The sequence below is a fragment of the Heptranchias perlo genome, chromosome 4 (genome assembly GCF_035084215.1).
Source record: "Heptranchias perlo isolate sHepPer1 chromosome 4, sHepPer1.hap1, whole genome shotgun sequence".
Classification (NCBI taxonomy): Eukaryota; Metazoa; Chordata; class Chondrichthyes; order Hexanchiformes; family Hexanchidae; genus Heptranchias; species Heptranchias perlo.
In genome coordinates, this window is record NC_090328.1 from 16,860,249 (window position 1) to 16,932,337 (window position 72,089).

General features: G+C 43.8%; 1 long non-coding RNA gene across 1 annotated transcript; it reads left to right on the forward strand.

Moving 5' to 3' along the window:
- The first annotated feature begins 35,871 nt into the window (after window positions 1-35,871).
- Window positions 35,872-45,226, forward strand: LOC137320430 (uncharacterized). Its single transcript, XR_010962517.1, has 3 exons — window positions 35,872-35,940; window positions 36,592-36,700; window positions 41,390-45,226. It is a non-coding gene; the product is annotated as an uncharacterized lncRNA (long non-coding RNA).
- The last annotated feature ends 26,863 nt before the right edge of the window (window positions 45,227-72,089 follow it).

Below are 72,089 nucleotides of genomic sequence, written 5' to 3' on the forward strand. Positions count from 1 at the left end.
CATGGTGGACAACACAGGATGGGGTGGCCTTACACAGTGGCCTTTCCCCATAGAGCCTTTGCGTAGGTCGCACCTCGCCTCAGTGCGTCCCGCAGCACGTACTCCTGGACCCTGGAGTGAGCCAGTCAGCAACACGCGGTAGTGGACAGCTCCTTCAGCTGCAAGACCAGCATGTTTCGGGTGGACCAAAGAGCCTCCTTCATTGAGTTGATGGTCTTCCAGCCACAGGTGATATCTGTCTCGGTGTGTGTCCTGGGGAACAGCCCGTAGAGCACAGCGTCCTGTGTTACCGAGCTGTTTGGGATGAACCGGGACAGAGACCAACACATCTCTCTCCGCACCCTCTGCGCAAAGGGGCAGCCCATCGCATCAGGAGGTGGAAGATGGTCACCTCCCCACCACAGCCTCAAGGGCAGCTTGCGTTGGCGCTGAGGTTCTGTGTGTGTTGGAAGGATTGCACTGGAAGGGCCTTTCTCACCATCATCCAGGCTATATCCAGGTGCCAGTTGGTCAGTTCCGGCGATGAGACGTTCTTCCAAATGGCATCGACCGTCTGAATTATAGAATCACAGAAAATTTACGGCACAGAAGGAGGCCATTCGGCCCATCGTGTCCGCGCCGGTTGAGAAACGAGCCACCCAGCCTAATCCCATTTCCCCGCATTTGGTCCGTAGCCCTGCAGGTCACGGCTCATCAGGTGCACATCCAGGTATTTTTTAAATGAGTTGAGGGTTTCTGCCTCTACCACCCTCTCAGGCAGTGAGTTCCAGACCCCCACCACCCTCTGGGTGAAGAAATGCTTCCTCATTTCTGCTCTAATCCTTCTACCAATCACTTTAAATCTATGCCCCCTGGTTATAGACCCCTCCACTAAGGGAAATAGGTCCTTCCTATCCACCCTATGTAGGCCCCTCATCATTTTGTACACTTCAATCAAATCACCCCTCAGCCTCCTCTGCTCCAAGGAAAACAACCCAAGCCTATCCAATCTGTCATCATAGCTAAAATTCTCCAGTCCTGGCAACATCCTCGTAAATCTCCTCTGCACATCTCTCGTGCAATTACATCCTTCCTGTAATGTGGTGACCAGAACTGTGTGCAGTACTCAAGCTGTGGCCTAACTGGTGTTTTATACAGTTCCAGCATAACATCCCTGTTTTTATATTCTATGCCTTGGCTAATAAAGGAAAGCATTCCATATGCCTTCTTAACCACCTTATCTACCTGTCCTGCTATCTTCAGGGATCTGTGGGCATGCACTCCAACGTCTCTCACTTCCTCTACACCTCTCAGTATCCTCCCATTTATTGTGTATTCCCTTGCCTTGTTTGCTGTCTCCAAATGCATTACCTCACACTTCCTCCGGATTGAACTCCATTTGCCACTTTTCTGCCCACCTGACCAGTTCATTGATATCTTCCTGCAGTCTACAGCTTTCCTCCTCACTATCAACCACACGGCCTATCTTTGTGTCATCCGCAAATTTCTTAATCATGCCCCCTCCGTTTAAGTCCAAATCATTAATGTATACCACAAAAAGCAAAGGACCTAAGTACCGAGCCCTGCGGCACCCCACTGGAAACAGCCTTCCAGTCGCAAAAACACCCGTCGACCATTACCCTTTGTTTCCTGCCACTGAGCCAATTTTGGATCCAATTTGTCACATTCCCTTGGATCCCATGGATCTGGTTGAGGAAGAAACCGATCAAGTCCACCCTCTCCATTCCTTGCAGGACTCTTAGAATGTTTCATGTTGATCACCGTCTGACGGCCCTGTGGTCAAAGGGGTTCCTCCTCAGGAACTTCTCCTCCTGGGACAGGTTGGGGGGGACGGTCCAGCTGGACAGGACGTTCTGCGCCTGCTCGGCCAGCGTGGCCAGACCCAGCCTTCTCAGTGTGTTGGATAGGCAGAAACTCAACAGGTAGCGACACTTGGTGTTTGCGTACTGGGGCTCTACACATATCCTGAGGCAGCCACACACAAAGGTGGCCATCAGGATCAGAGCGACATTGGGGACGCTCTTCCCCCCTTTGTCTGGGGTCTTGTACATAGTGGCCTTGCAGATGCATTCTACCTTGGACCTCCAGACAAAGTGGAAGATAGCTCGGGTGACTGTGACGGCGGAGTTGTGGGGAATGGGCTAGACCCTGGCCATGTAGAGCATCACCACAAGCACCTCACACCTTATCACCAGGTTCCTGCCGGTTATGGAGAGGGATTGTCCCATCCAAATATCAAGCTTTTGTTTGGCCTTGGCTATCTGCTCCTCCCAGTTCTTTGCGTAGGCCAGAGGCCCCCCCGAACCAGATCTCCAGCACCTTCAGGTAGTCAGACCTGACGATGAAGGGGACAAAGGATCGGGTCTCCGACCTGCCAAAGAACATGGCCTCGCTTTTATTTTGGTTCACCCTGGCCCCCGAGGCTAGTTCGAAACAGTCGCAGATGCCCAACAGTGTGTGGACCGACTGCTGATCGGAGCAGAAGACAGCGGCGTCGTCCATATACAGGGAGACTTTAACTTGAGAGCCTCCGCTGCCTGGGATTGTCACCCCACTGATACCTGCGCCCTTCCTGATGGACGCGGCAAACGGCTCGATACAACATACGAGCAAGACCGCGGAGAGGGGACAGCCCTGCCTGACTCCAGACCTGATCAGAACGTTCTCTGACTCACACCCGTTGATTAGGACTGTGCTACAGATGTTCGCGTAGAGCAGTCGGATCCAATCGCGGATTCCCTCCCCAAAACCCATTTTAGAGAGCAAGTCCATCATGTACGTGTGGGATATTCTTTTGAAGGCCTTCTCCTAGCTGATGAGGCAGGTGTTCACCCCCCTGACCTGCACGTACGCGATCGTATCCCTGAGCAGCACAAGGCTATCAGAGATCTTCTTGCCGGGTGCAGTATAGGTCTGATCCGGGTGGATCACCAGATCCAGAGCAGACTTGAGCCTGTTGGTGATGGCCTTATTCAGAACCTTGTAGTCGACATTTAGCAAGGAGCGGGGTTGCCAATTTTTGATTTCTTCCTTCTCCCCTTTCCGCTTGTAGATGAGGGTGATAAAGCCTTTCCTCATGGATTTTGACAAGCTGCCTGCCGGAAGCAAACCCCCATGCACTTCCAGTAGGTCTGGGCCTATCCAGTCCCACAGAGCCGAGTACAACTCGACCGGTAAGCCGTCGCTTCCGGGAGTTCCAATATTCTCAAAGGGCTGGATAGCCTTTGTCAGCTCGTCCAAGGTCAGTGGGCTAATCCACGCTCTCCTACTCGCTATCCTCTAAGACTTCCGTGATAGAGGACAGGAAGGACTGAGAGGCCGTGCTGTCTGTGGACTTCGCATCGTACAGCCCGCCATAAAAGGATTTACTGATCCTCAGTATGTTGTCCTGCGAGGACGTCACTGAGCCGTCTTCCTCTTTCACGCTGCTGACCACAGAGGTCTCTCAGTGCAGCTTCTGGAAGAAGAAGCGCGAGCACTTCTCGCCCTGCTTCACGGAGCGGACTCTGGACCAGAAGATGATCTTTGAGGTCTCGGAGTTCCTCCCTGACATTGACCCCCATCGACTATAGCTGGAGCAGATCCTGCATGCTTTTCTGGAGATGTGACACTTCCCTCTGTCTCTCTCTCGCCTTCTGAACACCTTTGAGGATGAAGAACCTCTTGATGTTGGCCTTGATTGCTTCCCACCAGTGCACCGTGGAGTCGAAGAGGGGTTCCACGGTTGTCCAACCTGTGTAATCCCTCTTTAGTTCCTCAATGTTCTCCGGGGTCAACAGTCTCATTTCAGCTTCAAACCGCCCTGCTTCTCCTGCGATTGACAGTCGGCCAGTAGGAGGCAGTCATCAGAGAAGAATACCGGCTGGACGTCAGTGGATCAGACCTTGAACGTTGGGGACACAAAAAGGAAGTTTATCCTAGAACGGACGGACCCGTCTGGTCTGGACCAGGCGTATCTCTGTGGCGCTCCGTCTGCAGGTTGCTGAAGACGTCACGAAGCTTTGCGTCTTTCAAAGCCTCCATCAGGAGTTTGGGCATGGTGTCCAGTATACTGCTGCCCCTGCTGGATCGTCCATTGATGATGCAGTTGAAGTCTCCGGCAAGAACGGTCAGTCTGGAGGTCACCAGCAGTACTGGGAGATGCTGGAAGTACTCTATCAGCTCGCTCCTGAGGGTCGGAGCGCACACATGGATCAGTCAGAGCGGGGCATTCTTGTATAGAACGTCTGCTACGAGCAGGCGGCCCCCCACCACCTTCTTAACCTCGGTGATGAAGAATTGACCTCCTTGCAGCAGAATCTCCAGGCCTGAGGAACAACTATCATTGCCTCGCGACCAGATCGACTGCCCGTGGGTCCACATGCGTGACCGCTGCTGGTAGTTGCTGAGGTGCAGGATTCCGCACTCCTGCAAGAACAGCAGGTCCCTCTTGACCCTGGACAGGTAGTCCAGGGTCGCGGCACACCCGGTAGTCGATTTGATGCTACGGACGTTTATGGATCCAATTTTTAAATCCATTTTAAAATACAAAGGAAACAAAACATTCAGGTCTTACTATTGCATCAGTCCGGGGTCTATGTTACCGTCCATTTGGGATCCTGGGTCCAGTTTCAGCATTTGTGTGGTGTGCAGGAACTTCTGGACAGTCCTTGGGCTGAAGAAGGAGGCCTGTCCTCCTTTGGGGGAGGGTCCTCGCTCAGGGGTTGACGGCGGGGTCTCGTGAGGTGATGCGGCCGTGGGATCCACAACCAGATCCGGCTCCTTGTCCGTCGCTGGGGCTGCGCTCTCCGCGTCCGGTTGCCTGGAGTTTGGGGACCTCGCTCTCCCCGTTGCTGCTCCCGGCGTCCCGGAGTTGGGGTGAGCTGGGCACGTTGCTGCTCCCGGTACCCTGGAGCTGGGTGTTGCTGCTCCCAGGTTCCTGGAGTTGGAGCGCCTTGTCGGTGTCACTGGTCACCGTCGCATTTTGCCTCTTCCTTCAATGAAGCTGGGGATCCCCCCCTTTCCTTGGTCATCGTCCAAAGAGTGGTCGCTGTTGTCTGTTGGGAACTCTAAGCTCCAATTGCTGCTGGCCACACCTTTGGTGATCGTACCTCTGGTCCTGCAGGACTTCCTCTTTTTCTTTACTTGTATCATTCATCCTTCATCCGTCCCTGGTTCGCTTTCCATTGGCTCTGTGTTCTTAGGGGTGGTCTCAGGGCTGGGTGTTGGGGTTTGGTTGCTTTCCTCGACACTCCCTTCCTGCTCTTTGTCCTCCTCATGGTCATTGGCCCTTTCACGTGGGACCACAGCAGGGGGGGGGGGAGTGGTCTGGCCTTCTTTGGGGCAGTTACGACTGCTGCTTTCTTCTCCTGCATCACCTCGCCTCTCGCTGCCTGTCCATAGCTAAGTCTGCGGTTTGGACAAGTCTTGTACTGGTGACCAGCCTCTCCACACAGGTTGCAGCACTTTGCCTCCTGATGGTCCAGTATCTGGTGGCCCTCCTTCCTGCAGATCACCGCCTTGCAGGAGGCCGCTTTGTGCCTGGGTTTGTCGCAGGATCGGCACACTCTGGGCTGCCCTGGGTACACCACGTACTCTCGACTCATCCCAATCGCAAAGCTCGGTGGTAGGTGGGTGATATTTCCATCGACGACTGCCCTCAGCTTCGTCTGGATGTTCCTCTTGCTGGTCCAGATCCTGTGCATGTCCATGACGTCAATGCTCCGCTCTGCTCCGTCCATGTATTGCTTGAGGAACATCAGCACATCCACGACAGGCACATGCGGGTTGAATATGTGGAAAGTTAGCGTCCGTTCCTTCTCCTGCGGGAGCACGAACAGCGGTTTTGCGTTGAGGAGCGACAACGGCGCTTCCTTCCCCTTCTCCTAGAAAGCCTGGAACATCTTCAGGCATCCTTCCACATTCTTGAAGGTCACGTCGAAATAGCCGCTCCTCGGGAATTCCAGCAGGCAGAAGATGTCTGCTGGCACAAATCCACAGGCTCCTAACAGGACCTTCCTCACAAAGACGTCCCGTTGCCATGGTGTAGGTCCTTCGCCCGTTTTTGTGGTCAGCCTGACGATGTTGCGCACCCCGTACCCCCGTGCTCTGGAACCTCTGGTCGCCATGTCCGCTGCGAAAAAGAAACCATCTTCACCTTACTGGAAAAAGGCCGATCCCTGGCCAACATTGAGATCCACCTCTACGTACAGCTACAAACAGGTTATAGCTGGTTTTCCTCATCCTGCTTGTCTTGGGAGATCCGCCTTCGGGATCACAGATTCTGCCCTGCCAGGTAAGCCCACATCCAGTGAAGAGAAGCACCAGAGCAGACTGGATTGAAGAAAGAATCAATGCCAGATCAGGCAGCATCTGTGGAAAAAGAAACAGAGTTAACGTTTCAGGTTGATGACTTTTCATCAGAACTGGAAGGTGTTGGAGATGAACAGCTTTTAAGCAAGTACAGAGCCAGGGAAAAGGTGGCAAGAAAAGAACAAAGTCTGTGATAGGGTGGAGGGCAGGAGTGATTAAATGATAAAAGTAATGATGGTGCAAGGCAAAAGGAGGTGATAACGTGACAAGTTTAGAAACAAGAGATGGGTCCAGAGGAGTTGTAAATGGTTACAGTAGAATAGCAGAGGGGGAAGAGAAGTATGGAAAATCTGGCAAAGAGGAGAAAGCTCCTGTGGCCATGGTTTAATATCTCATCTAAAATACAGCACTTAGAACAATATAGCACTCCCTACGTGACGCACTTAAGTGTCAGGCTAGATTATGCGATCAAGTCTATGGAGGGGGAATTGAACCCGTTACTTTCTGACTCAGATATGGGAGTGCTACCAACAGAGCCAAGGCTGGCACCAGTACAGTCAATGAAAAAAAAAGTGATGTGAGAAGAAATTAATCCAAGTGCCATTACCATGGAAAAATGACAGTTAGAAGTTAATAACAGAGGATACAGTCCAGAGAGAATGGTTTATGTTAAATAAACCACTGAGTGATGCTGGCCACATGACCATGACTAGTGCAGACATGGATGAGTTATGGTTCCTGCAACGTGATGACAAATGTAATCATTGCCTTCCTGACACTTTTAAAACAAAATAAAGTTCAACTGGAGATTGTATAATTCAAACACATGGCATATAAAAATAGATATTGGAGCAGCAATAAGGGGGAAATCACATAACTGCTACTAATACATACGAGCAACAATGTCCCAGCGTTGACAGCTAATTTAATGGTCATCTCTGTTAAAATTGGATAGCTATTTGGTGAAGGATAGAGTACTAGAGCCTGGTCTTTAGCTGCTTCCAAGCCTTTATTCATAGAGAGTCCTCTTACACACACACCACACCATAGATGAGCTCGCCTTTAAAAAGGATGCAAGAGGGTCCCCAATTGATAACCAATTAACACTCATTGATTTAAATCATACAATTAACAATCTCTGTTTCTCGGAATTCTAGCTGGACACAGCGCAACTAAGTGCGAAGAGAGTTAAAAGAGACAGATAATGCAGTGAGAGATCAGTCTCTTTGTCATAACTGACTTTTAATGAAGCAGAACACCACCAAACACATGCTTTCTTGGTATAAATCTAGCATGAAGCGAGCTGTGCTATTTATATACCCAATGTGCCCGGTAACAGCCTCGGGAATTCCAACAAATTCAACGATACAAAACATTGGGTTTATAGAGATAGCTGATTATTTTATCGGCCTATGTAACCATGCTTACAAATAATTTATATCCAATTTAATGAATAGCGCATCGACTTAAGTTAGTTCAGTGTTTCCATACATTTTTTTGGAGAGCAGTTGATCCTTGTTAAGCGAGTCTCGGTTTTAAGATAAATTATTGCTATGGTTTAGAATATTCTCTTCATTAGCAGCCTCATTATAACCTGGTTTCAGCACATGCTTGTAATGAGATAGCCATGAGTTTTAGCCTCTGCAGATTCCAATCACTTGAGTCTGCTGACGACAGATGTGGTATTTCATCATTTCTCAGCTTCTGCTAAGAGAAGCCAAGCTTCGTGGGGTGGGAAACAGGTCGTCCTCCTTTCAGATCCAAGTCTCCATTAGTGTGAAGACCACTCATTGTGTCCATATTGTGGGATCAATGGTGTATAGTGATTGGAGGCACAAAAATGCTCCCCACAGGATAGATGTGTTAATCACAGACAGATTTAGCGTGCGTAGGCTGCCATTATATTGCAGCATCAGAGACATCATCCTCCCCATCAAAGCCAATTCTAAAATTAATAATCAGTTGCTTTACATCTTAAAATAGAAGCGTAATAGTCATACTATGCTGGTCTGAGTGTCACCAGTACAATGCCCAATTGATAAAAAAGGCCCATGACTAGTGCAGACATGGATGAGTTATGGTCCCTGCAACGTGATGACAAATGTAATCATTGCCTTCCTGACACTTTTAAAACAAAATAAAGTTCAACTGGTTGAATTGTATAATTCAAACATGTGGCATAACAAAGATAGATATTGGAGCAGCAATAAGGTCTGCCACACTATAAAATGGATGCAGTATTTTGCTAGTCAACGACCTTTCCCTTACTGGACTCTGCAGCAATCCTGTTCATTTTCTGTTTATTTAATGCTGCAAGATTTTTTGCGCAAGATCTTGTGGTGCTCATAATAGTTTGTGGTGTCTTTATAGGAACAGATTGTGATGTATTTTACCGACTGCATTCCATACACGTCAACTTTTAAAACTTGGAAAAGTTGAGAGGCAGATTCTGAAATGCCACCGCAGCCTGAAAAAAAGATGACAACTCAAAAAACAATGTACAATTAGAAAACAGCCTTAATCTCATCCTTGTGTTCAAATCCCTCCATGGCCTCGCCAATCCCTATCTGTGTAACCTCCTCCAGCCCTACAACCCTCTTGTGCATTCCCAATTTCCTTCGTCCCGCCATTGGTGGCCATATCTTCAGCTGTCTTGGCCCTAAGCTCTGAAATTCCATCCCAAAACCTTTCCGCATCTCTACCTCTCTCTCTTTTAAGATGCTCCTTAAATCTTACCTCTTTTGACCACTTGTCCCAATATCTCCATACATGGCTCGGTGTCAATTTTTTTCTGAAAAAGCTCCTGGGAAGCGCCTTGGGACAGTTTACTACGTTAAAGGCGCTATATCAATGCACGTTGTTGTTGTTAAGTAAAGGCCCATGACCAAGGCCACTACTTCAAGGTGACTGAATAAGTTATTTTTTTTCAAATTATATTGCATTTCAGGATTGTTAATGTTTTAGGACCATATTCTGCAATTCAGGTTCGTTTTCTGTGTAATGTCGCTTTTTATTCATTCCATAGAAACGTAGAAACATAGAAAATAGGAGCAAGAGTAGGCCATTCGGCCCTTCCGGCCTGCTCCGCCATTCAAAATGATCATGGCTGATTGTCGAACGCAGTACCCTGTTCCCGCTTTTTCCCCATATCCCTTGATCCCTTTAGCATTCCCACCTTAAACTATCTCCTACTCTCTCCATCATTACTCAGTATCAGATAAATCCTCCACATAGATTTGAATGCACAATAATTTAAATCTGAAAGCCTGAGTAGAGGCAAGAGCAACTGCGCTCGACATGGAGGCAGCGTTCGTATGAGTATGGCACCGAGAAGCCCCTGAAAAAGTGAGGGGAACGCAGGGTCCAAGGGAAATGCCTTTCAGTAGCCGTGGTCATACCTGACACATAGTGGGAGAACCTTCACCACACGGACTGCAGTGGTTCAAGAAGGCGGCTCACCACCACCTTCTCAAGGGCAATTAGGGATGGGCAATAAATGCTGCCAGTGACACCCACATCCCATGAACGAATTAAAAAAAATAGGAAGATGGTTGCGATTGTCGGAGGTGAATCGTCACAGCTCCAGGACATTGCTGCAGGTTTTGCTCAGAGCATCACCTTCAGCCCAACTATCTTCAGGTGCTTCATAAATAACCTTTCCTCTGTCAATAAGGTCAGGCGCAGGGCTGTATGCTGACAATTCCACAGTCATCACCTCCATTCACAACTCCTCCGATAATGGAGCATTTCCATCCCAGCCCACAGTAAGACTTGGGCATGGGCTTACAAGTGGCAGGTAACATTTGTGCCACATAAGTATCAGGTAATGACAAGAGAAAGCCCAGCTGCCCCCTCTAACCTTTCAACGGCAGCACCATCACCAAGTCATCGACATTCTGGGAGGTCACCATTGACCGGAAAGTTAACTGGGCCAGTCATATCTACACTCTGGCTACAAGATCAGAGCAGAGGCTGGGTAATCTGACACCAGCCTCTCACCTCTTGGCCCCCCAATGCCTCTCCACCAGCTACAAGGCTAAAGTCTGGAGGGTAATTGAATACTCACCACTCGCCTGGATGGGTGCAGTCTCAACAATACTCAAGAACTTAACACCATCCAGAACGGAGCAGCCTGCTTGATTGGTGCCCCTGCCAATGGACGCAATATCCACCCTTTCCACCAATGGCGTAATTGTGGCTGCAGTATGTCCTATTTACAACATGCACTGCAGCAACTCACCAAGTTTACTTCGACAACCCCTCCCAGCCTCGCAATCCTCATCACTGAAAATATTGTGGGAAACCATCACATCTAAGTCACATGCCATATTAATTTGTAACATATTCTGTTGTTCCTTTATTGCTGTTGGGTCAAAATCCTAGAATTCCCTACCCAATACCACCGTGGGGGCACCATCATCACGAGGACCGTGGTGATTCAAGGAGACTGCACAGCACGGGAAGGTTGAATCCTGTGATTTTTGTTCAGATGCACGCACACTGCCTGAATCATAGAAGGAGGCCATTCAACAACAACATCATGCCTGTGAAACGCTTACTGTGCACAAAGCGCAGATGGTTGCCATTTGTGTGCTTGTTTTGTGCATTTCATTCTCCGTCCCTCTTATATGCAAAAAGAGAAAGTACGGACACATACAATGCAGCAACATTGAAAGCCAGTCTGACTCATGCTGCAGTACAGTTTCACAAGCGCTGACCACTCACATATATCTCGGTGAACTGGCCTTTCATCGCGTAGGAAGCTGGAAATTGAATATAGAAAGGCTATTTAACCATGGGGTGGAATCTCTCACTGCTGAGCTCGATCCTCCTCTCACCAGACATCCCTACAAGTGCACTTTTCAACAATTCTTTTCAATGGGCCCCAGTTTGGAAATGAGGTCTTGGGTGTGCCAATCTCAATCAGTTGGAACCGACCTTATGTTGTAGTAACATATCGTAACAACGTGATCCCTTTCAAAATTTTTTCCAGTACGTTTTCTTTCCCCAGTATGAGTATATAAAGGTAATGAAGGAAGTAGGTACAGAGGGTAAAAGGCACGCCTGTAAGAAAAGTCCAGTCATGATCTGGGAGCGCTCGGGGAATTAAAAACGTATTTAAAAAGATTACGTTTTTTCTGATTACGACATTTCTCGCATTGCTGGTGTCAAAATTGAGAGAAGTGGAAATTCCACTCTGAACCAAGTGACTTCAAGCAACGGCATTGCCTCACACTGCTCTGCCCATGGTTAGGAGCACAATTGTCCACATAGTAAGATTTTGACCAGTGGTAAGTATGTGAATAATGCATCCGGCTTATTAAGAATTTATTAACTTCTTGCGCTAATAATGGATTTAACAAAAAAAATGTGTTGGCTTAGCTCCATGTCTGCCTCAGGCTGTCTATCTTTACATCCAGCGCAGTCTATTATGTTTCTTTTACATCTGTTCTGTCAGTCACATATGCCATAGTCGTTCAAAAATGTCTGACATATTTAAAATCCAAACCTTTTATAGTTTTTTTTCAAATTATAAATTATAAATGATGAAGTTTCCAAACACAATGCATTACTTGTGGATTAAAAACTGCTTGATGAGGAATTTTGATTTATATGTTTACATACTGTACGGCCATATTCATGGCAGCAAATCAAGTTCTTTTTAATAAATAACAAAAGGCACAAACATTTGGCTGTCCGACACGGTCCCTTAGCAACCTGATAACATGTCCAACGTTACATTGGTTTTGATTTGTAGGTGCTTGCTTAGCCTTGCGGCATGCATCCCAAACAGGGAATGAAGACCTTTTATTCTTGTCTTCTGCCATAATGGACCAGAACATCAATGCAAACCATAAAAGAGAGTAAACAAATAATCGTATGTCTTACCTGGCCCTTGAGGATCAGTTACGAAAATAATTGCCATATTTGTTTCAATTGGTTCGTCACTTTTGACATTCCACTGGCTTAACCTATATGTTGCCATTCAAGTTTGGCTCAGTGGTAACACTCTCACCGCTGAGCCAGGAAGTTGTGAATTAAAGCCCCACTCTAGTACCTGGGCACATAAGATAGACCATGAGGGAGTGCTGCATGGTTGGAGGTGCGCTCCTTTGGATGGGATGTTAAACCAAGGTCTTGTGGGCCTGTTCAGGTGGATCTTAAAGATTTATAGAACTACTCAACACAGAACATTAAGTTTCTTCTGGCGTATGAGCCAATATTCTCCCCTTAACCAACACTGCCAAAATTACATTAATTGTATGTTAAGTGCTTTGGGACATTTCTAAGGGACATGATACGTTGCTGTATAAATGCAAGTTCACACTTCCTTATCTGTGCCCAACACTGTACCTGATATTGCTATCCAAGTAGGACTGGGCCATGGGCATAACAATTGAGAGCATTGTCGATCTACATAAGGCAGTCGATAATAAATCCAGTGAGGAATTCAGCAGAAAATTCATTACCCAGAGAGTGGTTAGAATGTGGAGCTTGCTACCATGTGAATAGCAGAGATGCATTTAAGGGCAAGCTGGAAAAGTAAATGAGGGAGAAAGGAATAGAAGGATATGCAGAAAGGGTTAGATGAAGGAGGGTGGGAGGAGGCTCATGTGGAGCAAAAACACCAACATAGACCAGTTGGGCAGAATGGCCTGTTTCTGTGCTGCAAATTCTATGTCATTTTATATTATATATAATCTTGATAACCACTGCTAGTACCATCATTATGTTGCAAGTTTGCTGTAAATATTCTTGCTGCAAATTACAAAGCTCTGACCTGGAGCAAACTGAAGCAGTTGTTCTGTATAATTGGCAAGTAAGTGTGCCAAGAGCTGCAGCATGGCCAGGCAAGGGCCTACTGATCTCCCTGGCATGCCTTCTTTCATCTTGTACCCATGAAACTGAGGTGTTATTGAAACAAACTCACTTTAAGGAGTGAGCAAGCATGGCCAACAACAATTTTTCCCCCAAAATTAACATTTTCAGAAAAAAATTCCAGAAATATAAATCAGATGTTTCACTGAAAAGATATTGTAAACATTACAGAAAAAAACTTCAAATACCGTGTAAGAGCTCAGCTCCCATGGAGCTTTCCTCACACACGTTCCAAATGTGGTCAAAAGGGAATTGTGAGTGGTGTGTATTTAAATATTTTTTGCACCATATCTTAGTTTTAATGAGTCTTGCAGATAAAATCGGCACAAGTACTTTAGCTTATTAACAACAGCAGATAGGGAAGAAACCGATATTGGGACTCCACTCTCAATCCGCTGCTTCAGATATACTCCTGCTCCCCGGATTTATGAAACTGGGGAATTGGCCTTAGTATCGCCATTTATATCTCAAAATGGTATATTTATACTTCAAAAGTATGGCATAACCTATAAAATGGAGGAATGTTTTGAACAAAAAGTATTCCCCATACTTTCCTTCCTCTTTAAGGGTATGCATGTAAGGAATCTTACAACACCAGGTTATAGTCCAACAATTTTATTTTAAAATCACAAGCTTTCGGAGATTATCTCCTTCATCAGGTGAGTGAGTGAAAGGTTCTCAAATCGCATATCTTATATTAGGCTGGGACACCATCACACCAATCAAAGGTGTCGTTGGTGTTCAGACAGGTTAGCCACGGAAAACAATAGGTCCCAGTATGCTGAATACACATTGTGTCAAATTATACAGACAGAGAGAAAGAGACACAAAAGGCAGAGAGAGAGAATATTAAAAACAGATAACTTTTTTTTCCCCTTGCTGGTGGGGTTACGTGTAGCGTGACATGAACCCAAGATCCCGGTTGAGGCCGTCCTCATGGGTGCGGAACTTGGCTATCAATTTCTGCTCGACGATTTCGCGTTGTCGTGTGTCTCGAAGGCCGCCTTGGAGAACGCTTACCCGAAGATCGGTAGCTGAATGTCCTTGACTGCTAACAAAGGATGAACGGACACCACGCAACAATCGCTAGACAGGAGGGTTCCCTCCCAGTCGGGGAACACTTTAGCAGTCAAGGACATTCAGCCACCGATCTTCGGGTAAGCGTTCTCCAAGGCGGCCTTTGAGACACACGACAACGCAAAATCGTCGAGCAGAAATTGATAGCCAAGTTCCGCACCCATGAGGACGGCCTCAACCGGGATCTTGGGTTCATGTCATGCTACACGTAACCCCACCAGCAAGGGGAAAAAAAGTTATCTGTTTTTAATATTCTCTCTCTCTCTCTGCCATTTGGGTCTCTTTCTCTCTGTCTGTGTAATTTGACACAATGTGTATTCAGCATACTGGGACCTACTGTTTTCCGTGGCTAACCTGTCTGAACACCAACGACACCTTTGATTGGTGTGATGGTGTCCCAGCCTAATATAAGATATGCGATTTGAGAACCTTTCACTCACTCACCTGATGAAGGAGATAATCTCCGAAAGCTTGTGATTTTAAAATAAAATTGTTGGACTATAACCTGGTGTTGTAAGATTCCTTACATTTGTCCACCCCAGTCTATCACCGGCATCTCCACATCATGGCTTTAAGGGTATGCAACATGCTTCAAGTATACATTTGTTTTTCACAGGGAGGTGACATTGTTGTTGCTTACAGATGCTTGTTTACACTAAGTACTTCATGGGGCATCACAGTAACTCTGAGCTGGCCCATGAATATGCCGCACAAGGAGATGATAGTCCACAAGTACATTGCAGCTTCTTTTTTAATGAGACGCTGTTAACGAGATTAGAAATATTCCAGATTTCCTGTTGAAAGTCACCTGAGAAAAAGTTCACTGAATAATATTTTGGCCCAGCAGAAAATAAAATGTATTTGTGTTTAAAAGGGGAAGGGACATCCAAAAAGTGATGAACAGCTTCATAGTTTATGAATCAATGTTGAATTCTTCAAGTAGAATTTTCTGCATTGAGAATTACATAGATTACATATAGCACAGAAACAGGCCATTCCACTCAACAGGTCCATGCTGGTGTTTATACTCCATTTGAGCTTCCTCCCTCAGTAGTTCAACGAACCCTATCATCATGTCCTTCTATTCCTTTCTCCCTCATGTGTTTATCTAGCTTTGCCTTAAATGCATCTGTGCTATTCACCTCAAGTACTCCTTGTAGTAGCGGCTTCCACATTCTAACCATTTTCTGGATAAAGAAGTTTCTCCTGAATTCCCTAATGGATTTATTACCAATTATCATATATTTATGTCCCCTAGTTCTGGTCTCCCCGGCAAGTGGAAACAATTGTTCTACGTCTACCCTACCAAATACTTTCATAATCTTAAAGACCTCTACCAGTTCACCCCTCAGTCTTCTCTTTTCTAGAGAAAAGAGGCTCAGCCTGTTCAATCTTTCCTGATAAGTAAAACCTCTCAGTCCCAGTATCCTCATAGTAAATCTTTTTTGCACTTTCTCCAGAGCATCTATATCCTTTTATAATATGGAGACCAGAACTGTTCACAATACCCAAGTGTGGTCTAACAAATGTTCTATGCGAGTTTAACATAACTTCTCTGCTTTTCAATTCTGTCCCTCTAGAAATGAACCCCAGTGCTTTGTTTGCTTTTTTTTTGTCGCCTTATTAACCTGTGTTGCTATTTTTAGTGATTTGTGTATCTGTACCCCCAGATCCCTCTGCTCCTCTACCACATTTAGACCCTTGTTTTCCAAGAGTATGTGGCCTCCTTAGTCTTCCTACCAAAATGTACCACCTCACACTCATCTATGTTAAAATTAATTTTCCAATTACATGCCCATTCTGCAAGTTTATTAATGTCTTCCTGTATTTTGTCACATTCCTCCTCAGTATTAACAATACCCCCAATTTGGTGTCTTCCTCAAATTTTGAAATTGTGCTTCTGGTTCCCAGTCCAAATTGTTTATGTAAATGGTGAACAACAGTGGTCCCAGCACGATCCTTGTGGAACACCACTTCACTCAGAGGGTGGTTAACCTATGGAATTCTCTACCACAGAAGGCTGTGAAGGCCAAGTCACTGAGTATATTTAAGAAGGAGCTGGATAGATTTCTAGAAACAAAAGGCATCAAGGGGTATGGGGAGAGAACGAGAATATGGTATTGAGATAGAGGATCAGCCATGATCATATTGAATGGCGGAGCAGGCTCGAAGGGCCGAATGGCCTACTCCTGCTCCTATTTTCTATGTTTCCATGTTTCCCACCTTTTGCCAGTCTGAGTAACTACCTTTAACCCCTACTCTCTGTTTTCTGTTTTGTATTCAACTTGCTATCCATTCTGCTACTTGTCCACTAACTCCATATGCTCTGACCTTAGTCATGAATCTACTATGTGGTACCTTATCAAAGGCCTTTTGAAAATCCAAATATATTACATCTACTACATTACCCTTATCTACCCTTTCTTCAAAGAATTCAATAAGGTTGGTCAAGCATGACCTTCCCTTTTGAAATCCGTGCTGACTATTCTTTATTATATTTTCTGTTTCTAGATGTTTTCTATTACATCTTTGAGTAAGGATTCCATTATCTTTCCTACACCGACGTTAAGCTAACTGGTCTATAGTTCCCTGGACTTGTTCTATCTCCCTTTTTAAATATAGAAATCACATTCGCTGTCCACCAGTCCTCTGACACTATTCCCTTTTCTAATTAATTGTTATATATTTGTAATAATGCCTCTGCTATCTCTTCCCAAACTTCTTTTAAAATGCAAGGATGCAATCCAGGGGTTTTATCCTTTCTAAGTTTGATTGGTTTATCAATTATCTCCCCCCTTTCTATCTTAAATGTCTTTATATCTTTTTTGATCTCTTCTTCTAATGTCATGCCCATCATGTTAGTCTCCCTGGTAAATACTGAGGCCAAGTAATTATTTAATATTTCTGCCATTTCGCTGTCATTACCTGTGGGTTTATCATGTGTATCCCTTAGTGGCCCCATCCCTACCCTGATTTTTCTTTTGTTATTTATGTGTCTGTATAATACAGAAGGTTGCCTTATACTCATTGAGCCCTTCATTAAGCAAACCAGGTTTGGCACTCAATCCATTTTCCAATTATTTGTATTACTCAGGTAGCATGTTGCTATGCGACTATTGGACTGTACACTTACAATAGAAGATATTTTCCTTGTGGATACTATGCCTTGGAGACTTGTTATCTAAACTCTATGCCAACAATGGAGTTTGGTTTCCTTTGTACTTCTGTATATGGGAGTCTGACATCGTTTGCATTAGAGCAATTTTCCAGCATCTTTTTTTTCTTTTGGAATTTATGTAATGGTTTTACCAGCTATAGGATCTTTAAAGTGTAACTGCTGCATTACACAAAACAGAGGAAGGAAAATGATTGTTGAGATTCATGAAGCATTACTGCATATTAAAATGGAAACAATGTGGTTTAGAATTGTACAATATTACCGTTATATTTCCAAACTGCTAGAAGTTGCAACATAACAAATTACATTGTACTTCTTTTTTCCTGCCAACAAGAATCAAAACCATAATTTTGGTTAAAATGTAAAACGACTGAATTGGTGAGCACAGTCCAGTTTGATATCCTAGAATAACACAAATGTGTAACCAATTTTTCAGGATTGACATACTTTATTGTGCAGGGCTATAGGGAAAGAGCGAGTGAGTGGGACTAATTAGATAACTCTTTCAAATAGCCGGCATAGGCACGATGGGCTGAATGACCTCCTTCTGTGCTGTAAGATTATGTGATAACTAATGAAGGTGCTAAGCATAATAGTGTCCAATTAGGCCATTATTTCATTAACTGTAGAAGTGCTGATAAATTATTCAATTGGAGCTGGTAGGGTGAGTTTGCAGTGGACAGGAAAAAATCAAAATGACACCATTTAGTGGGCGGATATTTTCAAGAAAAGGTTTTTGAATGGTCAACTTCTATTGTTGTCACAAGCAAGAAACAAAGGTCATTTTTGCAATGTTTGTTTGTTGATGGATTAATCATCTCCTGATTAGGAGGCCTCCAAGTATCTGGTTGTCTTATTTTTGGTAGTATGCGATGTGAGTGGATTGTTTGATCTATAGACAGTAACACTGAAAGTTCCATCAGAAAGTCAACATTGAAAGTAGCTGCATTCTATTGAAATCATCACGTTTCAAACATTTGGCAGCATTTTTATTTGTGATGTGGCAGGTCCAACCAATACCAGATGGTATGTCTGGAATTTTCTTTTGCTGTGTTACTTATTGTGCAGTATAAATTTATGTTCTGTAGGTTTCTGCATCTAGTAATCTGCATGATTTGGTTTGGAGGCATTTAATTGTCACTTTTTTTTTGTATGAGGTGCTTGTGGACTGAATGGTTTGTTATCTTTGTATTGTTTGGTAGTCCACAGTTTAACTATCATTGTTTTCATTAGGTTACTGATTTACTGATTTTATTCCATCCCAAAAGCTACATGTCATGCTTGTTACTGTTCAGGTTTAGCATTTTGGACATTTTTTTACGAAGGCAAAACGGAATGTAATGTGCTTTGGTTGTGTAGTCATCTGTATTGCTACTGGGTCTAAAATTTTTGCTTATGGTTTGGTTGCATGTGTGTTTTTGGGATTTGTCCTTCCATTACACATTCCAAGTATTATATTGCACATTATCATCGATGTGTTATGTTACTTTCCCAATTTAGATCAGTTTAGTGTTTTATTTACAGAGTATTTGTCGAGCAAGAGTCACTTTATGCAACAGTATCGTAAATGCATTCTTGAAGATTTCCTCTTGTTTGGTATTTCTTGTGACATCGTAAACACAAGATTTCACCGGAGATAGTAAACAAAGGGGAATCTCCACAAATACCTTTTTGATGTCACTACACATATCGACTGGAAGAATTCTTATCTACATGTTATGTTGCTTTCCCATTCCCACTCTGACCTCTCTGTCCTCGGCCTCCTACACTGTTCCAATGAAGCTCAATCGAAGCTCAAGGAACAGCACCTCATCTTTCGATTAGGCACTTTACAACCTTCCGGACTCAACATTGATTTCAGTAACTTCAGATCATAACCACTGCTCCCATTTTATCAGGCAGCAGGTGCTGGTAATGGTTCTGCTGTTACCATTTACAGGTTCTCTAGACCCATTTTTGTTTCTTTACTTGTCCCATTACCACCCTCCTTGCCTTGCACCATCTTCCCTTTTGCCATTTAATCACTCCTACCCTCCACCCTATCACAGACCTTCCCTTTTGTTCCTTTGTCCCTCCTTCTGTCCACCTCTTGCACCAAGATCTCTGGTGCATCAGCAGAGAACCTTGGTGCATGCACTCTCGCAGGCCTGGTACCAACTCAGATCGGCAGATTGGTGAAGTCTGGCATGCAGATTGGAGGATGTGGGATTTAGTAGTGCGCAACCTTTATTCAATGTTTTAACATACCTCATCAGTGTGTAAACATAGGGATGGGATCTGCATCTGTGTTTTACGTGTGCGATGTCTGATCTCCGTTCAGACTCTGTGCAGACAGTAGACTGTTATTTTCAGCAAATAACAGGTACCAGCTACCTTTACGAGATTTCTAAGAAACATGCTCCCTTTAAGAGATTGAGGTCCCCCTGGTGGTGGAGAGTGCAAGGCCTGGAACGGAACACTGATTGCAGGTAAGTCCTCCGGTGGGCCGAAACTTGCGTCCTGCCTGCGCAGGAGTAATTGGGCACGGGGTATTAGCACATCACGCTACCCGCGCCCAAAAATGGCCCCTATCCAATTTTTTTTCCCCCCATAATCTTTAACTGCTTCCAGTTCTGACGAAAGGTCATCGACCTGAAATGTTTACTCTGTTTCTCTCTCCATAGATGCTGCCTGACCTGCTGAGTATTTGCAGCATTTTCTTTCAGAATTCTTACCCCAGTGTGTTGATTGCTTCTTGTGGATTTTGATGTATGAATTATCCTGTTATCCTTTTCTTTATTCTCAAATTTGAGAAAGAAAAGTTTGAATATGTCGATGGTGTAATTTTTCTTAGAATGTTTCCATGTTACATGAACAGAAACAAGTATATAAAATAAATAAGCCAAGCCTGTGTGCAATAATCAAGGCCACTGATTTGTGACTTTCACAGACAACTGGGTGGAATTTCAAATACAATTCCCAAATGTATAATTCTGGATAATCCATGCAATAGATAAGGAGGATGGGATATTCTGTCACCAGAAACCAATGGCCCTGATTATAAATGGACAGAATCGTAGAATGTTTTATCCCAAAATAACAGTAAAAATTTCAGAACCTTGTGTAATGAAAAGCAGAAATCGACTTGTTTGGTCAGCATAAAATAGGACCTCTGGTTAGAATTTGATTTGCTAAGCAAGAGGGGACATACTCTATCACTCCTGGAGCAGAGTTTCACATGACAGATATGTATATTGAGTATCTTGGCACCCTGTACCATCTTCCACCCATTTAGCTAAACTGTAAAATTTACCCTTAAAGCCTTCAGATTGTGTCATAGCAGTAATGGACTATTTTTAGGAACGTTGGAACATGAGTAGACCATTCAGCCTCTCGAGCCTGTTCCACCATTCAGTTAGATCATGGCTGATCGGGATCTTAACTCCATTTACCTGTCTTGGTCGCATATCCTTTAGTAACCTTGCCTAACAAAAATGTTTAGAATTTTAAGCAGAAAGGCAGCAATCTCAGCAAAACATGTACTACCAGCGATAAATTATGATAAATTATCAGAATTCAGTTGCCATTATTCTAATCTACTGCTCCAATGAGCTTCTTCAAATATTATAATGTATGTTAACAAGTGAGTGTGACCTCATATGCTACGGGCTGTAGTTGTGCAAAATGGAGTCTAGAGGAGACAAATAATGGTTAAATTTTTCCCACTCTGAGTTATTCATTCTCATCAAACAGTTTGCTAAACACAAAGATACTTTCTTTGGAATAATTACTTCACTCCGAATATCCTAAGAAAGGTCACACACTTGGACAATGATTGCAGAAAAATTAACAAAGTCTCCAAGATTCATTGACCATCACAAGGTTGTCAGAAAATATTCAACAACATTTTAAGTCTGCTTAAAAAAAAACAAGTGTGATGCTCAAAGGTTGAAGGGACTTCATCAACTTATTATTCTATACTCATTGGAGTTTAGAAGAATGAGAGGACATCTTATTGAATCATACAAGATTCTGAGGGGACTCGATAGGGCAGATGCTGAGAGGATGTTACCCCTCATGGCGGAATCTAAAACTAGGGGGCATAATCTCAGAATAAGGGGTCGCCTGTTTAAGACGGAAATGAGGAGGAATTTCTTCTCCCAGAGGGTCGTGAATCTTTGGAATTCTTTACCCCAAAAAGCTGTGGAGGCTGAGTCATTGAATACATTCAAGGCTGAGTTAGACAAATTTTTGATCAGCAAGGGAGTCAAGGTATATGGGAAAAGGGTGGGAAAGTGGAGTTGAGGTAAAAATCAGATCAGCCATGATCTCATTAAATGGCGGAGCAGGCTCGAGGGGCCGAATGGCCTACTCCAGCTCCTATCTCTTATGGTCTTATGGTCTTATTCAACCAAAGAAAAGCTTAACTGCACAGGAGGAGAAAGCCTTCAAGATAATTCCTGAGGGCAAAACACCAATATGGGAATTTGAGATGTCTGGTAAATTTTCAACTGCTCTCCTTCCACATAATCTCCAGAGTGCAGTAAAGATAGTTGGGAAAATGCGATGCGTAAATATCATTCAAGCAGCATCGCAATATTTCAAGTCTCTAGCTGACGAAAAATAGTCTGTAGTCTCTTCCAAAATGGCTTTTCTTACTTCCACGGCACACATGCCTATAACTAATTCTAGATACTGTGCTCTTTGTCGCAGAAACGAGTCATTGAAATCTTCCAGCTCTGCTCCATGCAATGCAAAGGCCATTAACGTATTTGAAAGCACTGATGGGGATCGGGGTTAAAGAGAGGAGGAGGTGAGGAGGACCCGCTATCAGGAGCCACTGAGCAGTATCCAACAAGGGAGAGGAGTCTACCACCTATTGTTGATTGATAGCAAAAAAAGATTCACCAGAATTGGCGACACTGGTGAAATGCTAACAGTGAGTATGATAAATCAGACATACTCAGGCTGATCACAATATGGAATGATTGACCCCAAAATTCCAGTGGCAGCTGAAGCTTTCAAAAAAAATTGTCGGCCCATTTGGGCCTCTGGGCCTATGGAGGGTTCCATTCCACCTTGGAGGATTGGATCAACTTGGGTTGGGCCTGTTCCCGCTGATACATCTTTGCAGACACAGCAGCTCACCCCTCCTGCAAATAGCCCTGTTCCTGGAATTCGGGACAGAGTCTCCAGCCTTGGGCGATGGAGGGCAGGCATTCCGCTCCACTGCACTTACACCGACAGGATGGGGCTCCAGGGATTTTCAGGCCATTATTTTTTAAGAGTAAAGTACATTAAAATAGGTTACATTTTGAAACTAAAATGCACGAGTCTCACTCCAATTGACTGAGGCTTGATAGGGCCTACTTGGAGGTATCTTGAACTTTCAGGAAGTTTGCATTAGCAGATAAGGGGACACACAAGCCCCAAAAAGCAGGTGTTACACCCGCTCCTTGCAGTGCTGAGAAGCCATCTTCTAAACAGGAGCAATGTCCATGACATCTCCTAACAACCAGATGTTCACTGACATAGTTTTCATACACACTATTATATAATTGGACTGGGTAAGGGCTTGTAGGGCAGATAGGCTCTCCAGTCATTCTGTAGATACTACTGGTGTAAAACCTACAACTCTTCTCCACTCCTTTTCACAATGCCCTAGGTTGTAGCCATTCTGAGCTCCATATAGACATCCTCACTTGTGGTATCTTCCACAAACCAGTTCATACCGAGACTGGGCTATTCTGCTTGGTGGATAGTCACCCTCCTGGGTGGAACCATAACAGCTCCTGAGATGTTCAGCCTAATTTGGCACCCTTTTCTGCTGTAGGGTCTTTATTATACGACAATGTTCATATGGAGGGTGTCCTGCTGCCAATTCTGAAAGTGCAGCCATGATCTCCATGTAAATACTGCATGTGATCAGTAAGCGCGCATTCACAACAATGCATTACTGGAGTGCCATGCATACTAGGTTAATACCATATAAAGCAGTGCTCAAAAATGAGCTTGCAGTCTCCTGTGGATGATGCATGATGCTTTTCAGTGAATCAGTAGAGCTAGGCTTTCTGTTTTCCATGCCATATTTCGTTAATAATAATAAAAATCACTTCTTGTTGCGCTGACTGGAATTTAATTGAAGTCCAATCTGTTTGTGATCAAAGAAATCCGCCTGAGCCTGTCAAGTTATGATCTGAGAGTTGGTGCCTGCCTGAAGTTAATTGGTTCCACCCGAAATCATTGGTTTAATTGCTGTTGTCAATCCACTGCCATTACAATTTTACCACCCTTTTAAATCTGTGCTATAAAATAGGAACCAGTGATATTACTGTCAAACAAGCAGGATTATGCTTATAGGGACATTAGTTGCCAGTCACTAAAAGCACCACCAATTATATTTTTACACTCTAGGCATTCCAACTTTAATCAATAGCAAAACATGTTGATTTATATCACTTTTGTGTCATTGAGTCTTCTATCATTAGTTTGGATTTCTCTGTCCTGAGATCAAGGTTGGAGACCAGCTCCAGGGCCTGCACCAGAGCATCTTTGCAATTCACCACAAGGAAAAACACAACAGTCCCAGACATTTTATTCATTCATGGGATGTGGGTGTCGCTAACAAGGCCAGCATTTATTGCTCATCTCTAATTGCCCTTGAGAAGGTGGTGGTGAGCCGCCTTCTTGAACTGCTGCAGTCCATGGGGTGAAGGTACTCCCACAGTGCAGTTAGGTAGGGAGTTCCATATTTTGACCCAGCGACGATGAAGGAACGGCGATATATTGCTCTACATTTTATTCCGAATCTACTCTACTGTGTTCTTATTTGCTGAAATATGGTTGCTTTAAGTAGTGGGTGTTTGTTTAGCTGTAACGAGAGCTGACAACATTGGACACATCCTAATAAACCTTGGCACATCACCTTGTGCCAAGACCGTAAGCATGATTAAAGACGGCAAGCTGGCTCAGTGGGAGTGATTTTCGCCTTCACTACCTGGGCAGTTACCTGGCAGAGTGGATCGCCTGCCCGTTGTAGAACCCACCCGATTTTCATTCCATTGAAATCAATGGGATGAAAATTGGGCTGGTTTTGTAAAAGGTGGTCGATTTGCTCCAGCAGGTTACTGCAGAGGCGGCAATGTTGAAAATTACCCCCTGTGACAATATTCAGTGAACAGCTGAACCCTACAGACCAGGCAGGTCCAAGGTTTGACATTCAGTTTGTGCTGAGTTGCCTGATCTCAGCTGGGATGTGGAAAAAGCCCTACAATTGGCCTCTTTACCTCTGGATTAGGTAATGTTAATAAAAGTTTCTTGAGTGAGAACAGTGTCGGGCTTGGGCAATGACTCTCCTATGGTCAAATGATTTTCCAACACTCACCGTCGAGGTTACCACATGAATAATAGCCACCTGGGAGAGATACCAGAAGCAAGGAGTCACAAAGAGTCATGACAATGAGAAATGCACTCATGCATGCCAACCATTTCTGTTTCTTGTCGATACCTGCTGACAAAAACCAACCCAGGACTCAAACTTCCTGCTCTGTTCTGAAGTGTTTCGAACAGCTGGAGAAACCATACCGTAAGTCTGGAGAGTAAAGCCACATCGATTGTCCAACCTATTTAATTCCGCATTGAGGTGAGCTAATTGCAATAGCCCTTCCTCCACCCCATGCCTTCTAGGCTTCATGAAAGAGGAATTAGTCCAAATATAGCCAAAGGATAACAAATCTTCTCCAGACTGGAAGAATGTTCCAGGTTACTCAAGGCAGACCATGACTCAATTTGCTAATGTAGAGTTTGTACTTGCCCTAATTGTGTTTTAGTGCTAGGTAGGTCACAGTCGATTTGAGGCAAATGCAGGTCAGTACAGCTCATTTGGTCTAAACCCTCACTTTATTTATGTGATTTCAATCTTCTGAATTTTAACTGAATACTTAAAAAAAAGTGATCCATTCATAGGTTTCCCTAGTGCTACATTGGAGAAAACAAGAGAATGATAGGATGATACAGAGATTTAGGGGTCTCCTTCATGAGGAGAGCACCTCAGAACTGAATTTCTGTTCATTGGTGAACAGAAGGTGGTTTGGGACTGTTCGCCTAGGTTATTAAAATGCTGAGTCACATATTTAAATAATGCCTTTGATTTGAATGATGAGCACAAAAGGACACAGGTTCCAAATTAATAAGTAGATATGAGATTGAGAAGATTTTTTTCTCATGGAAGCAGTGGTTGTCCTCGCTGCTGTTCCTATTCCCGAATAGCATCCTCCTGTTCCTATTCCTGAATGGCCTAGTCCTGTTCCCATTCCCAAATAGCATCCTCCTGTTCCTATTCCTGAAAAACCTACTCCAGTTCCTACTCCGGAATTGCCTCCTTCCTTTCCTATTCCTGAATAACCTATTCCTGTTCATATTCCTGAATGGTTTACTCCTTTTCCTTTATGTCGACACTTTCACAGGAGGAGGGGAGAGAAAGGGAGAATATTGTTAACAAAAAATAATTTAAAATATTTTAAGAAGCTGCGTCTGCCTCCAAAGACGGCCAAGTGGCATTAATGTATTTTTTCTTTTATCCTCTTTTCTGTGTCTTTCTCATCTTTTTCTCTCCTTCATTTCCTCTCTACATCACACCTGCCTGTAAGAGCTGCCACTGTGGAGATGGGACTGTTTGATGCATGAGATACCTCCATTATACGTGGGGGAGTCAGCATGTCTGAGTATAACAGTTAGAACAAGGGAATAAAATTGAGGTCAGAATTGGTAAACTGAGATTTTATTAAGTCCTGTTGCTAATACCTACCAGCATTTGGTAGCCTACAAAACATGTTTGAAGGTTTTGCCTTGCAGGTACAGTGTTTCGCTTTTATTGATACTCGTGCCCTGCACGTGCTGTTTCGATTAGGATCTGAACTTTAATCTGAACCAGCTCCAGACTCCCAAGAGGTTTTGAACTGAAGTATCGTAGCTTTTCAACTTTTCTGGAAATAATTCGTAGCATCGCTTTCAAGAAGCCCTGATATTTTTGTTGAAATGGTAGTTCAATCAGGTTCTCCTCAGGAAATTCCAAAACTTTAACCTTTCAGGGTCACTAACAGCAACAGACAGTTTCTTGTCTTGAATACTGATCTCTGTTCATTTCCAATCCAAACAAAGTATCTGATGCTATCTATTTGTATACCTTGGAGTTTTTGAAATGAACTCCCCTGAGATCAATAGAAGCAATTCCATAGATTGCCACACTTTGTGCAGTATAAAAGTAGTTTTCAAAGAACTATTCAGGTTACTTTTAAAGTTACACTTTTTTTTCTCTCTTATTTTACTTTTAAACTACAGCCCCTTACTCCACCCCCTACCCCCCACTGCCACCCCATCCCTGGCTCCATTCAGCCAGGAGGCCAGAACATTATGAAGCACAGCAGCCATGAAGAAGTCCATTGCTTGCGTCTTCCCCCACATCACTTGGTGGTCTCTCTGCCAAACAAGAGCAGCAAGTTCAGGTGACAAGCAGGCCTCTGGCTGGGAGTTAAGCACTCAACCACGTGAACCTTTTTCTCCCCCCAAATGCTTTCCTTCAAATGATTCTGATCAAAGGTCTTTGTAAGCACTCACTGTTTAGTCGATCCCTGATTTTCTTCATTTGACCTTCCTTCCGCCAGGAAAGCTACATAGGCACAAGAGTTGCAAAATGGAGCCAATGACTTGTTATTGGGACTTGGGATTTCAGCTTTCTACCTCTCCTCTCCCTGAAACCCACCATGATGAACTGTTCTGTCCAAGGCCTGGCCAAGCACTGATAACAACACTCCCATCAGTGAAAGGTAAATGTGAGTGATGCATTCGCTTGAAGCTATCCAGGTGCCAATCCAACTAACTGAGTTCGAGGACCCACGGAGGTGTGAGAACCTGTGCTGGTGGATGGCTCGCTATGATGTGACTGTGCACCCTCAAAGGCCGGCAGGTCCTCTGAGGAATCGTCCTCTGCCGTCACTGCGGTCGCTGAGGCCCTGTAAGAGAACAGAAGGCAATATTAAGCCACATCACAGATGTGTCATGTTGCAATGAGCATACTGAGGTGTTGAAGATGGCAATCATTGTTAACATCAATTCATATTATGTGTGATGAATGTTAAAGTTGTGTCACCAGACATTTGTGGAGTGCCAGTCTCGCCGTCCCCGACAGACAGGCACTCGAGGGCACGGCTGAGCTCCAGGGTCTCCTGCTCCGCGTCTGTGAGGAACACTTCTTGTTGTGGCCTCCTTCCAATCCTCGCATGCATTTTGCGCTCCCTTCTCCTAGAAGGGGAGAAAGTGCAGACGTGTGAGTGAGTGATGGTGAAGTGGCCAACTGATGAATGCATTGCTTTGCATGAGGCTGACCATGGAAGAGGTGCATAAGAGGGTGAGTATGAGAGGATTTGAGTACAGGAGCAGGGATTTCTTACTGCAGTTATACTAGGGCCTTGGTGAAACCACATCTGGAGTATTGTGTGCAGTTTTGGTCTCCTTATCTGAGGAAGGATGTCCTTGCCATGGAGGGAGTGCAACGAAGGTTTACCAGACTATCAAAGAAGCTGCACAGACACAAATGGCCTCATTCTGTGTTATAAACTTCTATGGTTCAATGCACAGTTCAGACTGGAAATCAAATCTGAACCTTTCCTTGTCTGTAAGGCTCAGCAGCTTACTGGATAAACTCACTAACTATGGTTCTGTGGTTCTTCTGACAACCATGGATTGCCACACATCACTGTCAATTCCTGCTTTGCACAGATTCTAGATGAATGTTCATTTTAAGTGATTTGTACCTTTCCGTTCCATGGGTCAATCAGTTGAACTGCATATTCCATTTACAAATAGCACGGATCTCCATTCCGCATCACCAGTCCTTACCAAGCACAGAGTGGTACAAAGAGGAGGCCAGTTCCATGTTGAGTGCAGTGTAGTTTCTTGACCTCAATTAGAACCAATGTATCAATCATCTATTCAGTGTGTGTTTCCAATCTAAATGTTGGTGAGTAAAGCGCTTTAACCCTTAGCATGGTACAAGTGAGATTATTGGTCTGGGCACATTGTTATAACAGGTATATTCATTCCTTCGCAGTCCTTTCACGTATCTTTGTCCTTCCTTACCAGTTTTCTCCCACTAATTTTCTCCCTCCCTCCTCTCCTCTCCTCTCCGGATGGTTTTGACTTCTTTCTGAGGTACAGTTCGACAGGTGGTGGTCACCCTCCAGGATCTTGTCCAAATGTCCATTACATACGTACAAGCCTCGCCAGTGAGTGTCATCAGGCAACTCGACCACAGGGAGCCGCCGTCACGGCCCAATCCAGTCCTCAACCGATGCCCCCATGCAAGAGGTTGCAGGATAATGATCAGGAGTGGGAATCCTGATTGATTTTCCCCATCCGAACCTGAGGCACTGAGGCCAATTGCAGTGCCCTTGCGAGCAACCTGGCTGAAATCAGCTAACTCAGCAGAGACTGGAAATCAAGTCCATACCTTTCCTTGTCTGCAAGGCACAGCAACTTATTGGATAAACACACGAATGTTAACTTTGTGTTAACCTGTGTTCGCAACTTGGATCTGCAGTCACGGGAAGCACGGATCAGAGAATCAGAGCTACAGTCTCGCAGCTCTTATGTCTGACTCATGCTCCCTTCTCTATTGGTAGACCAGGATTGTAGAATTACCTCTGCTGAACCATCAAAGATCCCTGCCTATCCTGTGTTATTTTTTGTTCTTATGCATCAGAGATTGACCTAATTGTGTATACGATGCAACCTGAAAATATCGATTGTCTGAGATTTTGATTGACATAAAAGCTTACTTTGGAAAGGGGGAATGGAAGAAAAAAAGAAAGACTTACATTAATATAGCGCCTTTCATGACCTCAGGATGTCCCAAAGCGCTTTACAGCCAATGAGGTACTTTTGAAGTGAAGTCACTGTTGTAACGTAGGAAACGCGGCAGCCAATTTGCGCACAGCGAACAGCAATGTGATAATGATCAGATAATCGGTTTTCCTAATGTTGTTTGAGGGATAAATATTGGCCAAGACACCAGGAAAAAATCCCCTGCTCTTCTTTGAAATAGTGCCATGGGATCTTTTACGTCCACCTGAGCGGGTAGACGGGGCCTCGGTTCAACGTCTCATCCAAAAGTCAGCACTTCTAATAGTGCAGCACTCCCTCATTACTGCACTGAAGTAGCAGCCTAGATTTTGTGTTCAAGTCTCTGGAGTGGGGCTTGAACCAACAACCTTCACTGACTCAGAGGCAAAAGGACTACCCACTGAGCCACAGCACCATGAAAGAAGAAGGAATGACGGAGTGAGTAGATTTGAAACGCATCAATTCTTTTTATTTTTAATAAAGTTTTAGACATTTACTAGCACGGTTTAGGGTCAATATATTACAATAATATAAAGCTATTCCTGTTATCCACGAGTGGTTTTATTACTGAGGTATTAGTTTATTTTAGCACCATAATTTGTTAACTGAGAACATATTAGATCAGTTGGCACAGGGAGACTGGACCTGCTGGCAGCCTAATTGTTAACAATCAATTTTAAACCCATAAGGTGTATTTGTGTGATTTTGGAGTTTGAACATTTCCATATATAATGAATCCATTACAGAACATGGCACAGATCTTTTCAGGTTACCGTGACATAACAATCAGTTTGAGCAATTGTGAATTAGTTACGTAATAATATTCACAATGCTTTCGGTGTGCCACTAGATAAGACGGAAAGTCCTTGCTACCCTTCACAGTTTAATGGTTTTCATCACTGATTTTCACACAAATATTTATTAAAGGCTATGCTTAATTATGTCAAGGTATGCGTACTGACCAAACTGCAGTCTACAGAGAGTACATTTATAGTAATGAGAAATGTTTATTTGCGATGTGGTTTAACAATTTTGTTAGAAGGAAAAAAATCACCTCCTTTAAGTTTGATATTTCCTAAAGGAACACAGCTATTTAAAACTCCTTCCCTTCATTCTGTTCAGTCATTTTTCCTTCTTGATTCAGTTTAGGATTTCTCAGTCTCTGTGTTTGTCTTGGTATTTCTGTTAATGAAAATCCTTTGATAATGTCCAATGTTGGCACCATGCCTCATTCTGATTACAATATGTGCCAATATGTGCTCTCCATTATTAAATATTAAATTCCAGGTAACAGCTAGGTAAAGCGTGCATTATAGAGCTTGGTGATCTAGAGGACGGAGTTTACACTGCATTTACTTCAGCTGATTGTAAACTACTACAATCGATGATATAAGTTGTTTAAAATGGTAATAGAATTTGATCGGGTGGATAGAGAGAAACGATTTCCTCCGGTGGGGAAATCCAGAACAATGGGGCACATTCTTAAAATTAGAGCTACGCCATGTAGGAGTGAAATCAGGAAACATATTTTCACACAAAGGGTAGTGGAAATCTGGAATTCTCTCCCCCCAAAATGTTGTGGATTCTGGGTCAAATGAAATTTTCAAGATTGAGATTTTTATTACATAAGGGTATCAAGAGATATGGATCAAAGGCAGGTAAATGCATTTGAGGTAAAGATCAGCCATAATCTAATTGAATGTGGAATGGGCTCAAGGGGCTGAATGACCTACTCCTGTTCCTATGTTCCTAAAATGAAATTACTGAACATTTGGACCAAATTAATCAGGACCAGTCAGCATGGATTTCTAAAGTGTACATTGTTCTTGACCAAACTGCTTGAATTATTTGTAGAAATAACAGAGACGATGCAGAAAGAAAATGCATTAGATGTGGTTTATATCAATTTTCAAAAAAACTCTCGTTAAGTACTGCATGAGAGACTTATGCCAAAAATACTGAGACAGAGACTTTAGCCACATGGATAAAGAGATTAAATGTTCGGACTGAAAGATGTGGTGAGTAATGTCCCAAGGAAATCTATGCTGGAAGCGCTTTTGTTTACTATAAATATGAATAATCTTGACTTAGGAATTGAGGAAACAATATTGAAATTTGCTGATGACACTAAATTGAGGGTATTGCAAATTATGACAAAGACCGGGAGGATATAGGTAGACTAGAAGGATGGGCTGATAGGTGGCAGATACAGTTCAATGTAGAAAAATGTAAAGTCATAGATTTTAGAAGCTTTTATGACAAGATTTTAAATGGAGTAGAGAAGCAGAGGGATATCAGTGTGCAGATACACAGATCATTAAATAAGGTTAAAAACAGGCAAATAGAATCCTTGACTTTGTATGTAAAGGCATAGAATACAAAAGCAAGAGCATAATGGTAAACTTGTACATTATGTGACACTAATTAGGCTGCACTTTTAGTATTGCATGCAATTTTGGGTGTCCCATTAAACAAAGGATATAAAAACCATAGAAAAGGTCACTGGGTTGTTACCAGGGATAGGAGTCACAGTTATGAAGAGAGATTGAGAAGTTAGGATTTTGTTCACTGGAGTTGGCAAAGTTGAGGGGTGACCTGACAGAGGTCTCCAAGATTATGAAGGGTTACAATAGGATAAACAGTGATAGAATAAATAGTGATAGAACGTTCCCATTAGTTAGCGAGACAGTAATGAGAGGGCACATTTATGATAAACACAGAAAGAATTCAAAAGGGAGGTTAAAAAACATTACACTGAGGGTGAATTAGATAGTTGCTAGAACAAGAGGAATAGGTAAGAGTATGGGGAACAAACAGAGCTTTGGGTTCAGATTCATGTGGAGAAAAATATTGATGCAGTCTTAATGGGCTAAGAAGCTTGTTTCTGTGTGGTTAAATTATATGGTTCTAAGCAGAATGCAGAGTTTACAAATGCGGTTGACCCTTCTTAATTGCTTTGTCACCCATCAACTAGCAATGTTTTCATTATAATATGGTTGGAACTGGAACTCCTTTTTAAGTTCTTCTCATTGCACTGATCTAATACTAGCCAAGTTCTACAAACTCGCTCCCCATAAAGCAACGTTTACTTTACTGCTATAGGCAACACGGTCACAGCCCTAATCTTTTCTGTCCAATGTGATAGATGTCATACATAACCTGGACAAAGTCAAAGTAACACCTGTGTGTTAATAGGGAGGTGTGGAAATCAACAGAAATGATGTCTGGGGTCTACAATTAATCAAGTCTTTGAATACACTAATCCTCCTCATATTCTCAAAAAATATTTACCCAACATAATTTTTAGTGCGTTTGTGTTGACAACCAAGTCATTTCAGCTTTGCATTGATGCAAAACCACTTAAAATGCACTAAGGCTCTAGGAAATGGTCTCACAACCCTTGGGTCTCACATCAGATGCTGTATAAATGTAGTGCAGTGTGAACATAAGTGCATGTTCCACTCGACCACTTGGAAGCCTTTTAAAATTTATTGGGGGTTGGGATCGTGGTGCGCGATTAACCCACGCCCAGTCATTGACATGCAGTGGCACCATGGAAGACAAACCTGCTGTCCTCTCTCAGGTTGACAGCATTCCTGCTCCCACCCCTGCCACTCCATCAGTGCCCTTACCGTTGCCTGTTAGCCAACCAGGCCAGACTGCTGCAGCCCAGGCCGAGATGGCGTAGTCTGCAGCCGGGCCCTCCTGGCTCAAAGCTGCTGGAGGTCGTCCTCCATGGCCATCTGCACTCTCCTCAATTGAAGGTCAGTAGCGTTCCACCACCCATGCTCCAGCCACTGGGGATGTGCCTTGTAGGAGTATTAGGCAAGGAAAAGGCACACGAGCGACAGGCACTAAGGGAACGCACAAGGGTGAATAGTCTCATTTTGTTTGAATTATGATGTGTTAATTTATAAATTTGGATTTGAATTTGCATTTGGTGGTGGTTTTCATTTTTGCGATGAGCTGAGGGAGGAAGCAATGTGTAATCATGAGAACGATTTAATGGTCATGTGGGAGTGGAAGGGTAGGGCGTGTGGGACTGTTGGTGAATTGGGAGGTGTTGTTGAGCTTACTGGTATTGCTCATTAATCATCTGATCACGCAGATCCCTGGCAGACAGGGCCTGTCTAACTTGTTGCCTCCCTGCTTCTTCCTCCACTTCTGGCTGCACTTCTTCCTCTTCCTCCTTTTCCTCTGCCTCTGGCTCAGGTTCCCACCGGATAAGCAGTGGCAAGGCTTGTTCCCTAATAATGGCGAGGTTGTGCAGCATGCAGCATACAACGACAAATCATGATACCTGCTCAGCTGAGTGCTGCAGGGCTCCTCCAGAGCGGTCCAGGCCGCAGAAGCATTGCTTGAGGACACCTATGGTGTGCTCGATGATGTTCCACGTGGCAGCATGACTCTCATTGTACGCCTGCTCTGCTTGTGTGCCTGACTGGAATCATGAACCATCTCATGAGGGGATAGCCCTTTTCACCCAGTAGCCAGCCTTTGACTTGCCGAGCCGGTTGAAATATAGGTGGCACGTTGGACTGCCGCAGAATGAAGGAGTCATGACTGCTGCAGGATAGTGGGCACTGACCTGCATGATGCACTGCGTGTGGTTGCACACCAGCAGCACATTGAGGGAGTGGAATCCCTTTCTGTTCACGAATATGGCCAAATTCAGATTTGGTCCACGCATGGCAATATGCGTGCAGTCAATGGCACCCTGCACCATGGGGAAGCCTGCAATGCGAGCAAACCCTCGTGCTCGCTCATGCTGCTTGTCTCTGACCAGAGGGAATGTGATGAATCTGTTTCGGAGCACATACAGAGCCTCAGTGACCTCCCTTATAGAACAGTGCACTTCAAACTGCAAGATGTTGCTTATATCACCAGCAGCAGCTTGAAAGGAGCCAGAGACATAAAAATTAAGCGCCACTGTTATCTTGACAGCCACAGGCAATGCTGTCCTTGTCCTGCTCAGAGGCTGCAGTTGTGGCTGCAGCAGATGACAGATCTCAGTCACCACCTCTTTCGTGAACCGCAGCCATCGGATGCACTGGTCATCACTGAAGTTGAGGTAAGAGAATTGGTTCCTGAAGACCCTCGTTGGATATGGCGTCCTGCTGGGTGCCCTGCGCCTCCTTCTCCTCCTCCCTCTTCTGGCAGCTTGTCCGCTGTGCGTGGCCTCTCTGCATGCTCCCAGTGATGTTCAATTCCCAGAGGGAGCCCTAGCAGGCCACCCATGTCTGGAAGCAGCATTGTTCAGCACACTATTTTAAATGCCACCAACAGTACTGCATGACCAGCCAGACCACTCTAAGTATAATATAGCAACTTTCTCCAAGTATAGGAAAATTTCACAAGCACCCACAATTGTACCAGCGGCTAGAATAACTAATCTAACAACTAACCTGTAACTTCTGCATGATCCCTTTAAATAGCACATGAGGAGCGGGGTGGGGAGGGGTCCTTCATGCTCTTTAACTCTTGTTCAGTTGTGGGAGGTTAGGACAGTGCATTGTCTGGAGCAGGGAATCCGAAAATGGTGGCCGCTGCTTCAAATCAGCGTTGCACACTGATTAACGTCATAATCTCCCTGCTTTACATGTTGTGGCATTCATTAAGTGCATGTGCACAAACGCCTTTACCAAGATGTCGTCCTGCGCACATCATGCTGGCTTGGACGCCATTTTTGGGGCTTATGAGTCTACGTAGCACCTACACAACGGGCACTACGCGGCCCGATTTAGCCCCCCATTACGTTTAATGTTTTTCGTAGTTAGCACATATGTGCAGAGCTCCAGCTGTCCGTGGGGAGAGGGTGATTTGGGAGCCAGCAGGATATCCCGGGACTGCTGACCCTTCATCATTCAAAATATGAACCTGTGTGACTTATCGTATAGCCATTCCCTTAGTTCCAATTTAGAGATTAACTAGTCAGCTCAGTTATTGGCCTGGACTTTTCGCTTCCAGCACTTGCCAGCACATGTTTTTCTGCTCATTAAAATGAATGGGTGGAAAGTCCCGGCCTCAGACTGTTGTGTCATATTCATCTTTTCTGCCTTCAGTGAGTCCTTCTTTCCATGAAAGCTTTCTTTAGGCATTTACAACATTATTACATATCCATCTGTTCACTTGAAGCACAATGATTTGTGGAACTTTCCCCATTTGGACTTTACTGATAAGCAAAATTATTCATTGAGGATCATATTGAATCTTATCTTTCCTTTAACTCTATGTGGGGCATCCAAGAATAACTTTTCCATTTTGATGCTCCTGGAACTGTAGCTAGCAGGAGTGCATGAAAGAAATGATTCCTAGAAATGATGCCTGTGAGTGCATGTGCTCCTGGTGGGCTGTGATCCCATGCCAGGTGTGGTAAAACGGGTAGCTAATTAACCTTGCTATCCAGCAAGTTTAAATAGTAACCAATCCTGGATAAAGTTTGACTACTAATGCTGCTGTCCTCGCCCCAAATCTGACTTGTGTCCAGTGATTGGGCTGTCATGCATTCTGTGAGCTCTGTGGCAAACTTACCACGCACAAGCAAATGCACTTTACTGTATCCTGTCATCAGTGGGAATGATTTATCCTGCTTACTATGTTTAGCAACATGATAAACAAACAAGAGCAGCTTTCCTCTGGTCAGTATTTCTGGCAAAATCCTACAGGTGTTCTTTTTCAACAGGTTTGAGCATATTGGGGTCGATTTTGACTTTGTGCGACGGTGTAAAACGGGTGATAGTGAATTGGCAGCCTGTTTTACATCCCGTTTAATATTTTCATTGACTTCTTCTAATTCGGGGGTAAGACTACTCTCAGTTCTATCAATCAAGCCGCACTGATGCATTTTGCATAAGCCACTTAAATTGTAAAGAGCACAAATTATGAAAAAATATAAATTACAAATATTTTACAAATTAAATATATTATTGTAGTAATATTCAATTTATTGTTGCATTATTAATCATTTATTATGTTTTGACCCCAGTATGTTAACAAAACAGCTAGTTCTGAAAATAAACAATCATCTGATATGTATGGAGACAGTCCTGTGGAGCAGATGTGAATCTCTGGCACCCAGATGTATCTCCAGATGGGCTGAAAAACTGTTATTGACTTGTACTACAATTTAACATATTTGTTCCAAGTTGCTTAAAGTGTGTTTGTTAACACAAAAAGGGTCATTTTACAAGTAACTTTTTACTTTAATAAATAGGGATGTATGACTCACAGTTGACACGGTCTAGTTGTCTGGCATGTTACTATCTGCTGTTCATGTTGTCGTCTTGCAGGTGAGGTTTCAGAGATCTGGGATGATCCGATGTTTCCTCTTATCCATCCTGGAATTCTCTCAAGTTGTTTTCCTTTTCAGTCACTGGCTTACGATCCTGACTTGTCTGGGTAGGTACCGGATGTGACCAAAATGTTTATACTGTTTGAAACAGTGATTCACCATCACTTCATTTACAGAGATTACTAGTTCATAAATTCTACTTTCTTGATGGAGAAACATAAAAGCTAACATTTGGTTGAATGCAAGCCATCCACATTTGGAAGTGAGTCATGCATCTTATCCTTCACATTGTCATTCAACCATTCAAAAGTTTCATCTACACTGGCATGTGTCCATATAATTGCTCACTCTCCCACACACTTATCCATCTAATGAACCACTTTCTAAGAACACCAATCACTTACTCTACCAGCTCCATTGTAAGTGCATCTATTGATCTTTGGAGGTTAGCATAGTAAGAAGTAAGGGTAGACATGCTCAAACTGTAAAGCAATAGAATCTGGGAGGCAACACTGACCAGCATAAGTAGCTGAGTTAATTCTGTGGTAGGAGAACCATCCAACTGACGCATTGAGCTGCCTCCCAGATACCTGGAACAGAGGAAGTGCACGTATTAAGACAAGTTTACAGATATCACATGAAGGAAAAAAAATAGCTTTGCTTACACAATCTATGTACGTTCCTGGTGCTGACATGCAGAAGTTGCTGTCTGTTTTCTGAAAGCATTTAATCTCTCCTCAGGGAGATCTACCAGATACCAAAGACAAGTATCAGCGTTGTGCAATAGGAAATTCCACAGGGATCAGGCAGAGACACTGAGCATTATATTGCAGTACCTCTCCTGAATGGTACAGATAGTTGAGAAATGTATTTTTAGGGCCTCCAATGTCCTTCTGATAACATTGTGTGCAAACTGGAGTGGCTGCTTTAACATTCTCCAGTAACTGTACAGAGATTGAATACGTAGGGTAGTGGGGATGAAGTAATTCAACTTGGGATTTTAATTGGAAACCATTGTCACCTAGCAGCGTAGCACTCCTATTACAAATAGCTGGGGTGAGTAAGGATTGTGATATAATGTAGACACTGTGAACAGATCCCAGGTAGTTGGCAAGCACATGTGCAATACAGCTCAGTCTTGTTGTATCTTCGGAGGATACAGACATTCTTTCTTGGCGGAATAAAAGTGGAGATCTTAAAATCAATGCTAACAAGGGAGGTTATGATATTATGGGTATTACAGAGACTTGGCTAAATAAGGAAGCAGAGTGGGGCTAAATTAAAGCAGGGATATAGATTGTTTTACAGGGATAGAAAAAACAAACAGGTGGGTTGGCTTTATATTTAAAGAGGACATATTGGTAAAGGAGTTAGGCAAATCAGAATTGGGTACAGATGAGGTGGAAGAGTTGTGGATCAAATTAAATGATATCAAGGGAAGAAACTAATAATTGGAATTCAACTTACTCAAGATAAATTGGGAGGATTATAATGGGGCTATCAGGGAAGAAAATATATTTCTGGAGATGGGAAATGACCCAAACAATTAAGGAACATACAAGGTGCAGAAACAGAGAGACCTGAGGGTGTATTTACACAAATCTTTGAAGGTGGCAGGACAAGTTGAGAAGGCTGTTAAAAAAGTATATGGGATCCTGGGCTTTATTAATAGAAGCGTAGAGGACAAAAGCAAGAAAGTTATGCTAAACCTTTATAAAACACTGGTTAGGCCTCAGCTGGAGTATTGTATCCAATTCTGGGCACCACATTTTAGGAAGGATTTCAAGGTCTTAGAGAGGGTGCAGGAGAGATTTACTAGAATGGTACCAGGGACTTTAGTTAAGTGGTGAGACTGGAGAAGCTGGGGTTGTTCTCCTTAGAACAGTGAAGGTTCAGGGGAGATTTGATAGAGGTGTTCAAAATCATGAATGGTTTAGACAGAGTAAATAAGGAGAAACTGTTCCCAGTGGCAGAAGGGTCGGTAACCAGAGGACACAGATTTAAGGTGATCTGCAAAAGAGCCAGAAGCGACAAGAGGGAACATTTTTTTACGCAGCGAGTTGTAACGATCTGGTATGCACTGCCTGAAAGGGTGGTGGAAGCAGATTCAATAGTAACTTTCAAAAGGGAATTGGATAAGTACTTGAAGGGAAAAAGTTTACAAGCCCACTGGGAAAGAGCAGGGGAATGGGACTAATTGGATAGCTCTTTGGCTAGTTGGATCCAAAATTGGCTCAGTGGCAGGAAGCCAAGGGTAATGGTTGACGGGTGTTTTTGCGATTGGAAAGCTGTTTCCAGTGGGGTCCCGCAAGGCTCAGTACTAGGTCCCTTGCTTTTTGTGGTTATATATTAATCATTTGGACTTGAATGTGGGGGGCTTGATCAAGAAGTTTGCAGTTGATTCAAAAATTGGCCGTGTGGTTGATAGTGAGGATGAAAGCTATAGACTGCAGGAAGATATCAATGGACTGGTCAGATGGGAAGAAAAATGGCAAATGGAATTCAATCCAGAGAAATGTGAGGTAATGCATTCGGGGAGGGCAAACAAGGCAAGGAAATACACAATAAATGGGAGGATACTGAGAGGTGTAGGGGAACAAAGGGACCTTGGAGTGCATATCCACAGATCTTTGACAGTAGCAGGACATGTAATTAAGGTGGTTAAAAAGGCATACGGGATACTTTCCTTTATTAGCTGAGGCATTGAATGTAAGAGCAGGGGGGTTATGCTAGAACTGTATAAAACATTGGTTAGGCTGCAGCTTGAGTATTGTGTACAGTTCTGGTCACCGCATTACAGGAAATATGTGATTACACTAGAGAGGGTACAGAGGAGATTTACGAAGATGTTGCCAGGGCTGAAGAATTTTAGCTATGAGAAAAGATTGGATAGGCTGGGATTGTTTTCTTCGGAACAAAGGAGGCTGAGAGGAGATTTAATTGAGGTATGTAAAATTATGACAGGGCTAGAATGAGTGGATGGGGAGAACCTATATCCCTTAGCAGAGGGGTCAGTAACCAGGGCGCAAAGATTTAAAGTAATTGGTAGAAGGATTAGAGGGGAGCTGAGGAGAAACTTTTTCACCCAGGGGGTGGTGGGTATCTGGAACTCACTGCCTGAAAGGGTGGTAGAGGCAGAAACCCTCAACTCATTAAAAAGCACTTGGATGTGCACTTGAAGTGCCATAACCTACAGGGCTACGGACCAAGTGCTAGAAAGTGGGATTAAGCTGGATAGCTCTTTTTCGGCCGGCATGGACATGATGGGCCGAATGGCCTCCCACTGTGCCGTAACTTTCTATGATTCTATGATTCAAAGAGCCGGCACAGGCACGATGGGGAGTAGCCTCCTCCTGTGCTCTACCTACTATGATACTATGATGATACGAGGAGGGAGACAACATTAGGATTAATATTTGTAATAGGTGGGCAACAATGGAGCAGATTACAATGAGAGAGACCCTGGGAAATAGTGACCACACTATGGTTGAGCTTAGCATCAGACTTGCATTAGACATGGAGAGAAGAACTGCAACTCTCAATTTTTGGAAAGTGGATTTTGAGAGGATGAGGACCGAGCTGAAGGATGTGGATTGGATCAGAATTTTAGAAGGGAGGAGTATAGAGGAAAAAGTACCAGTTTCACAAATACACTATTGTCAATGAAAAGTTATGAGATAGCATTTGTAAAGTAGTGAAGTAGAGAAAGAGACCAATGTGGACACTGAGTGTGGGGGTGGGGGATGGGAGGGTAATGCAGTGGGTAGGGACAACTAAGCTTTTTTCAAGTATAAAGCCACAGGTAGACCAGAAGACGGAGATGTGTAGAAGATTAAAATTAGGGATGCGAAAAAATGGGTCAAAAGAGCAAAAATAGACAATGGGGTCAGGAGTTCTGGGAATGTAAATCACATTGCGAAATCACATATCTCAGAGCAAACAGGCAGGTGGGAAACAGTGGTTCCCCTGAAGGACTCCAAAGGAGACCTTATATCAAGTGATCATGGAATGGCAAGTATTCTAAATGAATTATTATGCCTGCTTTCACCAAGGAAACCTCAGGCAGTCTTCTTACAGGGCACGATGAAGACCTTCTAAGAAAGAGATGTAAACAATAAAGAGGCGACGGACGGGCCTCCACAGGTAGCTCGTGCATTGCAGGTCACTTATGTTGGGCCGCTAGCTTTGCTAGCAGCTGCCCAGAGGTAAGTTCTGGGAGGGGGTTGGGGGGGGGGTGGGTGGTTGGAGTGGGCTATGGTGGTTGGGAGGGAGTGGGGGAGGGGATGAACTCCTGCTCCTCCTGCCTTCACAGGAAGGTTTTGAAAATCTGGCGGCCGCAGGGGCTGCTGAAGAATCATGAGTAAGACAGGCCAGGTGCCTGCCCCGCTCATTGACAACAAATTTTGCAGAGGGGTCCTTCAACAGGCGTTAGGCTCCGTAATTAATATAGGTAACGTCCCTGTAAATTTAGGCAGCCGCACGAAACGCCTAAAAAATGGGGCTGACACATCTGGCAGTGGGCCGTTCATCTGTGCAGATTGGGCGTAGGCCGTCCCACTGCTAATTTGGTCAGCGTTGCACCCGTTTTAACTCCCGAAAAGTTGGAGCAAATCATGCCAATCTCTACCCCATTGTGTATGCACGCATCCAAACAGTCAACAATTCTGCTTGAGGAATTTGTCTTAAATCCATTTCCTGTGTTATCCTTTCCCATTTCTTTTTCTTTGACTTACGCAGATTTTTTAGTTTGGTTTGTTTGATCCCATTTTCATTCTTTATTCGTTTTTTTCCCACAGGACAGACAGATCAAGGTGAGGTAGGCTCGGAAGGGCATTGAAGGAAAGCTCGTAGAGAGCTGCCAAAACTCAGGAAGTCAGAATGACACAGAACATGTGGCAGCAGTTGTGGGAAACTGAAAGAGGACAACGTGGGAAATGTACAAGATACTATCAATTAACCCAGACCTCACTGGCAAGGCCAAGAAAATGATGGAAATTAATTGAACACATCATGAAGATAGATTTGAGAAAGAGGTTACAATATTTGACCATATTATTTAAGGATGGTTTCTTGTCTTCGAAACCTTGCTACTATCCTTGTACCTTTGCTAATTTATAAACAAATGTGGTTCTATGACAGCATGAGAGCACAGTTGTGATAAAACATCTTGCAATCTTGGTAGGCAGCAAACTGCCTAGTTGGCCTGTGTCAGGGAATACTCTGCCTTCGAGGAACGTTCATTCAAACTACAATTTTATCTTAAAAAAAAGGAAGACATTTTCTAAAGGGGGAAATCTCTTGCCTGGGGATAATTTTTACACTGACTTGAGCATGTAGTTAAATGGTAGTCTGGGCATCCCTTCATGTTTGGGCAGATGTAGGTTTAACAGAGTAGTAAATCTTTTACAACAATGGCCCCAAAAAAGAATCAATTCAGTCAATCATTAGAGGCCGAACTGGAAAATTATTGTTGTGTTTACCAGCGTAACAACAGCAAATACACTTCAAATCAGTTGTGATGTTATAAGAGAATGGGTAAACTTGGGTTATATTCTCTGGAGATGAGTAAGTTAAGGTAGAATCTGAATGAGGTGTTCAAAATAATGACAGAGTAGATAGGGAACAACTTCTCTGTCTAGTAGGAAAATCTACTGCAGCCAACAGTGGCTCCCTTTCAAGAGCAAGGAGGGGAGCCACCTCAGACCCATGACCCTTTTGTACCACAGCAGCAATCAATCACCTTTTGTGATACTGGCCCTCAGATTGGACCTAGCAGAAGCACTAAAATGGTTGAAACGAGAGCATGGTTAGACACGCAGGGAGGCACAGTTTGAGGAAAGAGTAGGATGGCTTATGGTCACTTTTGATTTCCTTGTAATAAAGGAGAATGTGCACTTCTGTTATTTGTGGAGATTATGGTCATACAGTAAAGGGTGCACTTACTTTGTGCTGACCTATTCAATCAGATGATTAAGTCTTGCATGGTCATGTGGGGCCAAAGGGGTCTCATGTGATGTGATGTTCTAGGATGAGTACTGGATTGAAGGATTTGTTCATATATTTGAGGGCAGGGGAGGAGGAGTTATGGCAGTGGTGACAAAGGTTGAGTTTTGATGCCCCTTGTAGCTGTCACCATGGTGTCTTCCAAGTGACGGTCTTTCTGATGCTCCACTCCATTCTCTTCTACCTACAAAGCAACTAGGGCCACCTCCACAGCAATCTCTATGTCCAGGACATTTTGCATGGCATAGGTATGTAGGGCACAACAGATTACAACTATGCAGGATATTTGATCGGAAGCATATTGCAAAGCCCCTCCTGATTTGTGAAGGCAACAAACGCACCCTTTTAGGGCATGGAAGATCCTCTCAAATGACCACTGTACTAGAGTTGGTGGTGTTCCTCAGTTGCTGTTCTGCCACCTGTTAGAGGGGTCATTATTCATGGTGGCAAGGGGTACACCTTGTCAGCCACAATGGAGCATGGCAACTTCCAATAAATCTGGGATTCACGTAAAGGATTGTAGGCATGTGGTGAGAAACAATCTGGTCATTCAGCGAGTGGTTGCCCTTTGTTAAGAAAGTTGAAGGGTTTAACAGTAGGAGCTCATCATGATACATGGATGCCATTTATTGCACCCTACATTTCGGGGAACACAGTAAAGCAATAAAACTCGATCACCCCATTTATGCTGTTGGCTCACTGTTAGGCCGAATTGGATGAATTCCCCAGCTCTCCAAAAATCAGTTACCTGCCATTGCATATTGCTCAGATTGGCCCCAGGCTGCTTTAAATGAACCTGTGGATGACCTTGGCTACAGATCTTCATGTGATAGTTGGTGCAGTTCTCCTATTGCTACTTTGGTGAAGTGCACTCTTCTAACACAGAGGTCCTCACTAAGGTCTGCATAGTAACCTATATTGCCTGTATTCTCTTGAATCATAGAATCACAGAAAGGTTACAGCATGGAAGGAGGCCATTCAGCCCATCGAGTCCATGCTGGTTCTATGCAAGATTAACCCAGCTAGTCCCACTCCCTCCCCCCATCCCCGTAGCCCTGCAAATTTTTTCCTTTCAAGTACTTATCCAGTTCCCTTTTGAAAGCCACGATTGAATCTGCCTCCACCACTACCTCGGGCAGTGCATTCCAGATCCTAACCACTCGCTGCGTAAAAAAGTTTTTCCTTATGTCACCTTTGGTTCTTTTGCCAATCACCTTAAATCTGGGAACAGTTTCTCTCTATCTACTCTGCCTAGACCCTTCATGATTTTGAATACCTCTATCAAATCTCCTCTCAACCTTCTCTGTTCCAAGGAGAACAATCCCAGCTTGTCCAGTCTATCCACGTAACTAAAGTCCCTCATCCCTGGAATCATTCTAGTAAATGTTTTCTGCACCCTTTCATAGGCCTTTACATCTTTCCTGAAGTGCAGTGCTCAGAACAGGACACTAGACTCCAGTTGTGGTTGAACTAATGTTTTATAAAGGGTCAGCATGACTACCTTGCTTTTGTACTCTATGCCTCTATTTATAAAGCCCAGGATCCAGTATGATTTTTTAACTACTTTCTCAACCTGCCCTGCCACTTTCAACGATTTGTGCACATATGCCCCCAGATCTCCCTGTTCCTGTACCCCTTTTAGAGTTGTGCCCTCTAGTTTATATTGCCTCTCCTCGTTCTTCCTACCAAAATGTATCACTTTGCATTTTTCTCCGTTAAATTTCATCCGCCACGTGTCCACCCATGCCACCAGCCTGTCTATATCCCCTTGAAGTCTATCATTATCCTCCTCACTGTTCACTACACTTCCAAGTTTTGTGTCATCTGCAAATTTGGAAATTGTGCCCTATTCACCAAGTGTACAGGGGGCAATATCTTGAAGGGTGCATCCTCCTGGTACGTTGCCTTACTCTTCTTTCTTCAATCCACTCCTGCTGCTTCTCCTCTTCCATTGTAATGGCAAATGAAGGAATGTCCATTGGGAATCCCATACCTGATTGTCAGAACCACTGACTGTGGGTGGGGGAAAAAATATCCCTGCAGTCTCACAATCCCACAGGCAGTCAAAGGCAAGTCTGGCACCATCTAAGTCCAGAACAATAAAGAATACTTGGAAAACTCTTTCCCAGCTCCAGTAATCCATAATCAAAGTTTCTGCACTCTTCAGGCACAAAGGTTGCTCACTTCAGCTGTTACTGAGGAATTTCAATGCCTGAGTGTCTGGAATGGGAAGAGGTCCATTCCCAGTACTTCACCCTTGCAGCAACGGAGACTGCATTTCAAGTAGTAATTCAATTGAGGTGAAGGACTTCCTGGTGTCCTGAGAGATATGACAAGGTACTATACAAAAGCAGCTTCTCTCCATCCTGCCCACTGTGACATCTCTCACCTTGCATAAGAAAATTCCTAAAAAAAAGTTACAACAAATTATTACATTTTTAAAAATAAGCAAAAAAAAAAGCAAAATTGTTGTGTTTGCACTGAGAAACAAAATCTGTTCTCCACTTAATGACTAACCAGCATATTTAATTATATTTAAATCACAATGCATGATGTTCATATGTTTATTCAAGTTATTCAATTTCAAGATTTAAAGAAAAAAGTATTGCATTGGTTATGTGTGGGATAAGTGAATGCTCATTATATTCAAAAAATAAATATATTTATGCAATGAAATTCCTCTCCACATTGTTTTTCGCACATTGGTTAATGAATTTGTGTCAAATCCCAGTACGCACTATTTTGTTGACATTGTTAACCCAAAACAGCACACAAAGGAATTTGGTGTGAAAGCATTAACTAGAAATAGCACACAGAAGAATGTCATCTGTCAGCTCTCTGCCACAGGCCCAGCATTGAGATTGCTCTATTTCTGGAAAAAAGTATTTCCCAATCATCCCTGTCTTGTGCAGAGATTCCCAGGACTGATAATGGTGGGTGAATGGGAGCTGCAGAAAGGAAAATGACTTTGGTACTGGCACTGGTATGAATTCGCTCTCGGTAACTGGCAACAGCCGAAACCAACGTTCTTCATACTAAAATTGAGCCCATTTAACTGGTTACCTGCAAAGTTCATTTCATCCCTTTCCTAATTTTGTTTTGTGATGTTTCACACATCTTTCATATGACGTGTTAATGGGCGTTTGTGAATTCTCGTGCTGTGTCTCCCAGGCAGTCAGTCAGTTGGATTTACAACTCAGGAACTGCCACTTGACAAAGTTCTCATTTGTTTTTAAAATAATGTAGTTTAATAGTCACTATTAAGTTATAGAAGAGATATGCTGTGAAAGTGTACAGTAAGGCTGACAGTGATAAAGTTCAGGCCACCACTGATATGTCTGGCAGGAATTATCCGTTTTCCTGTTGTAACCTCAGTAACCACAGACTTGATGCAGGAACTAGCTTTGTCATCATTGTCTTTCCTTCATAATTTGAAGTCCAGTTCACATGGTATCAATGTGAATTAGCCCAAATTAATATAATAGAAAATTGTGATGAAACCCATTACTACAGGAAAAATCTTGAAATGGATTTGCTCTGAATCAATGGGCATCTAGCTTACTTTATCTCCCTGATAGTTTACTGGGAAAAGGCACTGACATGAGAAACTTACAGCACAGAAGGAGACCATTTGGCCCATCGTGCCTTTGTAAGGCAATTCAAAACTAATCCTGCTTCCCTGTTGTCTTCCCATAGCTCTGTATCTTCCTCCGCTTCAAATATTTATCCAATTTTCCCTTAAAAGATGCAATGGTCATTGCCTCAACTATTCCCTGTGGCAAAGAATTCCATGCTCCAACAACCCTCTGTGCAAAGACATTTCTCCTAAGCCCTCTCCACTTTTAGTGAGAATTTAAATTGATGACACCTCGTCACTAACTTCCCAACCAGAGGAAATAGTCATCTTTTTAAAGACCTCCATTAAATCTCCTCTTAGCCTTCTCTGTTCCAGTGGAAGTAGTCCCAGTTTCTTAAATCTCTCCTCATAACTATAGTTTCCCATCCCTGGCACCATCTCGGTGAATCTACACTGTATACTCATTGTGGCTTTACTGTCCTTTCTATAATGGGGCTTCCAAAACTGCACACAGTATTCTATCTTTATCGATGTTTTGTGTAAATGCACAATTATTCCTTTACTCTTATTCTCTATGTCCCTATTTATATAACCCAAAATTCAATTTTTATTTAGGCTGTATAGACTCAGTCAGAGCAGCAGTTGTTGAAGCTGCAATTTGTCTCAGTGCCCCTTGGGTAGGGAGGAAAAATCCATTGGGGTCCGCACTCCTGATTGCTATTCAGTGGAAAGTACATGTATGTGGATGGCAATGTGAGGAGAGGCTCAGGCTGGGCTATGATGCCTTACACACTTGAATAGCTGTTGGAACTCATTGTGCACCTAAATGAATACTGGCCATTTGGGCAGGTTACCAGAGGAGCTGCCAGTGCCCAGGGGACCGTACCTTGGTATGAGTCAGTGAATTCAGAGGAGGAGGGGGACAAGAAGGGACAAAGCAGAAACAAAGAAACTCCCCTATTTACACAGCTCAAATCAAATGTTAATTCAGGTCTGATCAGCATTTTTTTTGTGTGGAATCAAAACTTAGGAGACCTCTAATTGCATGATCCAGGGAGCGTGAAGTGTCAGCTGTGGCTCAGAGGTAGCATTCTCGCCTATGAGTCAGAAGATTGTGGGTTCATCGTCCCATAGAATCTTACAGCACAGACGGAGGTCATTTGGCCCATCGTGCCTGTGTCGGCTCTCTGAAAGAAACATCCAATTAATCCTGCTCTTAGCCCTGCAAATTTTTCCTTTTGAAGTAGAGATCCAATTCCCACTCCAGAGACATGAGTATATAATCCAGACTGACACTTCAGTGCAGCACTGAAGGAGTGCTGCACTTATTGGAGGTGCCATCTTTTCAGCTGTGGAGGCTGAGTCATTGAATTCATTCAAGGCTGAGTTAGACAAATTTTTGATCAGCAAGGGAGTCAAAGGATATGGGGAAAAAGCGGGTAAGTGGAGTTGAGGTAAAAATCAGATCAGCCATGATCTCATTGAATGGCGAAGCAGGTTCGAGGGGCCGAATGACCTACTCCTGCTCCTATCTCTTATGGTCTTATGGTTTCATGAGACATTAAACCGAGGCCCCGTCTCCCCTCTCAGGGGGACGTAAAAGACCCCATGGCACTATTTCGAAGAAGAGCAAGGGGGGTTCCTGAACCAACACCTAAAAACAGATTATCTGGTCATTATCACATTGCTGTTTGTGGGACCTTGCTGTGCACAAGTTGGCTGCTGCGTTTCCTACATTCCAACAGTGACTACACTTCAAAAAGTACTTCATTTGGCTGTAGCGAGCTTTGGGATGTCCTGAGGTTGTGAAAGGCGCTATATAAATGCAAGTTCTTTCTTTTTCTTTATTTTAAATCAGGGAGGAGGAACTGTAATCCAGGGGTGGAACCCAAATCCTCCATGTTTCTGCTCCTTATGAGACTTCAACAGGAAATTGGTCTCCTGGCAAGAGGGGGGCAGGTACTTCTTCTACCCTTCCCAGTCACGTTAAGCCAGCACTTTGGAGGTGTGTCAGGAGGGTGGTCCTAGACGACCTCGACATTATTATTTGAATGACCCCCTGCCTAGCATTTGTGATAGGGTCGTCAACAGCTGAAAGTAGTGGGTGGAAGTTCTGCCCAGCTTCCTCTCTGGGTGGCACAGCAGGATTTTTAGGTTTGGAATTTCAGTCCTGCTCCATCCTGCGTGTATAATTATTATATTCTACACTGGCCCCACACTATATGCTTTAAAGAACATCAAGAACAACGGGTTGCATCTGAACCAGAGCGGGACAAATATCCTTGCGGGGAGGTTTGCTAGCACTGTTGGGGGGGGTTTAAACTAACTTGGCAGGGGGATGGGATACAGAGTGGAGCTACAATAGGGGGTGATGTGCAGCCAAATATTGAGAAAAAAACAAGTCAGCTTGGAAGACAGGGCAAATATGTAAGAGCAAGGCTGGATGGCATCTATTTTAATGCAAGGAGTCTTGCAAATAAGGTGGATGAACTGAAGGTGTTGATAAACACATGGGAGTATGATATTGTTGCTGTCACAGAGACGTGGTTGAGGGAGGGGCAAGACTGGCAGCTCAATATTACGGGGTACAGAATCTTCAGGCGAGACAGAGGGGGAGGTATAAGAGGAGGGGGGGTCGCAATATTAATTAAAGAATCAATTACTGCCATAAGGAGGGATGATATATTAGCAGGTTCATCAAATGAGGCCATATGGGTGGAGCTTAAAAACAAAAAGGGGGCAAGCACTTTGATGGGAGTGTACTATAGACCCCCAAACAGTCAGGGGGAGATAGAGGAACAGATATGTAGGCAAATCTCAGAAAATTGTGCAAATAATAGGGTAATAATAGTGGGGGATTTCAACTTCCCCAATATTAACTGGGATACTCAGAGTGTAAAAGGCTTAGAGGGTACAAAATTCTTAACGTGCATCCAGGAGAGCTTTTTGAGCCAGCATGTAGAAAGTCCTACAAGAGAGGGGGCGGTACTGGACCTAATTCTAGGGAATGAGTCCAGCCAAGTGGGAGAAGTGCTAGTAGGTGAGCACTTTGGTGACAGTGACCATAATTCAGTGAGATTTAAGGTGGTCATGGAAAAGGACAGGGAGGGGCCAGAAATAAATGTTCTAAATTGGGGGAAGGCCGATTTTAATAGGATAAGGCAGGATCTGGCCAAAATGGACTGGGATCAGCTGCTTGTAGGAAAATCCGCATCGGAGCAATGGGAGTCTTTCAGAAGGGAGATTGAGACCATACAATGGCAACATGTTCCCGTAAAGGTCAAGGGTGGTTCCAAGAACTCCAGGGAACCTTGGATGTCAGGGGATATACGAGAATGGATTAGGAAAAAAAGGAGGGCTTTTGGCAGATACAAAAGGCTAAGGACGGAGGAAGCCCTAGAGGAGTACAAAAAGTGCAGGGGGATACTTAAAAAAGAAATTAGGAGATCAAGGAGGGGCCATGAAAAAACACTGGCGAGCAAAATAAAGGAAAATCCTAAGATGTTTTATAAGTATATTAAGGGTAAGAGGATAACTAGGGAAAAAATAGGGCCCATTAGGGACAAAAATGGCAATCTGTGTGTGGAGCCGGAAGATGTAGGAGGGGTTCTAAATGATTTTTTTGCATCTGTTTTCACTATGGAGAAGGACGACGTAGACATAGAAATACGACAGGGGGCTGTGATATACTCGAACATATTAACATCGAGCGGGAGGAGGTATTGGCGGTTTTAGCAGGCCTAAAAATGGATAAATCCCCAGGCCCGGACGAAATGTATCCCAGGCTACTGTGTGAGGCAAAGGAGGAGATTGCGGGGGCTCCAACACATATATTCAGAACCTCTCTGGCCACAGGGGATGTGCCAGAGGACTGGAGAACCGCTAATGTAGTACCATTATTCAAGAAGGGGAGTAGGGAAAAACTGGGGAACTACAGGCCAGTGAGCCTAACATCAGTGGTAGGAAAATTATTGGAAAAAATTCTGAAGGACAAAATTAGTCTCCACTTGGAGAAGCAAGGATTAATCAGGGATAGTCAACATGGCTTTGTCAAGGGAAGATCATGTCTGACTAGTTTGATTGAATTTTTTGAGGGGGTGACTAGGCGTGTGGATGAGGGTAACGCAGTGGATGTGGTATACATGGATTTCAGTAAGGTCTTCGATAAAGTCCCGCACAGGAGACTGGTCAAGAAGCTACGAGCCCATGGAGTCCAGGGTGCCTTGGCACTTTGGATACAAAACTGGCTTAGTGGCAGAAGGCAGAGGGTGATGGTCGAAGGTTGTTTTTGTGACTGGAAGCCTGTGGCCAGTGGGGTACCACAGGGATCTGTGCTGGGGCCCTTGCTGTTTGTGGTCTACATTAACGACTTGGATATGAATGTAAAAGGTATGATCAGTAAGTTCGCTGATGATACAAAAATTGGTAGGGTGGTAAATAGCGAGGAGGATAGCCTCAGTCTGCAGGACGATATAGATGGGTTGGTCAGATGGGCGGAACAGTGGCAAATGGAATTTAACCCGGAAAAGTGCGAGGTGATGCACTTTGGAGGGACTAACAAGGCAAAGGAATACACAATGAATGGGAAGACCCTAGGCAAGACAGAGGGTCAGAGGGATCTTGGTGTGCAAGTTCACAGATCCCTGAAGGCGACGGAACAGGTAGATAAGGTGGTAAAGAAGGCATATGGGATACTTGCCTTTATTAGCCGAGGCATAGAATATAAGAGCAAGGAGGTTATGATGGAGCTGTATAAAACACTGGTTAGGCCACAGCTGGAGTACTGTGTGCAGTTCTGGTCGCCGCACTACAGGAAGGATGTGATCGCTTTGGAGAGGGTGCAGAGGAGATTCACCAGGATGTTACCAGGGCTGGAGTGCTTCAGGTATGAAGAGAGACTGGGAAGATTGGGTTTGTTTTCCTTGGAGCAGAGGAGGCTGAGGGGGGACATGATTGAGGTGTACAAAATTATGAGGGGCACAGATAGGATGGATACTAAGGAGCTTTTTCCCTTCGTTGAGGGTTCTATAACAAGGGGGCATAGATTCAAGGTAAAAGGCGGGAGGTTTAGAGGGGATTTGAGAAAGAACTTTTTCACCCAGAGGGTGGTTGGAGTCTGGAACTCACTGCCTGAGAGGGTTGTGGAGGCAGGAACCCTCACAACATTCAAGAAGCATTTGGATGAGCACTTGAAATGCCATAGCATACAAGACTACGGACCAAATGCTGGAATATGGGATTAGATTAGACTGGGCTTGATGGCCGGTGCGGACACGATGGGCCGAAGGGCCTCTATCCGTGCTGTATAACTCTATGACTCTATGACTCTAAGTTCATTCCTGTGCTCCCCCTAAAAAAAAATTCAAGTAATGCTTTAATATCTCTATACTCCTCAATCCCCCCTTCTCAACAGATACTGGATTCAGCTCCCTCTTAAAGATGTTATTTGAGCCTGAATATACTACTTTTTCTTGTGGTGGTGGGGGATGCCATCCTATATGTTTGTGGGAAAAACTTTCATGGGATTTCGCGCCTCGCTCAAGGTTTGTGAATTTTATACATGTGCCATTTGAGTCCTCTGCTCATTGTTTAAACAACAAATTTTACAGGAGGGTGTCACAAGGCAGAAGCACATGAAGGGATTTGTCTGGCATCATAGATTGCACTGGTGAAACTTGAGTAGTTTAATCAACATCAGCTGAACCCCATGTTATATTACAGTCTTGAAACACAATTCAGTCAGTGTTGCTCTGTATTTTTTTAATTCCTTTGCAGGATGTGGGCATCACTGGCAAGGCTGGCATTTATTGCCCTTCTCTGATTGCCCTGAGAAGGTGGTGGGCCTTCTTCTTGAACTACAGTGTGGCTTGTTAGGCCATTTCAGAGACAACCACATTGGTGTGGGACTGGAGTAAACTGGGCCAGGACAGCAGGTTTCCTTCCTTAAAGGACATTAATGGGTTTTTACAGCAATCTGACAGCTTTACGGCCACTTTTACTGATACCAGTCTTTTTATTTCCAGATTTTTTTAAACTGAGTTTAAATTCTTAAACTGCTATGGTGGGATTTGAACTCATATTCCACTGTATTATTAGTCTAAGCCTCTGGATTACTAGTCCAGTAATAAAACCACTACACTACCATTCCCCATGTTGTTCTTCAGAACATTCATATGCAGAAAGATTTTGTGGCACGATTTTACTCTATGCCCATTCAGGTTTTGTTGCCACCAATTGGTGTCATAGGATTGTGGAATGGAGCGCGACAAAAATGATAGTATAACTGGAGTCACGCCCAGGTCCGACTCTGGAACACGGTAATGAGATGGTCCCTCGGAGAGGTTGTCTCACATTGATTAAATGTGGCACGGTGTGGTGTATTAGCAGTTCCTTTTTAATGTTTGGAGAAAGCCGATGCTCTTCAACTCTCATGCTATTAAAATGTTAAAAATTTATCATCCAGACATGGAGCCAGGCAAAGTAATACAAGCATGAATTGTACCTTATTCCCACTGATCTTAGACTGGCAGCACTGACAATTGTAGCATAAATCACTTGATTTGAATTGAAATTCTGTTGTACCATATTACATTGGGATTTATTTCACTGCATGTTAAAAGTAATAGTGAACCTTGCACATAATATAATAGCACAGCCATAGCTTTATTAGAGCTGGTGTATAAGACGTGTCTGCTACATTTTTAAATGCAATGCGTGGAAGTAAGCTGCTCGATTGTCCTTCCATTGCTTTCAATCGGGCAGGTTCCTTTACAGGTGTGCATTCTGACCCATCCGATTTTCTGATATTCCCTGCACCCAGGCAATCCAATGCCTCTGGACACAGACTCAGGAAAATCTCTCTTAGTTGACAACTAGGAATTCAATCATTTCATTAATTAGTAGATATGAGCAAAGAGGCCTTGGCTTCTATATTTGCTTTAATTCAATCAGACCTGACCGGAGCCCATTGAACTCAAAGTTAAATGCAATGTTTACATGGAAATCAATAGTGGAATGAAAACTTGTCTCAGTTCCAGGTTTCCAGTCCAAAAAGTGCAATCTCTGCCAATGTAAAATAAATTGTACTCATCTGCGTGCAAACTTAACAAAAGCCCTTATCGCTTGAATTAACTGGCAACGAGTACTTTAAAAGTACAAAGGCACTTACCTTCCATTAGTAGGGTGCGATCTTTTATCTGCTCTACATAAATGTGCAAGTAACTCCATGCCACTGCTTCATGTATCATGTTACCATACCCCAGCGGATTTGTAGTTATGTCACCAGTTTGTCATTTTTGTTCATGTGATTTTTTTTGTGTAGTATATGTCATAATGACTAGGTATCACTAGAGACAGCTGTAATGAGGACAGATCTCATGAATTTTGCCTCATTGGTTGCTGGGAGTACAGGAAGAGAACTTGTACTGTCTTATTGTAGACAAGTCTTGGATTTTTGGTAGCCTAATGCTTGCTCCCTGGCTAAGCAAATGAAGGCTAACTCCACTTAAACTCTAAGTAGGGAAAATCCAATTTGGTGCAAAGTCACAGAAAGGGTAGTAGAAATCTGGAATTCTCTTCCGCAAAAGTCTGTGGATGCTAGGACAATTGGAGCTTTCAAGACTGAGATCAATAGATTTTTCTTGGGTAAGGGTATCAAGGGATGTGGAGCAAAGGTGGGTAAATGGAGTTGAGGTACAGATCAACCATAATCTAATTGAATGGCAAAGCAGGCTCAAGAGGCAGAATAGCCTACTCTTGTTCCTATGATCCTTTGTTTCCTATACAGTGATGATCAGCCATGCCAATGGTGCTTTCTCGAGTGCCTTCAGGTAATGAGGAGAGTTGGATTAAATTTTTTTCACCTCTATAGCATCTTGACACATCTGTCAGAAAAATCTCCATAATGAATTAGTTTTAGAATGCAGTAACTGTTGTTATGCAGGCAAACGTACCATCCACTTTGCACACTGCAAGGTTAAAATTACACTTCACACTGACGCATGACATTTTAAAAGTTCTAGTTACAAAAAAAATGTATTAAATAAAGAAAAAGCTGACCATTTTTGCTCACTGTTTTTCTCTAGCTCTAATCTTGGTGATCTTGTCGAAGCACCTGACTCCATTGCTTTGTCCAGTTCTACCACTAAGACTAATATTAAGTTTTATCACCACCATGTCTATCAGATTCTCTGTTATCTGGCATCCAATAAGTCAATACTCTCGATTTTATCCCAATTGTGCTGAAGAACCTCTGAACTTACCTCTGTCTTCCTCTTCAGTCCCTCTTACTTCAACTTCACCCTTCTTTTCCCGTAGAAATTTGCTTGTGTTCAAACCATTCCTAAGAAACACAATGCCTCTTTGACCTTCTAACTACTGATCCATCAACCTTTCCATCAGTACTTTCTAAATTTATGGAAGGTACTATTAACTTTCAAATTATCCGCTGTCTTGAAAGTTATGGCTTAATCCTGGTTAGTAGGGCTTGGCACATAGCCTTTCCGTGGATGATTTCCAGTCCATGTTATACAACTCTAGAACACTTTGGTGATTCATTTGAGAATACCTTGGACCTCTCCAAAGCTACTGGTAAGGTCTGGCACTGTGCACTTCCACATTAGTTACCATTCTTGGAGCGATGCTATGTTCATAACTAACCAGTTTCCTCTCAAGTTGCTTAATCTGTGCTGTAGTTGAAGGCTTATCCGCTGACTCATTTTCTATCAACTTGTGAATTTCCTAAGGATTGTTCTCTCTCACATTCTGTTCCTTCTCCTTATCAGTGACCTCCTCCACTCATCGTCCAACTTTATCCACTATTTGCTGATGATTCTGCTCTATATTCATCAACTTCCTTCAGATTGACTCTCCCCCCCCCCACCCCTTTCCATGCACGCAGCCTCTATTCCTTTTGCACACAATGGTTTATTCACTACATCTCAATCTCCTCCATTCCACTTCATGGGCGTGTGAAAAATTGCCTCTTTCAATTCTTCAAAGATGCAGTTTCTTCATAGCTGCACCCTCAGACCTTCTTCATATACTGACATACTTGGCCTCACTCTCTTCTCTCATCTGAATTGGAGCTCCCACATTGCCAATGTTAAAGTTGCCTCTGGAAAGCATATATTAAGAACTTCTTTTCCCTATAACTCTGTAAGAGTTGACTACTGCTTGGCTCTGCTCCTTGTAGATTTGCCATTTCCTTTAAATGCATTATCTTTAGATTATGCCAATGGTACTTTGGGTTCTTTAGGTGTCAGCCGTGGCTCAGTGGTAGCACTCTTGCATCTAGGGTAGAAGGTTGTGAAATCACAATCCCACTTCAGGGATTTGAGCACAAAATCTAGGCTAACACTCCAGTGCAGTACTGAGGGAGCGCTGCACTTTTGGAGGTGCTGTCCTTCAGATGAGACGTTAAACTGAGGCCCTGTCTGCCCTTTAAGATAAAAGATCCCATGGCACTCTTTCAAAGAAGAGCAGGAGAGTTCTCCCAGGTGTCATGGCCAATATTTATCCCTCAACCAACATCAATAAAACAGATTATCTGGTCATTGCTGTTTGTGGGACCTTGCTGTGCGCAAATTGGCTGCTGCGTTTCCTACATTACAATGGTGATTACACCTCAAAAGTACTTAATTGGCTGTAAGGCACTGTGGAACTTCCTGAGGTCGTTAAAGGCTCTATAGAAATGCAAGTCTTTCTTTTTTTCTGTGATTCTCTTGACTTCACAGGAGCAGCTTGATGCAGAACAATGAAGGTTCTGAGTTGGATTGACCAGGTGTAGCACCAGCGTCTGGCCATTTTTATGAATCATATTTTAAATCCAATACCCCCAAGAAAGAACTGTACTGTTTGGCAAGCTTGTGGGAGTGGCTTAGAGAACAGGATTGACTGGCAGGAGTTTCGAGCCAGGCTAACCTGACTAAAGTGCATTCATATGCAAACGGACATTTCACATTGACAGGCTGGGTGGAAGGGAACCCAGGCCGATTGACGTCATCACCATTTAACATGACTACTGGAAACAATACCCCGAGAGGTAACTCAGAGACACTCAATCTCCTGGTGGAAGGCAGGAGATGGCCGGGCCATTGTCTTCCAGGAGAGAAGCCAGTTAAGCAAAATTGGTTTGAGATCGAAATCTATTACCTGCTAATGGGGGACATCAACTCAGGAAATGACAGATACCCAGTAATCAGCGCCCATTGTCTCTCCAGGTGCAAGACCTAGGAGCAAGGAAAACGAAATAGCATTTTTCACAAAGATTTCAAAGGTTATGAGTCACTCCAGGCCATGGAGTGGGGGTCCAGACAGATCACCTAAGTAAATACATCGATCAGTATAGGATCTGCTGGGCTCTGCGCTCTTCTCTCTGCTCCTGGGCATCAATCTACAGAGAGTCTCCTGAGGGGGGCTCGGCACGATTCAACGGAACACCGCCAGAAGCTGGGTGCTGCTGTTCATCCCTCATCAACAGACCTCGACTCAAACTGAAACTTGGATACTGCGTCGGCAGTACGGAACCAGGAGCGAGACGTGCAGGAAGAAGCTGCAAGCAACAACGGGCAATCGGGGTGAGCATATTGCCTGCGCCTACACATCCACAAGACCACTTAGCTGTGTGAGGGGGTGACTGTAAGTCCCAACCAAACCTTAGAGGGTTTTAGTGCTGGGGGGGTTCCTGTGTTCTTTTATTTGACAGGAGGGATTCTCTTATTAGGTCATGGTAATTTAGCACGGTAGGGCTTATTGGACCAGCCAGGGTTGTATGGTTTGTACTGTTTACTAGTGTTAGTGTTAATCTTATTAAATACAATACGGTTGAGCCTGAAAACGTGTGTCCGAGTCTGATCTGTCCTTATAGTACTTAGCCAGAACTTATAGTAAGAGGTACGCCCGAGGAAACCACTCACACAGGCTTGTTAGTAGTATTTCATCAATCACAGCTCTTCACCCTTAACCATAATCTGAAGTCGAGTTCATATTACAGAACCACTTCCACTGCATGCAGTTGTGCGGAATTCACACTATTTACACCATGGGGTGATCCCACCGCTCTGACAGCTGCACAAGCAACAACAGCGTGCACGCACACCTGCTGAGAAGTTGCAGTCATCGACTCCCTTTCTGGCGGCAGACCTTCCGCGATGTCTGGGGAAGAAGCGCACAGGTAAACAAGCCAGAAACCCACATTGCTGGCCTGCATGGGCAGGCTGAGCACTTGCCTGCCATCCTGGCCCTCTTGCCCCCCTCCCAAAGTGGCTAGAAAATGTGGCAGGTAGCAGATCCAACAGCAGCAGCCATCCACATTAATATTTTGTGGCTCTGCTGCTCATGAGATGGGATGGAGTAACGCAGCATCATTTACGTTGCACCACTGCCTCTTAAGTGAGGGCTTTCCATTGGTGGCGGCATTGTAGAATAGATTTAATTTAAGGTACTTGTGAGCTATTGCGCCATGGAGTAAAATGTCTGTCTATGGTGTAATAACCAAATTGGAAAAAACACAGCTTTTGATCAGCCTAACAGAAGTAGCCATGTTTCATCCTGGCACTGACTAATATCGACAGGTAAGAATGTGCCAATGATGTACTTGTTATAAAATGTTGGCAATATCCGTAGGCGAGTCCTGACAGCACTAAGGTGGAATCTGATGGATGTCATTGGGCTGGGCAGAAACTCAGCCTTCCTTCATCTGAGGTCACGGGCTTTTGTTCTTTTCTCGAAATTGGCATCTTATCATTGAGCTGGAGAGAAGTGGCCTTTTGCATTGGACCAGGCCCAGTTTGGGTTCAACGGGTTTGGCAGCACTGAGTCAGTCTGCCTGCTCTGGTTGCTCATTCATCCCAAGTATTTTCTGTTCGTTTTGTTTTTAACATTCCCTCTGAGCATAATACCCGACACTCTGAGGAGTCAAATTTAACATTGTCTTGCTGACCTAAACCAGGTTAAAGTGGCCTGAAAATGGTGTCAGGTCATTTACCGTCCCATTTGCGCCAGTGCTCTGGCCACCGCCATCTTGGTAGGGGCCTTTAAATGGGCGGCCAGAGTGCCAGCCTGTCTCAGGCGGGAGGCCACTTTTAATATGCAAATTGGGGTCCTACAATGTATATAGGACCGCGATTGTAATTTTGAGGTACATATGGGTGGAGTGTGCACCAAATATGCTCCGCTTATTTCTGTCGGCGACCAGCGATGTAAGCAGTGGTCAGTAAAGGGACCACTGGAGGCCACTCAAAAAATGGCCCAAATCCATTTCCATCTTTTATTTTTGTGGGACCTGGAGGAGCGGGAATGCCCCACCTGGCCCCACACCCACTGCAGGCCCGTACGTGGCCACCTCCTCTCCCCCAACATCGCATCCCCCACCTCTACCACCCACCCCGCCTCCCCCTCCTGAGGCATGGACTGTTGGCCGTCTCCTACACAGAGACAGCTGAATTTCTGCCCTGCCCAACTGGCGAGCCTCATCAGAGTGCAGGGTTGGCACGTGCAGCTGGCTGGGGTCCATGCAAGTGAGGTCCAGGTCTCCAACTGGCTCAGGCCTCGCGGCGGCAAGGTGGGAGTTCTCTGCCCACCGCCCGTTTCTCACCAAATGTTAAAATCGGATCCTGAATATGTTAAAGTCAGATGGTGAGCTTGGATTTGTTTTTTTTCTCCCATTCCCCGATGGCCAAGGCTCAAAAATTACCCCAGCTGAAAAAGCACATCTGTCTGTTCAAATTAGAGATTGACAGTTTCCCATAGTCGAAGGGCAGACAGATCCCATTAACCTCTTGGGCTTAGAGGAGCAGTTTATATAGAACATTCCAAGTGTGACACAACTGGCTGAACACGAGAATATTAAACCTGTTTATTCTGTTGGTCTGCAAGGACAAATTAAAGAAAATATTATTCTATAAATCCTCCCGTGAATTTAAGCATTCTGGTGTCATGAGTTTCCAGTGTTTAAAAATACCCAGCTTTATCCTGCCAATAGATACTACTGCAGATTGGCAACGGTAATTCATTTTCCTGATGCTGTTATGTGGTCCAATCTGTCTTCAGGTCCAACTTCATAAATCCGATGTACCTTCTGCCGCACTCTCAGATAAACATGTTTAATAAGAAGAATGGTTTGGATGCGGGCAATAAAACAGTCACCCATCCCAATCTCCGCACTTTTCTGCTGCCACGTTGAAATTACCCGCTGAGGCTGGGCACCCGCTCTCAAAAAAATACAAAACTTCAATTCTCTCTGCTTCTCTGATTAAAATGCGCAATGCTGCTGCATATTTTCTCTGAGAATCTTGGAGGATTTCAGCGGCTATTAGTTCTTTACTTCTTTATCTCTTCATCCTGCTGATTGGCAGGCAGATCATGGGTTTCCAGCACAGGGCCCGAAAGAAGGGAAATGGAGAGCACGTGGAGAAGATTTCCTTTGTGGGCTATTTATGGTGAAATTATAAGAGCGTATATGAAGAACCCGTTTATGGTTTTCCCTACAAAGAGCAAGCAGAGGAAATCTTATATACATACATAGAATTTACTGGTCAGAAAAAGGCCATTCAGCCAAACTGGTCAGTGTTGGTGTTTATGCTCCACACGAGCCTCCTCCCACCCTACTCCATCTAACCCTATCAACATATCCTTCTATTCCTTTCTCCCTCAAGTACATATCTAGCTTCCCCTTAAATGCATCTATGCTATCTCCTCCGTCTCTCTGTGGATAATGTAATATGGTACACTTCATGAATATTAGCCTGGAAATCAAACTAGGTGGTGAAGGGGAGAAGGATGGGCAGACTTGATTGGACAACTTTTTCAGTCCTTTTTCGTATATTCATATGTTTGTATATTATTGTACAAAGGTTTCACATATTCAAATCAAATTCCGTTGTCCACTATTTTAACAGAAGTGTCAACCCATTTATTTTAAATAGGTTAACACTTCCAATAAAAAAATAGACAACGAAAAACCAAGTGAACACTTGATAAAATTGAAAAGCAGAATCTTTAGACTATTGTAGTCAAAAGTCCAGAAAGGTTAACTGTTTGATGGATTCTGACAAATTTCTTAATGGGTTGCCATTGGGACTGAAATTCCACAGGGGTTCAACCCATCTCCCACCGTAACTCCAGTGGGAGACCAGCCAAACACCCAGACAAAAATTGACACCGAGCCAAAGAAGGAGGCATTAGGACAAGTGACGAAAAGCTTGGACAACGAGGTAAGTTTCAAGCAGCATCTTGAGAGAGAGGTGGGGAGGAGGACAGGTTTGGGGAGGGAATTCCAGACCTTAGGACCTAGATGACTGAAGGCACAGCTGCCAATGGTGGGGTGAAGGAAGTGGGAGGTTGCACAAGAGGCCAGAGTTGGAGGAACGCAGAGTTCTTGGAGGGTTGTAGGGCTGGAGGAGGTTACAGAGGTGCCCCTGGAAGTTATCAAACAAACACAGCAAAAAAAAACATATGTACACGAGAAAAATTCAGGATTGCGACCTAGGAGCTTTGCTTCCAGACCTATGTCAGGAAATAGGTAAAGTCCTTTCCCATTTGTCACACTGCAATCTTTCATCTTGAAGGATCAGTAGAACTCCTCCATATCAAAGAGACCGCCAGGCTCCACCACAATGATAAGAGGCCCAACATGAGAAATGAAATTCACCAGCCCATTCATATTAAGTACCTGCAATTGAATGGGAGTCGCTAATTAAATTTTCGGGTTCAAATGAAACTCTTAAGCAATTTGACCTTTGCTCTTGTGGTTATTGACATCACCCGCTCCTTTTGTTCAGATAATTTCTGGGTAATTTACTTTGATCCGTTGCCCCCTGTGCAATCCATCTAAGCAATTTTAAGTTAAGGCTGATATCCATCATCTATCTATTAAGCTTACAGATGGAGTTTGAACCCACAACCTCCAGGCTCAGAGACAAAAGCACAACCTAATGGGCCTACTAACACTGTACTATTTAGGGCACACAATTAATTGTGGCAAGTGATTGACCATTCAGATCTGCTCAGAAGCCAGTATTTCTTTTACTATGTACAAGTTCTTTTATGCAAAACTGCGATGCCTGGGCACATAGTGTAGAAACTTGCAGCACTTGCTGTAGTTTGCCCCAGCTCAAAAAGATACAGTGAAGTTCGAACAACAGCTCCTAAACTGCGCGCAAATAACCAAGTAAACTATTTGAGCAAAAAAATGTCTGTGTCCTCTTCTCATCTCTCATCTTCTTAGCTTTTGTATGTAGCGATATACCGAGTTATATTTTGGATATCAAATGATGCAAACAAATTGCTTCTTCCAACGCCCTTGAGCTGTTTAACAGTTGTGTTTGCTTGTTTTTCTTAATAAGCAATAAGACTGGAAATACGCCTCGAGCATTCCAGGCAACGCTGACATATTTCTACTTTACTATTACTGTGGGTGGTTCACCTCCTTCTTCCCTAAATTTTAGTGTTTGAGATTGAATATTCTACAATTCATATCCGGAGGGTAATTAATGTGGCAGCTTCTCAGGAAATACAATCCAGTATCTTAACAGTATTTCATGGATGTGTTTAACTGTTTGCAATTAAAAATAAACAAATGCACAATCATTATATGACAGACTCTTTGAAAACGGCATCAAAAATAAGAAATACTGTTCGAGGGGGTAGGGAGTTGGGGGGAAGGTTTCCTCTGATCACTATTTGTAGTGAAATCTTAAACTCAGGGGTCAATTTTGACTCCCAGCGGGTTTTGGGCGAGCAGAGGCAAGTGCAAAATGTGCTCGCAGGCCCGGATTTCAGGCCCTGGTCAGCCGCCAGCCTGAAACAGGCAGAGGGTGCAGCTGGCTGGCAGGTAGGAGTGGAAGTTCAGACAGCCAGAGGCCGCCCTGCACGAAAGAAAGGCTTGTCGGCAAGCGGGTAATTCACGGGGAGGGGGCTTCGAGATGGTCTCGTGGGAGGGTAGGGATTGGGGGGGGGGGGAGGTGGAATCTGGGGCAGGGGAGGCTGCGATTTTCCTTGCGAGGCCCAGAGGAGCATGCCTGCTCCTCCTGGCCCTACAAAGGAAAGAATTCGACTTACCTTGGATGGCCTCTTTGTCCTCCACACAGCTGTTGACCTGCCTTCACCCAACCGGAAAGCTACGGCAACTTCCTAGCTCAGGCCTGAGTTAAAATCCAATCGGAGTCCCATTGAAATAATGGGACCCCGATTTGCGCACATTTATGAGGCTCCTGCTCCCGCGGGTCCTTTGCCACCAAACTGCAGTGAGCATTTTTAATGGCGGCCAACGGGATTCCAGCGGGAATGGGGCAATAAGGCCGAATGCTCCAATGGGCAGAGCAGGCTAAAATTCTCCCCTCTTTCTTTATATTCCACTGCAAGTATTGAGGCAACGTCTTGGAACGGCTCCATGATTTTGCTGCAATTAGCGATCAGAGGGAATTTCCCTGAACACTTTTATGATTTCTCTACAAATATCGAACAACGGAAACCGCACCACAGAGTGAGGCAGGCAGAATTTCCTGGTCCTGCGCCTGGGCCTGTTGGTTGACCTGGGCACCGTGAATACAGGATAAACAAGTGGGGAAGAGCACAAGTTCTAAGGGAGACAATCCAATTTTTCATCCATCTAAATTAAGTTAGGGACTTGCACTCCTCGCCGTTGGATTTTCCTGTATTTGCTGTGCCCTGGACATCCAATAGTCCCGGGGTAGGAACAGGAGCATCTGCCTGTTTATTGAGACAGTACATAGGTGGATTCAGTGGTCCTGCTATCCCAACTGGTAGCCGTGCTTGAATGGAGTGTGGATTGTACCTATCAGGAACGATTGAACAGGCTGGGGCTCTTTTCTCTAGAAAAGAGAAGGTTGGGGGGTGACCTGATAGAGGTCTTTAAGATTATGAAAGTGTTTGATAGAGTAGACATAGAGAAGATGTTTCCACTTGTGGGGGAGTCCAAAACTAGGGCTCATAAATATAAGAAAGTCACCAATAAATCGAATAGGGAATTCAGGAGAAACTTCTTTACCCAGAGAGTAATTAAAATGTGGAACTCGCTATCACAAGGAGTAGTTGAGGTGAATGACATAGATGTATTTAACCGGAAGCTAGATAAACACATGAGGGAGAAAGGAATGGAAGGTTATGATGATAAGGTTAGATGAAGAAGGGTGGGAGGAGGCTCATGTGGAGCATAACCACCGGCATAGACCGGATGGGCCGACTGGCCTGTTTTGTGCTGTACATTCTATGTAATTGGAGATAGGGCTCGAACGTGGTAGTGACGATTCTCCAACCTACGTTCCCTTAGAGAGCGACTCCCCACTGGAAATGTGGGATTGCTGAATTTATCCTGTTGTGAAAAACTCATTGTACCACCTCTTAGTCTCAGTTATCCTTTCCTAGGACGTCAAAGCTGTGGTGCTCATCACTTCGGTCTCCTTCCTTCTGAACATTATAATGTGGAAGATTAGTGTCAGCCTTGCCTCAATGGCAGGTTCTGAATCAGAAGATTGTAGGTTCAAGCCACCTTCTGGCATTTGGGCATGTAAATCTAGTCTGACATCCCATGGCAGTATTGAGGGAGTATTGCATTGTTGGAGGTACTGTCTTTTGGGTGTGATGTTAAACCGGTTAAAGCATTAAAAAGGTCCCATAAGACCATGTGAAAATGAGCATGGAACTTTCCCAGTGCCCTGGCTAATATTTATCCCGCAACCAATGCCACCAAAAACAGATTGACTCATCGTTCCTCTCATTGTTGTTTCTGGGACCTAGCTGTGCACAATAGGCTGGTGTAATTGCTGAAAAAAATAACAATGGTCATACTTCAAAAGTAACTCATTGTTATAAAATGCTTTGGGACACCCTGAGGGTGTGGAAGGTGCTATATTGATACAATTTCTTTCTCCTTTAATAACATTTAGTAACATTCATGCCAGACAAGTGCCAGGCAATGACTATCTCCAACAAGAGAGTGTCTAACCACCTCCCCTTGACATTCAACGGCATTACCATCACTGAATCCCCTACCATCAACATCCGGGGGGTCACCATTGACCAGAAACTAAACTGGACCAGCCATATAAATACTGTGGCTACAAGAGCAGGTCAGAGGCTGGATATTCTGCGGCAAGTGACTTACCTCCTGACTCCCCAAAGCCTTTCCACCATCTACAAGGCACAAGTCAGGAGTGTGATGGAATAGTCTCCACTTGCCTGGATGAGTGCAGCTCCAACAACACTCAAGAAGCTCGACACCATCTCGGACAAAGCAGCCCGCTTGATTGGCACCCCATCCACCACCCTAAACTCCCTTCACCACCAGCGCACTGTGGCTGCAGTGTGTACCATTCACAGGATGCGCTGCAGCAACTCGCCAAGGCTTCTTCGACAGCACCTCCCAAACCCATGACCTCTACCACCTAGAAGGACAAGAGCAGCAGGCACATGGGAACAACACCACCTGCACGTTCCCCTCCAAGTCACATACCATCCCGACTTGGAAATATATCGCCGTTCCTTCATCGTCGCTGGGTCAAAATCCTGGAACTCCCTACCTAACAGCACTGTGGGAGAACCTTCACCACACAGACTGCAGCGGTTCAAGAAGGCGGCTCACCACCACCTTCTCAAGGGCAATTAGGGATGGGCAATAAATGCTGGCCTCGCCAGCGATGCCCACATCCCATGAACGAATAAAGAAAAAATTCTTTCTCCTTTAATCCACAGTCGTTATAAACACAATCTTGACGTCAACCAACTGATACCTCATGATTTATCTTGACTTCTCCCCTATACTTTTCAACTTCGTCATGACCTGTGGGCCTGACTCTTCATGCAAGGTTTTCAATAACAATAAGCTCCACATTTCATGAAGGTTTTTTTTTCAATTCCATATTATAATATTAAGTATCGCATAATTACAGAAAATAATGCTGTTATGAAGGAAATTTGGAAGGTCACAAAAGCATTAACGTAGAGGGTTTAAGTTTATCTCAGGGATGTCGATGTTCCTGTCTTTGGGAACCCAATAAAAAGGGATGTTATAAGATCTACACAAAAGGCTCGAAATTTCTGCTCTGCTGCTGGAAGTGGTGCAATTGACTCTTCTGATGGAAGGAACCTGAGGCCCCTAAGAAGAAAACTTTAAAAAAATGTAATTCTCCAACAGGGAACCTGAGGGGCAGTGTGAAAAATGTAATCGATGTCTCTGGGAGAGATTATTTTCATCTCTTAAAGTTTACAAGGCCCGCAGCAGAATCCATGCCAGCTCTTTGTCGGAGGGTGTGCTGGATGGAAACCAGGCTGGGGTGGGGGGGGGAGGGTTAGGGAGGGGGGTTGGTAGTTAACCAACCTTTTGATCACCTATCCTATTGTCTCATTCTTTGGCTCGGTGTCAAATTTGGTTTGATGACACTCCTGTGCAGTGCCTTGGGATGTTAAAGACCCTATGTAAATGCAAGTTGCTGTTGTTTAAGTGCCTCAGGTTAAGGAGGAGTAATCGGTCAGAGTTTCTGGAAAGGGATCTTCACTGACTGTGACTAACTGGCTGATCTATCTAGGAGTTAGTATGGTCAGCTAGAAGATCTGAACGGGTTTACTTTGTGAAGGGAGCGTGAACAATGGAAATACAGCTGACAGTCGGAAGGTTGTTGCTGTAGAAGGTTTGTTTAGACCTGTAGTTCCAGCTGGAAATGCGCATGTGAGGACATTGGGTGAGGACAGGTTCAGGCCTTACTGTGAATGTCACCCCCCATACACAGCCGAATCCAAATAACCTGCCATACTTGCTGACACAGCTCACAGATGAACACTGGGCACCTGGACAAGCTACCAGAGGATGTCCAGTCCCCTCTGCGACCACACCCTTGCAAGAAATCTATGGCTTCAAGAAAGAGGAAGGGATGGAGAAGGATGAAACTGGTGGAGAAGACTGTTTCACAAAGTTCAACTGCAGTCACAGAGGAGGGGGTTGGTCGTTGGTCGCAGTCGAGATGTAGTTTGAAAAGGATATGGTTTCTGTTATGAGTCCAGAAGCCAATACAGTTCGAGCTTGTAATTCAGGGCATGTTATGGCTAAGATGTGGCTTGAGTGCGATTTTTGTTTGAAACAGAAAAATGGTTAAGTGAGTACCAGAGGAAATGATTTAGCATGGATTCCCATGCAATCTTCTCCCACCTCCCCCCTCACCCCCCCACCAAACCCCCCATCCTGCCCCCCTGGGTGCTGCCCTGGGTCACAGGGTGAATATTTGCTGTGTGTCAAGACAAATATTTATTTTTCTTCTCCGTTGCAACGATTGAGAATATAAAGCACTCCTAGGTCAGCGCTTATCTGGAAGCACAAGATTAATGAGCAACAAAATAATCCTGTGCGTGTTTATTTACCCGGATCGCATTTCATGCTAAACAATTAATATTCCCGGATGCTTCACACTTCAGTAAAGGATGGAGAAGCTGAGCGAAGGATAGCCAAGTGCTTTGATCACAAAGTACAGTGGAATATTCATTGGGCTATTCTGTTAATAGAAGCGATCAAATCAAACGGGAGCGAGTCCAGGGCAATTTAAGAGCTTGCACCTTCTCAGTAAATCTCGTTCTACCAGCATAACCTTTTCTCAGCCCATTAATACTTGCTCTCAGGCGATCAGATTGCTTTTTATGGTCATCTATCTACTCGTGATCCTGGAATTCCTGCAGCTACGTGATCCATTGATCATTTCGGAACAAAGCATCCTGTGACAATCCTTATTCTTCACGATTAATACAGAGGGAATTTATTCAAATCACTGCCTGTGACTGAAGGAATAACTTTGGTTCCTTTTATAATATATGAGGCAATAAACGACTCTTGTTTTGATTAAATCTTGAGGTTCTAAACTGGTGTTTACGATTCAGGGTGGGAGCCAAATATCACAAAGACACAGCAGACAAATAAAGATGGGTATGCTTGATTATTTTATTTACGAGTTAAATATTTAGGCCAGAATTAACGTGATGAAATAACAAGTATCGAAATTCTGAAATAAAAACTTCAAATGCTGGAAATGTAACGAGTCAGTCAGTACCTGAAAGAGAAAAGGTTTTTGAGTGCGCTTCTTCATCAGAACTTAACAAATAAAGGGGCAGAAATTAGCTGTTGGGACATTAAAAGGGCATAAGGTATACCAATTTAGCAGTGGGACGGCCTGTTCCCAATCTGCACAGGCATTGGTCCCACTGCTAAATTTGTGGGGCCCTTTTTTCAGACGTCCCGGGAGGGACTGTTAAAGCACCCTTTTCAAAGTTTGTTGACGATGAGTGGGTCAGGTTTCAGACCTGCCCCCACTCAGAATTCTTCAGCAACGGCCAACGACAGGTAAGTGTAAAAAAAATTAAATCCTCCCGCGGAGCCAGAAAGAGCAGGAATGCTCCTTCAACCCCACAGGAGTTGCGATCGACCCCCACCCCCCACCTCGCCCGTAGCAGGTTCCAATCCCCCCTTCCCGAACTTTGATTGCCTTTGCACGGGTGAGCCGTGTCTAATTTCTAGGCCTTGATGTATTCAGCTTTCACTGTGCCCATGACTGGCACTGACTGGCATGGTAAATACCCAAACATTCACAGGACTGTTCCTTCATTAAAATACTATTGACCTGGTGGCCCATTCCTTGATCCAAAAATTCTATTCCTGTTTTTAAATTTTCTTTTTTTCGAACATTCCTGACCTGCAACGAGAACTGAAAAGGCTTTAGAGTTCTGAATTCGATTGACTGTTAATTGTGGGAGTAGCGGGCCAAGTCTTTATGCAGTGATGTGTAGAGGACGTGAGTAAAATTGTGAAATCAGTGTCCTGAGTGATCAAACCCAAGGATTTACTACTCTGTGGTAGTCGATCGCGGTGTTTATATTGATTTCACAGGAATCTAATTACTTTATTCTACAGTGCCATTGTATATCAATTTTGCTTTGAAGCAAAGTGGTTTCCAATGCACATTGATGAGGCATTAAATAGAGTTAAATAAAAGCAGCAACAGAGGCTAATTAACAGTGCGCATGTGCTGATGTGTTGCATGCTCTATTTATGATTTAAGCCTGGATCCAGTTGAATACTCCAGCTGAGGCCTAACCAGTGATTGATAAAGGTTTAGCATAACTTCCTAGCTTTTGTACTCAATGCCTCTATTTATAAAGCCGAAGACCCTGTATGCCTTTTTAACAGCCTTATCAACTTGTTCTAACACTTTCAAAGATTTATATCCGTAAGCCCGCAGGTCTCTCTGTTCCTGCACCTCTTTTAAAATTGTACCATTTTGTAAAAATTGCCTCTCCTCATTCTTCCTTCTAAAATGCATCACTTCATACTTCTCTGCGTTAAATTTCATCTGCCATGAATGTGGGTAGTAAGAGATTACTAGTGCAGAAAATAGTCACGTTTTCCTGGCCTGCAGTAATTGCTTCTTTTTCACATTTAAATATCCAGCATTTTGCATTTGACAGAAAGAATGGATATCAACAGAGGAAATAGGAGATGGGCGATGACCAGCTCAGCAGCAATATTTGAACTGCACATGACAGGTTGAAGTGTTCTGCTCTAAATTTCCTGAATAGCCTTTAAGCGCTAGTCAGCTGAGGTAGCGACTCCAGTCCTGAAATTGGCCCTTTCAACAAAAATAAGTAAGCCATCCAGTCTTAGAGATAAACTCTGCTTGACCTTAGTGCCATTGTTTGGGAAAAAGAAAAAAAAACCACGATAACAAGTTGGCAATTTCACTCCCAAATTTCCGATTTTGCCCATACTTGCAGTAAACCACAGTGTGAGTGCCAACAGGAAATTGGTTTTATCTTCACTGAAATTGGTTTTGCACTAGGCCTTGCACTGATGACACCCAGCCACGTTTTCTGCTATTCCACACTCCGCAATTAAATCTTTGCACTTTTCTCAATTCGTTTCAGAAATCCTAAAATGATTTTTGGAATAAATTACTACTCCCCTGATGATTCAGCTGGTTATAGCATTGAACTACACAGATCAGGAAGGTCTCAGGCTGCTTTCAATGTGTTCCAACCTAATTAAAATGAACTTTATACTCCCTCAATGTCTTAGCAAGAAAATCTGTAATCTGTTCTGAATTAGCTAAGCTCAGCTGGGGCAATTGTCGGGCACTATAATTGGTCTCAGCACCTCTAAATTAGGGAAGGGGGCAATCACCCATAGTTTCCTCTCCTGATTCCAGAGGCTTGAACACATAATCTAGGCCAACACTTCCATGCAGCACTGAGGGAGTGCCGCACCGTCGGAGGTGCCATCTTTCAGATGAGATGTTAAACCATGGGTCTGCCCTCTCAGGTGGATGTAAAAGATTGAAGAAGAGCAGGGGAGTTCTCCCCAGTATCGTGGCCAATATTTATTCCTCATTCAATATCACTAAAACAGATTATCTGGTCATTACCTCATTGCTATTTTTGGAACCTTGCTGTGCGCAAATCGGCTGCTGTGTTTCCTACATTACAAGACTGACTACACTTTTAAAAAGTACTTAATTGGCTTTAAAGCACTTTGGGACATCTTGAGATCGGGAAAAGCGTGATATAAATGCAAGTCCTTTCTTTCTTTCTGATTGGTCTCTGGTGATCCCGCCTGCATATTGTGTAAGGACAGGATCGGGCTCATCTGTCGTGCCCATGTAGTTGGCCAATGCTCACACATGAAGATTTACCACTGAGCCCAGGCACTGGAGGGCCACCTTGGGACATCCTCCAATTCTGGCATCTTGCCCATCCCCGATTTTAATCGCTCCACCATTGGCGGCCGCACCTTCAACTGCCTGAGCCCTAAAGCTCTGGAATTCCCTCCCTAAACCTCTCTGCCTCTCTACCTCTCTCTCCTCCTTTAAGACGCTCTTTAAAACCTACCTCACCTGTCCTAATATCTCCTTATGTGGTTCAGTGTCAAATTTTGTTTGGTAAGCACTTGTGAAACGCCTTGGGAAGTTTTACTGTGTTAAAGGTGCTATTTAAATGCAAGTTGTTGTTGCTGTATTCCGGAGGGGAGGAGAGAAAATTGGCTGAAAAACGGGGTGCATAGGGAATTAATAATTTATATAGAATTGCTTTTAGATTGTTTAAGACGAAGCAATTGAATTTACATTGGTGTTTAATTGCATTACCCAGCAGGGGAACATTTTTTCAATATTTTGTTCAATTGTGTAGGAGGAACTAGGTTTGAAATGTGATTTCAGTGCAATGCGGTTTGAAACAGAAGTGTTTAAGTATATGCCAGAGAAAATGACTCATCATTTTCCTGCTTGTTCATCTCCTTAATTTGCTTTCCTTTTATTCTGTTTTTATTCCAATTTTGTTCTAGCTATAGGGCAAATATTTACTGTGTTAGAGAATTTTTTTTTAAACAAATGTGTTTCTGGAACAATTCATCTGACGAAGGAGATAATCTCCGAAAGCTTGTGATTTTAAAATAAATTTGTTGGACTATAACCTGGTGTTGTAAGATTCCTTACATTTCTGGAACAAAGCTTAGGACCACTGTATAATGATGCAAAATGAAAAGATTTCTTTGTGCATTAGTTGGACAGCCACGATGACCCATTCTGAGTTCCTGATCTCAGTGGTGCTGCCATGGTGAGATGCCGAGCAGAAGGCAGGTGCTTCCCAACAAGAAAGAGGGAAATTTTTCAATGTTTCGGACCACTCCCACGAGTATACCCTTACTCTATGTGCCTTTACTTACCAAATATCTGGCTAATTTGAAGCATGCCTGGGGTTAAATAGAAAACCCTCATCATCACCATATTTCAGTTGCTGATTATCATGTGCACTCATTACATAGAATTTACAGCACAGAAACAGGCCATTTGGCCCAACAGGTCTATGTTGGTGTTTATGCTCCACAAGAGCCTCCTTCCCACCCTACTTCATCTCACCCTATCAGCATATCCTTCTATTCCTTTCTCCCTCATGTGCTTATCTAGCTTTCTCGTAAATGCATCGATGCTATTCGCCTCAACTACTCCATGTAGTAGCAAGTTCCGTATTCTAACCACTCTCCAAGTAAAGAAGTTTCTCCTGAATTCCTTATTGGATTTATTAGTGACTATGTTATATTTATGATCCCTAGTTTTGGATTCCCCCACAAGTGGAAACATCCTCTCTAAGTCGACCCTATCAAACCCTTTCAAAATTTTAAAGACCTCTACCAGGTCACCCCTCAGCCTTCTGTTTTCTAGAGGAAAGAACCCCAGCCTGTTCAGTCTTTCCTGATAGTTATAGCCTCTCGGTTCTGGTATCATCTTTGTAAATCATTTTTGCACTTTCTCCAGTGCCTTGCAATCCTTTTTGTAATATGGAGACCTGAACTGTACACAGTCTTCTAAGTGTGGTCTAAGCAACGTTCTATATAAGTTTAACTGTATGTAAAGACTCATGTAGTCTCCCTCAACCTTGGAAAGTGGTAGAATAAACATACCATTAGACTGTAACTTAGGCTCTAAACTGCCAAACAGATTTATTAAACAGTAACTGAATGAGTGAACAGCACTAACACCATACTGTAGATTTGCTGTAGTTACAGGTTTAACTATCATCCTTGGAAGATAGAGAATAACAAACAGTCATATCTGCAGTATTAGATTTCAATGGCACAATATTAACCTTAAATAGTATTTTGTCGCTGACCTTCCACAGAGTTTCTCTAGCCTATTTAACTGTATCCTATGGATTCAGATGGATTACTCAATTGGAGCAAGCCAGGCTGAGCTGCGCTATTCAAGGCAATTTAACAGCAACATCATCTGGCATTTATACAGCTTCCTTAACATACCGGTTTGGCCCCCCCGTTGTACATCCCGCCCGATTTTCCTTTCCACGGTAATCAGGCAGGGTCTGTAACGGGCAGACGATCTGTTTACCACCCGTTTTGTGGCCCCATCGATTTGAAT